Genomic DNA, 72,089 nt, shown 5'->3' with positions numbered 1-72,089 from the left:
CCACAGAAAAGATGCATGCCTTTCTGAAACCCAATATACTTCGTCCCCTAAGTCTCCTTGATTTGTCATTCTAGTAACCCTGATAAAGAAGGAAGTAAGGTTCATGTGATATTTTGCAGCAGACAGAGATATGTTATGAATGCAAATGTAAATGTCATAACTACAATTTTGTGAGGAGCAAGCATTGCCTGCCAGGAAGAAATGGTATTTGTTTCAGACATACCAGGGAGCTAGGTCTGTAAAAGAGAAGTGATTGAGAGGGAAAAAATGGGGATCTGAGTTAAAAAGAGGATTTGAGTTAATCAAAAGCAGGGGCTGAGGCAGCATTTTGTGGAAAAGGCACCAGTTCCAGTGATTTGGGGGGTCCTGCGACTGCAAGAGTGGATCTTGCAGAACAAGACTCTGTCCTGGGGAACCAGCTACAAAGCCTGATTCTTCTAGATCTAGAAGCTCTAGGCAAGTTCTGAACACCCCAGGCTGTTTGAGCTTCCATGCCTCTGCTAATGCTCTTCCCTCTGGAGTGCCTCTCCCCGCTTCCCACCTGGTGTACATCTCCTCATCCTTCATTTCCATTACAAGTCGTCCATCTTCTAACAAGTCTTGCTTGCCTGTTCCTCATGTCTAATTCCTGACTATGCAGGTAGAACTCACTACTTCTTCCACTGTGACCTTCTGTTACCTGTAGATGTCTACATTTGCACCCAAAACACTATTGTACAGAGGTAAGAACACAGGCTTTGAAGTCCAGTAGACTTAGATTTCAGCTCTGACTTTGCTTCTTATTTAAACCTCTCTAAATCCTGGTTTTCCCATCTGTACCCTTGGGACAAGAATAAATACTACGACTAGAATAAATACTAAGGATTCAATAGATAATGAACACAAAACACTGGATTAGTTATCTATTGCTGCAGAAGAAATTATCCCAGATTTAGTGGCTCAAACCAACAATAAAGACTCTCACACAGTTTCTGTGGGTCAGGAATTTGGGAACGGCTTAGGTGGGTGGTGCTGGCTTGAGGTTTCTTATGAGGTTGCAGTAATCTGAAGGCTTGTCTGAAAATGGAGGCTCTGCTTCCAAGATGGCTGAGTCACATGGCTATTGACAAAAGGTTTCAGTTTCTCAGTGGTTATTGGTGGGAGGCCTCAGTTCTTCTCCACGTAGACCTTTCCACAGGGCTTCTTGAGTGTCTTTACTATTAAGTTGGTGCAAAAGTAATTGTGGGTTTTGCAATTATTTTTAACCTTTTAAAACACAAGTACTTTTGCACCAACCTAATACATGGCAGCTGATTTCCTTAGGGTGACTGGTCCAAGAGAGAGTAAAGTGGAAGCAGCAATATAATTTATGGCCTAGCCTGAGAAGCCACACACCATTTTTTTCTACAAATCCTATTAGTGATATATGTCAGGCCTACTCAGTGTAGAAGGGGACTATCCACGCACATGAACACCAGACGGTGAGGATCATTTGGGGCCATCTTGGAGGCCAGCTACTACAAGTACTTAGCCCAATGTTTATCAACAGCACATCATTTCATAAGGTGAAAACAACCTAAGTGTCTGTTGACAGATAAATGGATTTTTAAAAATGTGCTACATATACACAATGGAATATTATTCAGCTTTCAAAAAGAAGGAAATCCTGCTATTTGCAACAACATGGGTTAATCTGGAAGACATTATGCTGAGTGAAATAAGCCAGACACAGAAAGACAAATATCACAAGACCTCACTTATTTGTGGAATCTGAAAATAAAAAATAAAAAAAGAGTCCAATTTATGTGGAATCTAAAAAAAATAAAATAAAGAGTCCAATTTATAACAATAGAGTAGAAAGGTGGTCACCAGAGGCTGGGGGTGGGGCAAAAGGGGAGCTGTTGATCAAAGGGTACAAATTTTCACTTATGAGATGAAATTCTGGAAACCTACCCTACAGAATAATGACTGTAGTTAATGCATTACGAGTATATACTTGAAATTTGCTAAGAGAGTAAATCTCAAGTGTTCTCACTACACACACACACACACAAATGGTAACTATGGGAGGTGATGATGGGCACATTAACTAGTTTGATTGTGGTAATCATTTCATAAAAGTGTGCATATATCAAAAACCACATTGTACACTTTATATCCAATTTTCATTTGTCAAAAATAAATTTTAAAAATATATTTTTAAAGAAACCGCTATTATTATTAATGCATACATCTGTTTTCTCTACTAGAAAATAAACCCCTTGTAAGTAGTGACCGTGTCTTGGCTACTTGTATCCCAAGAGCCTAGAATAGTGTCAAGCATACTGGTAGGTCCGTACTAACTGTAGGTGGAGAATACCTGAATGAAGGCTTGGAGAGGGTTTGTCGACTGGCAGCCTTAGAGTGAATGGAGAGAGTTTACACTCAGATGTTAAGAAGGGTTGTGTAACACAGCCATGTATCTGGAATTACCAACCTGTATAGAATCAAGACGGTTGCTTACCTTTTGATGCTTGAATACCAGCGATGTTTGATATCAAAACAGCAGGCAGGGCAAGCCAAGTTCTTACGACTCTCTTTGGAACAGAGGCCCTGAGTAGAAATTTGGTGGGGAGCAGTGGTCCCAAATGCATGATTTAAAGAGTGAACCCACTGTTGTTTAATTCCTCGGGCCAAGGCAGACATGGGACCTCTTGATATTTTTGTCATACTCAAATTCCTATCTTGATGACTCCTGTGTCCTTCTACCAGGTAAAACAATCTCCCTTTCTAGGAGACTGTAATGCACATTTCTTAGAGTTAATTAAAAGCTGCACAGAGAGTTTCATGTCAGAGACCTGCCCAGCTACTTCTGCCCTCTGAGCAGGAAGGATCTGAGTCTGTGAGGTAATCGATACTCTGGGCAATATTGAGTTTCCAGACATCTAGCTCAAATTGTAAGCCTTGCCCCACCCCCTGGGCTTGAAAGTTCACTGATTGTCCTTTTCCCACAGACAGAGCCCTCTGTCCCTGCTGGTGCTATGCTTGTTTGCCCCATTTTCCAATAAGAAGCCACTCCCATGGGCCTGCACCTCCAGGAGCCTTGGAGACAATGACCGATGGAGGAGCAGGTGTCCTTTCAGAGATTTCCCATGTAGATCACATTCCCCTTTGCCTGAGGTCCCATTTCTCCCCAGTTCCTTGAATTTTCAAACAAGTGGCTTTAGTTGGCTCTTTCTCGCCTTCTTAAACTATGGCGAGTGTGGCAAGAGTATGGAAACTCTTCTTCTGTTTTGGTGGGAAGAGCTTGGTTGTACTGATCAATATTTTGTCCCTAAATTAAAAAAAAAAAAAGATTGAGACATAAAAATTATAGATGGGACACAGCATGGGAGACAGATATTTGAATTGTATCTAAACCAAACCAGGTCACACACCATATGGGACTGTGAAAGGAAATTAAAAAATGCTTATTGATTGAAATTTTAAAAATTCCATAGTTGAGCCTGATATTATGTATCAGGGACCATTGTAATCCCAGGCAACTGGACTCTGGAATGACCTCCATCTTGAATGAGCTTCTTTTATGGTATTCATTTCACTTTCCCTTAGGATTTAACCAGGAAAACATTTTTGGGAAAGACAGCATTGAGAAATATGGACAGTAAGAGAGTTGGGGACTTGTGCATTTGAGCAGTTCTTTGGGTGTAGAATCAGGCGATGTGACTCTACTAGTTCTCAAATTCCCCCTCTGCATTGCAGTGGAAAGAATTGTGTCATTCCTGGTAGAAAACCCAGCCAAATTATTCCCTTGGAGATAAAAACACAGAATAAGTGTTTTAAGAAATATTTTGGGGGAGTCAAAAGAATTTTAATGAAACAGTTGATAAAGTTATACAAAAAAGTTGAAAATAAAATAAATACTTAAGACCAGTTGGAATATTTTAAAAGATGCTTAAAAAAAAATATTGAGCTTTCAGAGTGCAACCAGGGAGTGGGACAGAAAGAAACTAACTGGGGATAGCGTGGAAACTAAATTGAGGAAGCCGGACTTTTAGACAGTGATTATTAGAAAAACAACAACAACAATTATTGATTCTTTTAAAAAACAGGTTATGATTCTAGGAAAAGGGACACAAAATATCAGTCAGCCTTGGGCAGACTGTACCATGTTGGATAAGATTGAAGTTTATGGATAATATCTCTTATTTCCTCTGTGATTAAGAACAGTTCTTTAGATCACTTTATTCAGTTGACAATCATTGAGCACGTACAAATGCTATTGCTTGGCATATAGGCATGCAATAAACATACTTTAAAAAAATCCTTTCACCAGGGCGGCCTGGTGGCTCAGTTGGTTAAAGTGCGAGCCCTTAACAACAGGGTTGCCGGTTCGATTCCCACATGGGCCAGTGAGCTGCACGCTCCACAACTAGATTGAAGACAATGAACTGCTGCTGAGCTGCCAAAGGGGCAGCCAGATGACTCAGTTGGTTACAGCACGAGCTCTCAACAACAAGGTTACCATTTCAATTCCTGCATGGGATGGTGGGCTGTGACCCTTGCAACTAAAGATTGAAAATAGCGGCTGGACTTGGAGCTGAGCTGCGCCCTCCACAACTAGACTGAAGGACAATGGCTTGACTTGGAGCTGATGGGCCCTGGAAAAATGCACTGTTCCCCAACATTTCCCAATTAAAAAAAAAATCCTTACAACTTTATGAATATGTATAACTATTACCCCCATTTTATAGATGAATAAACTGAGGTCCAAAGAGGTTAAGCATTTGCTGAGTGCCACAGTTAAGAAGCAGTGGGGAAATGAATTTGAACCTAGCAAGTCCTGTAAACCACTAAATAGAACTGCTCCTTGATAAGTACATGAGTAACCAAAATGCAAGACAGAAAGTGAAAAGTTCTCTATGGGTGATCTAAACAAATGGCGGCAGTCAAAGTTCTAACCTCTGGTAAGGAAAGAGAATGGTGGGAAGGGCTCCCAGGAGGGGTAGCATTTGAGTTGGGTCTTAAAATGTGGGCGAGATTTCCTAAGTGGGCATAGGGGGAAGCATCTTCAAGATGGAGTAGATGACATGAGCCCGCACTCAGAAATAAAAAAGTGAAAGATGTGTTTGGAGAATTTTACAAATCCAGGATGTTGTGGGAACAGTTCTTCATGGTGGCAGCAAATTAGCTGGAGTGGGATGGAAGCAGCCAGGAACAGGACTTCTCACACTGTCATGTGCCCACGGTGGTGACCTGGGGTCTTGTTAAATGCAGCTTCTGCTCCACTAGCTGTGCTGCTGGCCCCCAGGAACCCCCAGTCTGCTGATCTTGGATCGTACAGGGCATCTGTGCTCTTGAGGGTCTTGCTTTCCTGGCTTGTGGTGCGGATATTATTTGGTAAGCCCAGGACTGCACAGATAGATTCTAAGCAGGGAAATAAGTCTATGGAAAGATGTTTGGTGGTAGTGTTCTGGAGGGAGTTTGGGCTTTGGTTCCTGTAGCTCCTAACCTACAGCCCTCAAAGCTCAGAATACTGATTCATTCTGGATTCAGGCAGGAACACTGACAGCACCGAGCTAGTTTAACAGGGTTAATTTCGCCCTTGACTTTTGATTGTCTCTTATTCACTAGAGCTATCTAGACACTGTTCCTCCCCCTCTTCCAGGACTGTTCAGAAGCAAAATCTGTCCCATTCTCTAGGGCTTCAAAAAGGAGATGAAATGTTGCCTTGACCTTGGGCCATCCTTATGAGCCTGTCTTGGTAAAAGCTGGTCTCCGTCCCCCAGCACGTTCTGGATCACTTTTTCACACCAGCAGATCTGCTCAGGGAATGAAAAATGCTGCGAATATCAGCCTGAAAAAATCACCAGGAAATTAAACCTGTGGCTTTAAAAAAATCCCACACTGCTTTTTGGCGCTGCTCAAGTCTCCCAACAGGGATCTCTCCTTCTGCCTGGGGGCCTCCTTCCGGCCTTCTCCCCTCCCTATCTGATCTTCCCACTCTCCATCCCCTCCACGAGCCTCCCTCCTCCCTTTCTTTCTTCCTTTCTCATCCCGCAGGACCTGTAGCTTTCTTTCTTTCTTTGCACTGGGCTCCTCCTCTGTGGCTTCAGGCTTCCCTTCCTGTCTTCAGGCCTCCAACTTATCCTTAGCTCTATGGAAGCATCTGTCTGTCTCTTTTTCACTTCCCATCAGGGAATCCTAAATGCTGAATAGGCCCTTCAGACAAGGCCCTGAAGGGGACTTGGCTGGGGCACTGGGGGAGACGGGAGAGGGGAGGGGTGCCAGGATCTGCAGGGACCATACAGAAGCCCATTGATAGGCAGCGCCTCAACACAGACAACCCAGCCCAGCCTCCATGGCTCCAGGCGGAGAAAGGTGTCCCTTGAGGCGGTGGCCAACATCCCGGCCATCATGAATGACCTCAGTGTCTCTGGCTAGTGGGGGACCTTCACTCCGTACCCTCCAAGTCCTTCGGGCCTATCAGCCCCACCATCAGTGTGAATATATTCATCTTGAAAATAATTTGTCAGTGTATCTCCATCAGCCGTGCTGATTTCATTAATTGGAAGAATTAGCTCTTTGTGGCCAATGGAAGAATATGAAGCCAAAACACACGGAACGCTTTTCCCCAGTGACCCACAGACCCTTGGACGAACTCCTGGGTGCCAGGAAAATGGATCGTTTTGCAGAAAGAATATCATTGGATGTTTATTTAACATCACCCTCCCTCCCCACCCCCCCAAAGACCTCTGAAGCCTCTCACATCTGGCTGCTTTTCTTCCTTCACTTTTTTGTGCAGAGCCAGGGAAGGGAGGAAACTTCATCAGCCTTAAAACATCCAGCAGCAAAGTGTAAATTAAATGAGCAGAGAGGCCAGGGGAGGGGTAGTCTCACATCCTTGGGGTGTAGGAGTAAAGGGAACTGTCCTCACCCCCATTCAGTATAGGCAGAGCTGTTTCTGGACCCTGCATCTGCCACGAGGGGCTGTGTGACTTGCCCAAATACTTAACCCTTCTGAGCCTCAGTTTCTTCACTGGTAAAGGGAGGAATAAACACATACTCATAGAACTGCTGGACGGTTAAAGGGGATGTGGTACATAATAGACATTTGATTGATGGTAGCTACTATTATTGTTGCTGGGATCAAAGTCAGAAGAGAGTCCCAACTGTTCCTATATTGCAGGAACCCACCATTGCTGGCCCCGTTCAGGCAGACAGATGGGCAGAAGTATATCCAATGGGTGGAGACAGATGGACAAAAAAAGCATGATCGAGGGGATCAGATGGAATGACAGGCCAACGGGATGATAGACAGATGGAACATCTCATGGGGAAGGTGGATTTATGACAACCCAAAGGAGATAGTGAGAGATGGTTGTCCTGTGGGAGGGACAGATGGATGAGGGTCCAACAGGGGAGACAGAGAGATGACAGACTAAAGTGGAAGACAGATGGATGGCAATTTCATAGTGGAGAGGGGGCTGGGAGTAGGCAACCTATGATTGGGGAGAACAGATGGACAACACGCTGATGATGGGGCCTGGGCTTCCTGTTTAGTCTCTATTCCTCAGGCTTGGACATCCCCACATTCATAAGAACCCCAGGGGCTCTGTGGGCATTTGAGGGGGGAGAAGGTGGGAGTGTTACATGACCCGAGAAGGCACTAAATAGCAGGGTCAGCCTGGCCTCTCTTCCTCCCCCCTTCCACAGCCCCTCCCTGGGTGGCCCCACAGATAAAGGCTCAGCCCTGATGAGAAGGAGGAGGAAGAGGGAGAAAACAGTGTCTTGAAAGCAAAGGGAAATAAAAACTGGCTAAAAGTTTTATTTATTTAAAATAAAGGTTCGGTTATGCTTGACTGTAAACATGCTGGCCCATCCCGCCCTCCCTCCCTCTTCGTGGCAGAGGGCTCAGACCACACAGAAAGCTGGGGGCAGGAGGCAGAGAGCAGGCCAGAGTAAGCTGTGGGGAGGGGTAGGACAAGGGTGCCCCAAGTGTGGGGAGGGGAGAGGGACCTAGGAACTCCCTGACCTGCTGAGCACAGCTGGGCTGGTCCTCTGGCCCTCTCAGCCCCTAATCCTTCAGCAGCCAAACCCGTCATAGTCCAAATGTCTTCAACTCTACAGGCAGAACACGTGGGCACGCAAGTCAGCATAGAACCAGGGACCACCTCGACAGGCACACAGACACTCGCAGCTGCGCAGACCTTGCTTTACCTGCCTCTGTCTGTGTCTCTCCTTGTCAGAGATAGACAGCCTGGTCCCAGAGGAGGTGGGCAGAACTCCAGCTGTGAGTCACATTTTCTCTTTGAACTAAAAATCCTTACCTGCCTTTGGTCCTCTTTCTTTCTAGTTCCTCCTGACTTCCTTTGGTGTTTCCTTGTTTTTCAGTGACAGACATTTTGGGTGGCCTGTAAGGACTGTGAGCTGCCTGGGAAAGGGAGACGGTATGGATGGAGAAGAATCTGCAGTAGAGACAGGTCTGGGGGACCCTGCCTTGCAGAGCCTTTTCGAAGAGGTTTCTGGGGCCGCTGTTGGTGGCCCAACTGGCCAGGGAAGGGCTCTGGTATGCAGGGTCAAGAGGGAGTAGGCAGGAAATGTTTGTGATAAGAGGCTTCCCCGCTTGCAAGCTCCCCTCATTTCCAGACCCAGCTGCGGGCTAAGGACAGGGAGCTTTGGAGGTGGTGGCTGCCAAAAGCTAGCCTTTGGGACTGCAGCAGCAGGGGCTGCATTTGCAGGGGGCCCCTGGGCCCTAAGAAAGGCGGCGCTTGGGGATATGACCCTGGGAACGCAGGCAGGGCTGCCTTTCTTTGGGATCAGGAAGTTCAGTCAGACTTCATAAGGCCATCAATCCCTCAAGAGAAACAACACAAAACAAAAAACTCTGGGCTTTGTTAATCCACGTTGCTGAGAGGGCAGAGCCGGTTTGACTCTGGCCTGGCCCAAGCGCACGTCATGCTCCACGTTGGTCCCACTTGGAGCCATTCATAGCTTTAACCAGTAAACATGGAAAATGGAAGAGTGCTCTAGCAAAGACCTGGAGAGACACTCTGAGAGGCAATCCAACCCAGAGGAATCTTCTGCAGGGGATGGAGTCTCAGGGACGTGTGTCTTGCAGCTGTTTGCAAAGTTCCGTACTCCTTGGGTTCCTGCTGTCTCGTGTTTGCTCAAGGCCCAGCAACTTCACCATCTGTGGTTGCCTGGGACAGCTCACAAAGGAGCTGCCAAGGAGCATCCCATGGGTAGGGGAGAGGCTTCGGGCCTCCTGCTATTGTACCAGTGCCTCTTCTTAAGGATTAGCAGCTTCTAGCTACCCCTGGGGGCTGCACTGTAAATGCTTGTGTAATGCTAATTTGTGGTTGGCAAGAGATTGATTGGGAAGAAGCTGAACAATGGCAAGCGGTGGCTGAGCTCCCTTCTCCTGGAGGGATGGGTGTGTGTGTACGTGTGTGTATCTCCTAGGAAGAATGTAGCAACAAGGGCACAGAAAGGATGCTTGAAAGAGAGGATGAGGTTTAAGTCACCGATGGTCAGAGTGCGAGTGCACAAGCACAAATTCAGGGAGATTTTTTGGTGGGGGTAATTGACACCCCATCACTGTTGCCATTTTCTCTGTTAGGTCCAGCTTACTCTTAAGGGGAAGGATTAATTACATAAAAGGAAAAAGATCATTGAGAGCCATTTCAGACGCTGCCTACAACACATGGAAAGATCCCAGCAAAATGCATGCTAGGTAGTACGTGCTCAGGGAAAGGTACTGTTACCTAGTCTGGTGATGTGGTGTGGGATGTGTGCCTGTCTCACCTCAGTGTCCCTGGTCTCTGCTGTCCCATCTTCATGCCCGTTGGAATTGCTGGGTGTTCTCTGAAGGTTTTTTCCCTGCACTCTCGTATGGGCATCAGACAGAGGAGAGACGCTAACTCACATTCACTCTATCTTCCTAACGGCCTCTTCACAAATGTGTGTGGTCTTGCCTTGTGGTCAGTGTACAGATATTTTAATTTCCTGCTCACCTGCTCAGTGGAGGATCTGATTTCTTCTTTCATTTTTTTTCTCAGGCAGCCTGTGGACAGGTATTTCTATCTGACCATCTGGTAGCCATTCACCTTTATGGCGGCCTGAGAAAGGAATTAATTTCACTTGTGTCTTTAGCTGTATCTGCCTCCTTTGACAGCAAGTTACCTTTATCACCTCTTAAAATTCTTATGGTGTTGGTCCTTCAAGTACCTGTGGGAATCCCCTAACTTTGTGCTATGACATCTCCTTCTTTGGTTTAGCTTCTTAGGTCTTTCTTTTTGTACCAAGGTTTTAAACATCATAGATATACTTCTACATCTATAACTCTTCCCACCTACTGCCCACTGAGACCGATGGATTCACCTGGACTAGACCAGGCCTAAAGTACTCAGAAAAACATCAACTGAAAGAGAAAATCTGGTCCCTGTCCCTTAGAGACTCCTGAGGTCTTTGGCCTAATTCTGGTGGGTAATTTGGGGAGGGCCGAGTATGGGAAGACAGAGAAAATTCCTGGGCAAGAATGAGGTGGATGGAGCCTCTTCATCCTGTTCCGGCTTTGTGTCTCAAGGGCTTACTGTCTCCCCCAAGCGCCTAGAAGGTGGAGAAATAATGGGTTGGTATCCCACTTTCCAGATGGGACATCAAGGGCTTCTGTTCGGGAGCCTCAGCTCAGCCCACCACGCTCTGTTGTATTTTTGTTGGAAGGAGTGTTGAAAAGGCAGTGCTTATACACCGGGAGATCTGGCTATAGAATACACAGGCATTTATGATAAGTGTCATGATATGCTTTTCTTGAAAATGGTGCTGCATGGAGTGAATGACAAATATCCTGGTCTCTCTTGTCTCATCTTTATCTCTGGTGGAGTTGCTCGCTGTTCTCTGATGGTTTGTCCCTGCACTCTCTGGGTGTCAGATAGAGGATAGATGGAGGACAGAATGAAGCCAATAACTATCTCCTGGGATCTTAAAACTCCTCTTAGCACCACCCACATACTCATTTCTCATAGGTTAATGGCCATGGTCACCATTTCTGAGGCCCATTGCTGTAGTGTAGTGGTCTAGAGTGTGTACTCTGGTCAGATAAGCCTTGGTTTGAATCCCAGTCCCTTCACTTACTAGCTGTATGAGGTGAACTGGCCTCTCAAAGTCTGTTTTCTCATCTGTAAAATGGGCACATGGTGGTTTCTGTTCTCATAGGGTTATGAGGATTACAGCAATAAATGTAATAGTATACATATTATAGAATACCCTGTGCATAGTCTATCATTAGTTTTACTATCTCTGTTCCCAGGATGTTCCAGCAACTGCCATCTGTTTTTAGAGCTCCCCATCTTCATTGCACATTTTACTTGATGGGGACTATCTTTCCTTTCCCCTCCCCTGAATGTTGGGCATTTGATGCCTCTTATATCAATTTCCCTCTTGGACGTTTTATCTCTGGGACCTTGACTCTCCTCCCTGCCACTCTCACTCCATGCTCTTCCCAGCATGTAAATCAGTTTCCAAGTCCTATCAGCTTCCTGTGGAGCGTCCTCTCCGAGCTGAGGGACAGTCCAGCTGGGAGGTCTCCCTCCTTATCATCGATGACCTCCTGGTGAACCTTATGGAGGCCCCGAGGAAAAAATGTAAAAATTTAGACAAGTTGTTATTTGTCATCCCTCTCACCCACCCCCACAAAAGTTAATGGAATTTAACGCACACTCTAAAACACAGCATTGGGTTAAAGCCCTTTTTGTCTATAGACATAGAGTGAACTTTCACTGGGCTGGAGAGCTCTGCTGACGAAACTGCCCAGGAGGCCAGATGGAATGTCTGTGGTGGGTCGGGTCTCTCAGTGTAAGAGGATGTTAGATGAGGGGACAGGGAAGTGTTAGTGTGGCCTGAGGCTCCGTGGTGATCCTGGCTATGTCCACAGCTGCTGTAGGTCGGGAACTTCTTCAGTTTCTACAGGCCGCCCTGGCAAAGCAGTGCCCCATGAACAGCTAGTCTTTCTCATTTGGAAACTGGCACACTCGTTTCTATAGCAACAGGATCCCCCACTCTGTCCTCTCTGAGCCCCATCTCAGAAGCTTTTTGGCGCGGATATCAAGGCCTGGGTGTGTAGTCTTTTCAGAGAGGATGAATCATCTGCATACTTTATCCAAATGGAATTGGGCTTTCGAAGCCCAAGGCTTTCCTGTGATGTAAACAGTGATGCTGGAGGCTAGGATGTCAGGGCGTGAGGGAGGTTGGCTATGCTCAGAAAGCAGGAATGCTGAGTCAGTTGATGGAGGCAGATTTTGATGACTTCTGTGAATTACTGGTTTGGCATGGAACATAGAATGGCTTTGTACCAGATCATTTGGGGTGGGGGTGGAGAGGTGGGGAAGGGCTGGCACCAGCAGAGACCACAACACGTTCTAGATAGACTGACGATGTCTGTGAGCTCCTTCTCAGAGACCTGGAGAGCTGGTGGAGTGTGACAAAATCCTCCTGAGGAGGGTGAAGCAGATGAGCTGTCCCCTAAAGTGGGAGGAGGATCATTTTTCCGTCTCAGTGACTGCTGTCCTACCCATCAGGCATAGAAAAAGCCTATTTCTCAGATAAGACACTAGAAGAGCAGGGTCTAGGGTGGAGGTCATCTTCAGGTAAGTAGGAGTGAAATATCTTCAATGGGAGTGAAGATATTTTTCCTTTCTGCTTATTCCAGAAGAGGACAAAATTGACTATCTGGTGGATGACAGTTGCATTTTGTACAAAGGCTGGATGGAGAAGGAAGAGAACAGTGCTGGAGAGATCTGCAGGCTGATAAGTTAGTAGAAGAGCCCAAACTTACTTTGGGAAGCTGATCATTGATATGGGTCTTGTTTTTACCTGGGTTATTTCCCTGTTTCTTTATGTGTTTGTCACAAATAATGGGAGAAGAATGAACCGATCTCTGCAGTTTTCATGCTAGAAGATGCTGCTAATCTCTTTGATTTGAGCAGGTGGATGAGATTCCTGATTTCCATTTCTATCTGTGCCTGAAGGTTTTTACAGGAAAGAATCACTGGGGTAGACTTGAGTGGAGAGTGCACTCCGGGGCCATGGAAAGAACTTTCCTCTGACAGCTGGAGACAGCCTTCTGTGTGGTTGGGTGGGGACATAATCCCTTTTATCCTGGCTTTGGTTTGCCTAATTACCTCTTTAGCAGTTCTGTTCATGGCTGCAACAGGTGTCAGCCTTTGTAAGGGCAGATGCTGAGAGCTGACCGAGATCCTTGATCATTCCTGACACGTATGGCTGGACCTTCAGTAGCATGAGATCTTGTTCTCAATTGCAGTCCCTGGTCCTGGGGATGGGAGGTATTGTATTCATTGCTGATAAAAGTCCAGGAACCAGTCAAGAAGGGCAGCTCCTCTTTTCAAATCCAAAAAAGAAGATACAGTGAAAGAATTAGAGTTGGAGGACAGGTATGGTTAAAAACACCAAGGGGATTTGTCACTGCCTTGGAAAATTGTCCTATACATTTGCAAGTCATAGGAAGTTAGCAGAGAAGAAACAGCTTTTCATCACCTTAACCCTTAGCATATTATCTCAAGATAATATGCACTACACTACACTTTGAGAGAGTGTAGAAACATGGGAAGTGCATGATAGCAGGAGTCAGAACCCTGGGATTTTAGCCTGCACCTGACCAGTGGTGGAAAACTGGGGAAGTTGCTTTGGCTCTCTGGGCCTCTCCAGTTTTCTCCCCTGTGGGGGTACGGGGAATTGGTGGACAGGGATTAGGTGGTCTCTTTTCTATGATTTGTCAGCCACAGCATGACCACGTCTCATACACACAGCCAAAGAGGTTGACTGCTCTCAGCAGCATTGCACTCTCCCCTCCCCCGTCTCCCCAGTGGGTTGTTGTGCTGACTCAACTAACACAACCCCCATCTGGACACAGTCCAAACGCCAGATGTGCCACCGATTAGTGTTGGTCTGGGGAATATTTCCATGACTGAAAGGTCAGTATTGGCTGGAAGTGCCCAGAGTGGGTGTCTGCTTCCCACTCATGTCAGCTGCAAGAGCTGAACCTTCCATTATCTCACTGGCCAAGGAACTTAGCTGGGGCAGTGTGGGGGTGGGGGCTGGACAAGTTCAGGAGGGCCATGTTTTACTTGCTTTCCTTCTTTGCTCTCTACTGGAGGACAGAGTGTGATTTTTCCCTTGGAAGAGACTCCAGGGGTGTGCAAAGAGGGAAGTCCTTCCTGCTGGTGTATAACTGCAAACACTTTGTTCTCCTTCAGATCTCCAATGTGCTCATGTCTCTTCTGATTTTCTTATGGCGGCCGTCACCTCCACTATGGAAAGAAAAATGAATAATAATGTTGTGATGGGCTGGGCTGTCATGTTTTACCCTATTTACAGGTCACTTTAAGTATGGCTTCTACACTTCAGACGGGCTTTCATGTTTAATTTCACTCGTGTAGGGCTATGCTAGGCTTTCCTCTAGGTAGCAATGAAAATTAAACACAATTGAGTTTGATGTGTACCTTATTGATTCCAGACCCATTTCAGTAGACTGTGACACTTCAGCGACCTGCAAATTCTACACATTAGAGTTCATATTTTATACAAATGCAATACATCCAAGACATGGACTCAAGTTTCTACCAGCAATATCCAGCTCCTAACAAAAGACACAGGCCATGTCAGAAGATGATAACTACTAATGAAGATGCATTATAGATGATATTGATGGTCATCCTCTAGGCAAAAAAAAGGATTCATGAATTATTTCATGGAAATCACACCAAAGAGGGACTAATAATTCCCTCTCTTCCACATTGTCCTTTCGGTTCTCCGTAGGCCCCTTCTTGTTCCAAGTCACCACAATTTCATTTCAAAAGGATGAAGTAGGAGAAGGGAGAGGTTGTGTGTTAATCTGGCTTGGGAACTAACAAGTAATGAAAATTGCTCAGCACCTTTGATTGATTACGTCCCGTCAAAGAAGAGTGTGTGAGTATAAAGGTGAAATGTATTCTTCTGTGGCCCGTGGTTCCTCTGGCAGAGGCATCAGTAGAGAAGACCACGTGAGCAAAGGGAACAATTGGTCACAGGGCAAGGCAGGGTGGGTGGGTTCTGACCAGTCACTACTTTCAGGGTATTGTGTCAATCATTTCTACTTTGCAACTGAGCTGGGAATTAGAGGCTTTATTCAGCCTGAAGTGGGAGAAAGGGAATTTTTACTAGAGGGCATGGCCTTCTGAGGCAAGGGCAGAATGTATCGTCTGCCAGCTGGGGCAGGGAACAGAGGTGAGTCAGAACAGCTTGTGGAGAGTGATATTCCCCTCTGGGGTCACAGGGCCACTTGTAAAATGATGCCTAGATGTTGGTCTACAGCCGAGGTTCTCAACTTTGGCTGCACATTAGAATCACCTGGGGGGAGATTTTACAATCCCGATGTCCAGGCCCTACCTCAGACCAATTACATCAGAGTCTCTGGAGTGGGACCCAGGCCAGGTAGTTGTCATGGCTCCCAAAGTGATTCCAGGGTACATCCAGGCTTGAGGCCGCTGATCTAGGACCTTGCTAAAATCAAAGTGTGGCCTGAGGATGAGCAGCGTCAATTCCCTTAGGACGTGTTAGACACGCCACATCTCAGGCCCCACCCCAGACCTACTGAGTCAGCACCTGCATTTTCGCAAGGTCCCCTGGAAATTTGAAGTTGGCTCAACTGTGAGGAGCTATAGTTCTCAAACTTTGCTGCACATTAAAATCACTTAGGAGCTTTTACAAATCCCAATGCCCAGACTTCACCTTGTACCAATTAAACCAGAATTTCTGAGGATGGGATGCAAACATCAGTATTTTTTTTTTTTTTAATTGGTTCTCAGGTGATTTCGATGTGCACGGGTTCTCAACCCTGGCTACATATGAGCATCTCCTGGGGAGCTTTTACATGCCCTACTCTCAGAAATTTTGATTTAATTGGTCTGGGATAGGCAGCAAAAAGCTTCCTAGGTGATTCCAACATACAGCCAGTGAGAACCTCTTTCCAGAATGTTGGTCTAACTTCACGAAAGGAACAGTCAGCTTAAAACCCTTGCTACAAGTCAATGGATCCAAGAACAGCTAAAGGAAAAGAAAGACCAGACCATGTCTAGACTTATCTGGTCTCAGGGCTCTTTGATATTTGATCTCCTTACATGTGACAACTACTATACTTTTTTTATGAATTCAAATATTTGTGTGCCCCTTTACTTTTCTAATAAAGTTCCTTTGGAAAATTCAACCTCAGTTCAGCCGAAATCAGCAAAAGCATTGGTCTACACCTGGGCTACAGAAGCCAGAAGCCGCTGAGGGATCAAATGAGATGGAGGCAAGAGAGGTCAAGTTGGAGAACTTGGACGAGCTGGGGCTGAGATGAAGAATGAAGAAAGACCCTAGGGGACAAAAAGGAGGTGAGCTGATTGTGATGTTTTGGTCTCCCTTACCTCATGGCACTCTCTCATATTGCCGACATGACTGTAGAGTCAGGTCACTATGGTAGGGTTGCTGGATTTAGCACGTAAGAACATAGGGCGCCCTGTTAAATTTGACTGCTAGATAACCAATGAATTATTTTTAATATAAGAATGTCCCATGCAATATTTGGGACATATTATACTACACAGCTGTTGTTTCTCTGAAATTCAATTTTAACTAGGTATTCTGTTTTATCTGACAACCCTACTGTATAAACAACCCTAAATTCTCAGAGTAGGGCTTTCTCCAGGCCTTGAGTGGGGTCCTGACATCTGAGGTGAGGTCCGTGTGTGTGTGTGTGTGTGTGTGTGTGTGTGTGTGTGTGTATGAACCCCGTCCCTAGGAGGTCCACCATCTTGGTTTCTACAGGGGTTGCTCAAAGCCCTCATTAACACTGTCAGGGGTATGTGGGGGTTGCCTATGAATAAAATCCTTGAACTTCACCTCTGCTGGCTCACCTGCGGTCCTTGGTGTTGAGGTGGTTCCTGGGAGTTTCTCAGAGGTACCCTCTCCTCCCACTGTTACTTGACCAATTTATCCTGAATATGCCCAAGAGAAAGGGGCCTGGAAGCCCTTGATGGGCTGGAGGCGACAGTGTTGAGCTGATGGTGACTCAGACACATGTAGGGAAAGGGGGATACAAAGGAAAGCATGGTTCACAGTCGCAGCCGTGGCATGTCCCTGAAGCGGCTGTTCAGTGTCTGAGCCGGGGTGTCTGGCTTTCAGCAGAGGCTGCTCCACTGAAACATGTTCAGAGTCAAAAGTGCAGTTTCCTGTTCCATTCAGCTGCAAACAGCTCATCCCCTTCTGGCTTCAGAGTGTGTGGGGGCTTGAGGGAGGGAAAGGGAGGCAGAGAATGGGAAGGAGTCAGCTGCCAGGAGGAGATACATACACATGAGAGATGTGCAGGATGACAGGTAGAGATGGAGAGGGGAGGGGGAGAGAGGTAGAAGGGGAGGGGGAAGACAAAGGAAGGGAGGTGTGGGGGGAGGGGGAGGATAGAGAGAGGGGAGCAGAAGGGAGGGATAGAGGGAGAGTACCGATTAGCTGGGAATGTTCAGAGACACGCAGGATGATCAGGAAGGGGACCTTTTGCTCATCCCCCATCCTGTCCTACTAAAGACCTAAGCTGGTGCTAGCCTCTTCCCTGAAGCAGAGTTTCTCAACCACTTGGCCTCACGAAAAGCCCAAGAGGGCTTGTGCAGGCTGGAGAACAGGCAGGGCCAAATTGTGAGGCCATGCTCGTTTTCTCTGTGTGCTCCAGGAGGTGCGTGCCCCTTTCGTGAGGACCATGTGCTGGTGGATCCTGTAGGCTTGGGAGAGGCTGGCGAGCTCGTGCTCACTCTCTTGGCAATCCTCCCCCCTCCCTGCTGACACCACTGTCTTCCCACAATAATAAATTACTGCAGTTTAAATGAAGGTCACGGACTTGGGTTTGTGTTTTTTCTGGGATATAAGTCTCTCGAAATACCGGCTCTTCTCTGTCTCCTCTCTGTTTTTTTTTTTTCTCTGTCTCTCTCGCCTCTTTCCTGATGGCTGCAGTGTAGAAAGCTGGGATTTCCAGAACATCTTTCCCCATAGGCACCCTAGACCCAGTATGGGGAAGACTCTCAAGAGAAACCTCAGTAGCTGGTGGCAAATTAAAACGATAAATGGGCTTTTTGCCTCCCTGACCACTAAGTTGTGGGCAGGGGTAGTCAGAGTATCTATGGAAAATTGGGAGAGAAGCCGGGGAAGGGAGGGAAGGAGGAGGGAAGGAATAGTTTTAGAACAGGGCAGATTTTGCTGAGGGCTGAGGTAGGGTTCCAGGTGAACTGGGTGACTTGTAGATGGAGATGGGCCTGGGCCTTGCTGGCGTTTTGGGGTTTAGCGTATCACATGTTGACCAGGGCCTAGCCACTAGCTCCAGGCCTGTTCTCTGGAACCAGAGACACTTTCCTTGGAGATCGAGAGGCCTGGCCACTGGGGGAAGAGCTGGCCTGATTCTGTGGGCCAGCAGCTCACTCTGGAATCTAATTCAAAAACATAGCCTGTTGGAGAAGCATGTGTTGTGGACGGTCAGACAGTTTGACAGGTCCCGGGCGCCATGGAAGATGGGCTCAGGTGGCCTCTGAGTCCAGGCTCATATTCTTACCCCAGCCCTAGGAAAGCCTTACTCATAGGGGACCCCTGGCTGGCACACATACCCTTTCAGCTGGGCCTAGCTGGCCAGATCCTGGCTGGCTCTTATCTGTCTACCTCTGACTGGGCCCAGACCTGGCCTGAGGACCCTGGGTCTCTGCCTGGGGGAGACATCAGTGTGGAAAGAGCCAGGGCCCAGGAGAGGTCCACGAGTGAATCTGTATGGGATTGTCATGTGCACAAGGAGCTGGGGGGTCTGAACCACTGGGTAGTGTGCATTTAGGGGGTCAAGGAGGGAGTGCTCAGAGGTGGGGGCATGGCTGTGATGGAAAGGACAAAGGGGCCAGCTCCTGATCAGCCCCTGCTCTCCATCATCTCTTGGCCCTTCTCCTCCACCCCTGGCATTTCTCATGTTCTGGGACAAAGTGTAAATTGGGCACTTGGATGAGCTGTTCCCTGGGAGCTGCCAATCTTCCAGGTCCAGCGCCGTCACAGGACTCGCCCGCTGGCCCCACATCGTCTCCTCCCACTTTGGCCCTCGCCCGAATCCCTACTGGTGCCTGATGTCAGGACGTCGCTGCTCGCTGAGGTCCTTTTCCCTTGTGCTAGTTCCAGGCACTGTTTGGAGCTGCCGAGGTGGGTCTGCGTGTGTGTGTGTACGTCTACACGTCCTCCTTGGACATTTGACTAATCATTTACTGGACCCGCGTGAGGCACAGTTTCCACAATCCTTTCCAACCCTGGACTTAGTGGTTGGAGAAAGTTCCCAAGTTATTAAACACGTCTGATTCTCCCCATTCGTCAGGGCCCCCAGCACGTGCTGCTGCTCCTTTGGGACATCTTCTCTCAGGAGTTTGCCCTTGTGTCCCCTGCCCCCCCCACCCGCCACCTGTCCCTGGACTCCTAGGGTCCAGAGAGTGTGCCTGGCAGTCATGAGCAGTTAGTCTGTTGCCTCCCAGAGCCCAGGCTTTGGAGTTAACCAGACCCAGGTTCAAATTCTGACTCTCTCACTTATGAGCCAATAACCTTGACCTAGTTAATTTCTCTGAGACTCAGTTTCCTGATCTGAAAAGGGGGATAATAATGCCTTCCTCTCAGATCACTGTGAGGATTGGTGAGCTCATGTCAGTGAAGCACCGGGCACAGGTCTGAGTTCCTGTTCTCTCCTCTCCTCTCCTCACAGTTGCTGGAACAGAGCACCCACAAAGTAGCAGTGACTGATTCATGATTATGGAGCCTGCAATTATTGGGCTGAAGTCCCTAAACAGGGTAACAGCTCTAAGCAAACCCATTAATTAGGGGCCTGTTTGCAGTTCTTTTGTGCTGGCTTGTCATGTGTTAGCTCAGGGAGGACCCCAGACCCCCCACCCCCAGAGGTCATTCTGGGAAAATAATGACCAGGGGGAGGCTCCAGCCTGAGGTGTGCAATTCCCACCTATTTGTGACCTTCACGCCCACCCTCCCCTCCCCACCCCAGAGCTGGTGTAATAAACAAGTTACCAGGTGACAAACACAGCCCTCATAAAGAGGGCCACTGGCCTTAGGACAGCAGTAAGCCTGAGCTAATGACCTTTGCCAGGGAGCGGGACTCCCCCAAGGAGCAGGAGAATGGTGGTGACCTTTTGGGCCAGCAGCTAGTTTTTGAGAAAAACGAAGTCAAGATTTTTCTTTTTAAAAAAGGAAGAAGAAATGCCAAAATACAGCACTATGGAAATCATGTTATAACTTACATGTTCACATGTATCAGATTAATAAGTCCAAACCCCCAAGGCAATATAGCTGTTATTTCACAGTAATTTCAGGACTAATACAAATATTAGTTGATGTGTACTGCAAGCAAGCAGGTGGTAAGATAAGCTAATGAGATATAAATTTAAAGTAGCATGATGGATGTCTGTCTGTCCTGGGGCCATCCCCATCCCACTCCACTGGGATGGTCCTATGGGGCAGCTCAGAGCCCAGGGCCCTGCCTCTGTGGGGCACTGTGGTTCTCTGAGTTGGGTGGGGCCCTGGCGACAGAGACTCAGAGATGATCTCATCCCACTGGGAAACTAAGACCCATTCACGAGCCACAGACCCGTTAAGATCGGTGTGGCAAGCCTCCTTCAAAAGCTGTGCTCCTGGCTGGTGTGCATCTGTGCTGTGTGGGTTCTGGCCTCCTGCACATAGTGAGTGTCGAGTAAATACTCTCAAGCAAATGGCCAGGCATAGTCAGCGTGCTTCCATTCCCTTCTTGGATGACTGCAGTTTTCCCTGTTCAGTCGGGAATACCATGAACATGGGAACTATAATCTGATGTTTCCCCTCCGGCATCCTCAGAATATAATAAAAGTTCCATAAATCTATGTGGAAATACATTGAATAAAATCTCCTCTAAGAAGTGCCCTGCTTCCCACACAGACTGAGTGAGACCCCCTTTCCTGGGCTTCTTTCCTCCATTTCAGAACATGTTGTGTTAGAGTTAGGTTTGTTTCCTTGTCCTTGTCCAGCACAGGCTCTGAGCATCTCCTTAATATCCCAAGTACCCAGCACAGCAACTGGCACAAAGAAGGCAGTGACCAAAATTCTGTGGCCTCACTGAGTGAGCAGTTGAGTGAGCGAGACTGCCTCCCCCCAACCGCAGGCCCAGCGCTCTTGGAAGCTCTGTTTCCTGATGAGTGTTTTCCTGTTTTACCAATCTTTGTCTGTCTCTAGAAGCCCATGTTCACTTCTCCCGGTATCAGGGCACATCTGGTTGTTGGTACATGTTGCTTAGTTAGAAACTCTTAAAACAGCATGAAATTGTTAGCACGTTGCTCCTGCCTGCCAAGCTGTTCTCGAGACTCAAGCTTTGGTGGATTTGGTTTTCTGTTTGTTTTCTGTTTTCATGCAGTTTAGAAAATTGGTCTGTGACAACCTTGGGGAAAATAAGCCTGCATTGAGCTCTGCCAAGGAGAGGGCAAGTCTGAGGTGAGGGCTGGGAGGTGGGGGAAGGAATCCGCTCGGAGAAGCACTGAGAATCCTTGCTTGTGTTTCCTTTTCTTGCGTTTGCATTGGAAGCTCAGGCTAATTTGATGTTCTGGGAGAAGGGTGCTCAAAGGCGGTAGAGGGAGGCTGGGAGAACCTTATTTCCGTATGGGTCCTCAGCATGGACCAGTATCGTAACTTTGGGTTCCAGAGGACGGACACACTGTGTCCAAATAAATGCCCTGGGGGTGGGGGCTGTGAGGGAGATGTCCTTACCTCTTGTATTTGATTTCTCTGCTATCTTTGGATGTGGGCAGCACTAGAACTCAACTTTCCCACGTGGCCCCAATATGCCATCCCCCTCCCCACTCAGTAGCTCTTGTCTCTTGGCAATATTTCCTCTTTCTGGAAATAATCTCATCTGGGGAAAAGTCTGGGCTGGTCTATTTCATCTTGGGTGGTAGTTGTTATCCTTGCTGGGTATGTAGACCCAGCCCATGCTGCTCCTGGATGGTCAGACAGGCACAAGGAAAGCAGGTGGGAAAGGTTCTAGTACCCCAGGTAGGACTCAGTTTGATTACTGGCAGTGGAGATGTGACTAAGAAATTCTTCTTTTGTCAAAATGCCAATAACAGCATCATGTCCCTTCAAGCACTATGCCTTGTCTTTGGTGCTTTCTGATCCATCTTTCACTGCTATTTAAAAATCTTTCTTTTCCACAAGAGCATGGCCACTGTTTCAGCCTCTGACTTATCCTCAGAGAATGGTTCTGGGCTGTGTTGCTGGGTTTCAGGTCTTTGTGAGATTTCTACTCTGGCGTCGGCATCCTGAACAAATCTCAGAGCACAGCGTTGAGGGCCATTCTGCCTCCTTATTGCCCTGGGGTGCCGAGGGCATGGTATCCTGCTATGGACTGAATGTTCATGTGGTCCCAAAACACGTATATTGAAACCTAATCCCCAATGTGATGGTACTAGGAGGTGGGGCCTCTGGGAGGTGATTAGGTCATGGGGGTAGACTCACCTTGAATGGGATTAGTGCCAGATAAAAGAGATTTCAGAGTTTCCTTCCCCTTCTGCCACCTAAGGACACGGCAAAAGGACGGCCAATTATGAACCAGGAGGTGGTCGCACCAGCGACCAAATCTGCCAGTTTTGATATCAGAATTCCATCCTCCAGAACTGTGTGAAAGAAATTTTTATTTTCGAGCCATACAGCCTATGGTATTTTGTTATAGCAGCCTAAATTGACTAAGACATACCCCTAAAACCTAAGTTTTCTAAGGGAGTCCTTGCGTATTTGGTATCTACAATGTGCCAGACACTGAATACGTGGCTCGGGTATAATGACTTGCCCAAGCCATTCAGGCAGTAAGTGACACAGTGACAAAATGACATTTAAATGCATGTCTGTCTGATGTCAAAGCCCTTCCTCATTCCTCTGCACTAGGGGTTTATGAACTCAGGAAGAACAGGGATTAGAATGCGTTGATTCTGTGTGTCACCCTGCCCCAGCTTAGTACTTCTGGCCTTGCTTTCTCAGTCTTTTATTTCCCAGCTCTAAGCCTGCAGAAATGCCCTTGCTAATTAGATTCGAAGCAAGGCAACATTCCTTTTGTCACCACCACTGAGTTTTAGTTAAATATATTAAAATGGGTCTTTAATTTGAAAAGGTGGAGGAAGGGAAAGAAGTACAAAAAGAAACCATTGAAAGAGTATAAATTTCGAATTCTGAATGTTTGGTAAAGCTTTAAGGCATGTGGTGGGTGCCATATTTCAACCCAGCCACATCTTGGGGATCCCCCAATGTGGTTCCCTATCAGGTTGTAGGAAATCTTTTCTCTCTCCCTCCTCTTTGCCTCCTCCATACCTGGAAAGGATTGGAGGCAAGTGTCCCCGTCACATGACTGGGGTTCCTGAACTGGAATCTATGGATGAGCTTCTAACGCCTGTGAATTTTTAGAAATTGAATGCAAAATGTGATTGGATGGTTGTAGGTGATTTTTTCTGGTGAGCCGGTTCACCGATTTAATGAGATTCATAGAAAAGTTGGTGATGAAATGGTCTAAGAAGCCCTGGAGGTGAATCTGGAACTCCCATGTGAGCAATTTATTTTAGAACTAAGTGCTTCAGCAAGTTTTGCGTCCTCAGAAGGAACTGGTAGGTTTTTTCTTCCTGTGATCAATTCTCTATACACAACACTATGAAAGCATGTCTCACGTATTCCATTTTCTTTGTACTGAAATTATTTCTACCTGGTCAATTCGACGTTGTGTAAGTACCATGGGAAGAATTGATTTACTAATCAATTTCCTTTTTTTATTTTCCATTATAGAACATTCTTATCAATTATTGTTTCTGCCATAGAAACTTTTCTATGGTGGCTATGATGCAGAGTGGACATAACGTGACAGAAAGAGGGAGAAGAGAGACAAAACCTGAAGGGCGTCTTTACTGAGAGTGAGTTCAACTGTCCTTGAGAGACAAATGTCCATGGGATCAAGTAATGAGGTCAAATATCCTGTTTCGGTGTCTCTGCCAGGAGAAGGTCTTGGGGCAGGAAGAAGAAAGCCCTTTATAGAGTGAAAGGAATGTGCTACCCCCCCTCCCGCCCTATGGGCTGTTATGCCTTCACCAGGAAAGACAGAGTTGATAGAAAAATGCAGACATCTGCAAGTTTGAAAGACCCCTGCAAGCAGTCTCCCTCTTCTCATCAGCCAGATGAGGTCCAAGTGTGACTCATCATGAAGTCATCCTTGTATGTCAGAGCCTGTAGGTTTCGCTCCATCACTGAGGGACTTAGAGCGCTTACTCTCACTACAGTGCCAGGGTGGCTCCTGGCTCTGATAGCAGGAACCCTTGCAGCAGTTCTCGAACTTTAGAAATATCTGTGCCACTTAACCTCAATGGGCCCCATTTATTTATTTGAATAACTACTGGAGGATAATGTTGGTTAAAAAAAAAAAAAACACAAAAAAACAGAGAGAGATGGTTTGGTGCAGTAGAAAGAATATGGGATTTGGAGTCAGTGAACCCTCATTCAAATCCAAAAGTCATGCAACTTTTGCTGAGATACATTTAAACACTGTTTTTTCTTACTTTTTCTCCCAAGGGCGGGATACAATCAAGGATGTTAACTGGGTCCCAGAGATAGGGGCATTTCCTATCACTATTTCCTATGTGGCAATACAGGCCTTATGGAAAGGAAGCAGGGAAGCTACTGGCCTATTTTGTCCTAATCCAGGCACTAAACCTGTCTATACTGGGCTCACACTTACTTGAGCCCACCTCACCAAAATATGAGTGTTGGGCCAGAGACACAGCTAGCATGAAATCCTGTGGCCAGCATGGTTGGATTTTAGGAAACATCTTTAAAAGACAGGTGAAATTCAACCTTTGCTTTTCCCCTCTGTCTTGCTAAGGGAGATGTGATGGCCGGAACTCCAGCAGTCACCTTAGAACATGAGAATGAGGGACGTACTGTAGCATGGCAGAGTGATAGGCTGGATCCAAAGGACTGAGGAAATGTCAACTAGCCTTGGATTGTCAGCGTCTAGCATTCTTTTAATTCAGAAAAAAAACAGACTGTCTTGTTTTAATCATCGTTGTACTGGACTTTTCTGTCACATAAGACCTAACCCTAACTAATCCAGTGGTCACACATTTGGCTTCTGGTGTCAGATTCCCTGGTTCGAAATCCCACTTTCATCATTTTATAGACTCCAATGTGGATCCATCTCTTAACACGTATAAGCTGCCAGTTTCCTTGACTGTGAAATGGGGGTCATTATTGTACTTATCTCACAGATTAGCTACATGTATTAACATAATGCCTATAAACTGCATGGTATGTGTTCAGTATTCAATAAATGTTTCTGTTATGTTGTCGTTCTTATTACTATCATCATTATCATGATCCCAGGGCATCTATAACCCTTGGAAAACTTCCCGAGGCTGGCTAGGGGAGGCTCTGAGTCATGTGTGCAGGATCCTGGGGCTAGTATCTCTGGATCTCTTTCCATAAGAGAAACAACTCATAAATTCAGGGAAGTCGCTTACCCTCTGTAAGCCTCCCTTTCCACATCTAAAACGGGGCTAATAATACTTTGCAGGCTTGTTGGGAAGAATAAATGAGAAAATATATGCAAAGCAGCCAGTCCAATGCGCAGAGCAGGCATGCCACAGGCATTATTCGTTCCCATCTCTTTGTCTTACTGACACTCGCTTTCACTTTGCAGAGAGAAATGTGGGGGTCCCCTTGTCTCTCTTCCCGTGGTCTACTCCTGGCCTGGGTAAACTGCAAGTTGACATTGGCAGCTCAGTGGTGGTGGGTGAATCCAGGTGGTAAAGGGCCAGTTGTGCCCCGCTAGGGCACAGTTGTGCAACCCAACTGTAAAGACTCCGGCTGGCAAGCAAGATGGGTGTGGGTGGCAGGAGGTCTCTCAGGGTCATGGGTACAGGACAAGGGTATTGGGGAGCAGAGGGAAAATGGGCAAGGTTGAACAGCAGTGCTGTGGGCCTTAGTGAGAGAAGGTGGGGTAGTGAGGACTCCTCTCTACCCTCTTGAAGAGGTACTGCTTTTCAATTTTTCTGAGGTCCAGCTCTGCAATTTACCAGGTGAGAAGCCACAGACAGAATAGTATTCTCTGTGAAGACAATAATACGCATCTTAAAGAGCTGTTGACACGGCTTTAACTAAATGAGATAATTTATATAAAGGTGCATGTGGTACATAGTGTAGGCTGCTTTCTTTGACCCCACCTTCATTCATACCAATAAATTCTTGCCTCCTAATGAGTTGGCTGCACCTGCGTGTGTCCTTGAGGTCCCCGAATGGCATCTGCAGGTACCTGAGGTGAGCCCTGTAGGACTGGAAGGCTTCATGTAGGGTGAGTACTAGCTGTTGTAGAAAGTAGTATATAAAAGCAACCAGATGCAAAGACCAAGGCGTGGTGGGGACAGGGCCTGGGAGTCCAACCCCAGCGTCCCTGCCCTTCAAGCTCCTTCCCTCCCTTCAATATCTGGATTCTTCCCACTGGGCATGATCCTTGTAGAACAGCACAGGTGATGGAACGAAAGAGGGCTCTCTATTCCCTCTACCACTGTCCCTTAAGCAAACATTTTGGATTTGATCTTCTTCCTTTTAAAAAATTTTTCATTGAAGAAGACTTTTAAATTACCAAAAGGCAGAGAAAAATAATCCAACAACATCTCTCTGCTAAGTTTAAGTGAATGCTAACATTTTGCTTTGGATATTTGCTAGGCGTTGTTTTTCAATAAAAGAATAAGTTATTGATAATGCTAAAATCTTTACACGCTGCTTTTCAACCCTGTTTGGCATCCATCTCTGTCATAAAATTGATGTGCATCCCTTCAGTCTGTGAGTTTTACACTCACTCTGTGAATATTGAGACTGTATTTCTTTCCCTGGCCCTCCCACTTTGGAAATTACGCATTGCATTTCTATTATTTTTGTAGTTTTCCTAACATTTTAAACATCTATGCTTGCTTACTTTGAACAAATTTTAAATTAATTGATATCCATACTTACTTTGATTAATTTTGAATTAATATCTCTATTCTTTTCCTAAATAGGACATAGAATTTAGAATACTTTAACTTTGCTCCCATCTTCTGTCTTACTGTGGTCTAGTATTTAGTTATGCCATGTCTTAGCTCACGGTTTGTCATTATTATTATTTTTAGAATCTATACCTCTCTGGAGAGAGATATATATACATGTGTGTGTGTGTGTGTGTATATGTATATATGTATGTGCATATATATATAGTGCGTAATTGCTGTTTGCAATCCCATCTCTCTTTTCATTTCTTTTCTGAAGTGATACTTTAGTAGTTAACTCAGTCTTTTTTGAAAATCTTTTTTCTTTGTCCCTCATTTCAGATGTGGGTCAGCTGAATATAGAACTGCAGATGGATGTTTTTGCCCCTTAGCACTTTTGAAATATTATTCCCTCATCTTCTGGCAACTATTATTGCCAATAAGAAGGGTGATGTCAATCTGTTAGACATTTCTTTGAAGATTATCTTCCTCTACTCTCTAGTATCTTAAAAGTATTATCTTTTCTCTTGATGTTTTGTGGTTTCACCATCATGTATCTAAGTGTGTATTTGTTTTTACTTATTCTATGTGCTTATAACCTTTTTTCAGACCTGGAAAATCCTTAGCCACCATCTCTTCAAATGTTAGCTCTCACCCTATTGTTTATTGTTTCTCTTTCTGCAGCACCTATTAACATAGTCTGTATGTTTCCCAATTTCTTTTTCATATATATTTTTTCATAGTTTAAAAATGTGTGTATTGTCTGTGTAGGATGATTTTCTCAGATCTGTTTGTCAAGTCTTCTCAGATCTGTTTGTCCAGTTTTCTCCACCGCCCTGTCAATGAACTATTGAACCAGTCTATTGATTTTTTTTTTTAATTTGGAAGATTGTTTTTCATTTTTAGAACTTCATTTTAGTTCTTCTTCAAACCAACTCTTCTTGTAATGTTTTGTGCTTGCTAAATAGATTATGTTCTTCTAGTTTTAGAACATTTTAGACAAACTCATTGAAAATTCCATTTTTGAATGCTCAATTATTGGTAATTCCTTGGGAATGGTTTCTCTCACTTGTAACATTTGCATCTCCTTATGTGCTTTGTAAATTTTGTCTCACTCTCTGCAGGAATTATCTTCTGCAGAGTTTTATATATTCTCTAGGACTGGGTATCTTCTGGTGTAATTTCTTCTGGTGTAATTTCTTCACTAAAGGATTTTCTTTTCTAGACTAGTTTTCCATTATTTTATTGGCTTTGGGCTTCTGTACCTGGTAAGAAGTGAGAAGACTTGGATTTTATATCACCATGTACAGACTAAGTGCTCCAATTTCGATCATTAACTCTTTTTTCCCCACCCACACCCTGCGGTGGCCAGCCAGTGTCTCTGCCATAACCTTGAGTAGTGGGAGTTTTTCTGATGGGATTATCCTTTCTAAAATACTTTCTGCCTAGTTCCAGCTCCTTGTGATGAATAGAAATGGTGGCCTTGACTTTTGTCTTTATGTGATATGAAAGGTCCCCTAAGGCAGTGCTTCTCACACTTCAAAGTACATGTGAATCACTTGGGGGAACTTATTAAAATGAAGATGCTGATTTGGTGGGTGTGGGTGAGCCTGAGATTCTGCCATTCTAACAAACTCCCAGGGGGTTCTGATGGTATTGATTCAGGAACCGTGTCTGCCATAGCAGAGTCTTCTAGCAGTATAGCTCTGGTCAGTTACCCCTGTGGACCCAGTGGCTTTATCGCTTACTCTCTGTTCTACACTCTTTTTCTTTTTGATAACTGAAAAGCTCTTCTTGAGGGTCCCTTCAGCCTTCGACTGTGAATCCGAGACTCTTTCCTATTCCAGTAAAGCTCCAGTAAGCCACTGTTTCAATGAGAGCAAAGTATGGTTATGAGTCACAGAAAAACCCGAAATAAGAGAGGCTTAAACTAGGTGAATATTTATTTCTCACTCACATGAAAGGGTCCAGAATTAGGGAGTCTAGGCTATATGGGGGGTTCACAGTCATTGGGGTCCTAGGCTCCTCGCATTTTACTGTGTTGTTATCCTCAGTGTGCCACCTCATGGCTTAAGATGGCTGCAAGAGCTCTAGCCATTGCATCACATTCTGACTAGCAGAAAGGAGAAATAGATTAAGAAATGCAAGCCTTATGGATGCTTGCTAGAAGTTATAAATTCCAGTTCCACTTGCATCTCACTGGCTGGAACTTAATCACATGTTTACTTCTAGTTGCAAAAGTAGTTGGGAAATGTAGTATTTATTCCGGGTGGCTAGATGCCCACTACAAACTGAGTTTCTATTGCTAAGAAAGAGGGGAATTGATAAGCAATGGTCTCTGCCAAAAATCAGAATGCAGTTTTCTAGACTCTTAAGGCATTCCCTTAGCCTTGGATCTAGAACACGGTGGAGTGGTGGTGATGGGAACAAACACGTTTTTGTTGGCAAAGTGGCAGACGTGGAGCTCCAACAACCAATGAACACACATGTTTTAAAAAGGTAAATACTCCAAAAGGAAATTATGCCCACTGATAATTCTATTCCTTGTATAAAAGGAAAGCGGGATTTTGATTACCTGGTGATGTCTATAAATGCCAGCATTTTCCCTCAAATCTTTAAAAATCTGCCAGAAACAACCAGGTGACAAAGAGAAAAGAAAGACGTGACGAGACCTTGAGAAGCCAGAGTAGTGGAGACTGGGGGCAGAAGCAGATATTTTGTGGGATGAGAGCAAAGCCAGTCTGGGAGAATGGAGAGAAAAAGCAATCTCACAGGTTAGTTGCTGCTGAGTCTGAGTGCCTGCATTGGTGAGGTGGGGTCGAAGGGAGAGGGAGCAAGAGAGACCCAACAGCCATCGTGTCACACTTCAGGACCTCTAAGGTCTCAATACCAGGCGGAAGGGGAGCTCAGCAGCACAAGTCAGAAGTCTCAGGGCTGGAGGGAGAGGGAGATTTGGACGTATAAATATCTGCATCAGCGTCTATGGTTAGGACCCAACACAAAGACGGTGGCCTGTTATGATCATCCCCCATCACAAGTAAATGTTATACTTTGTAACAGCATATAATGCACATTAGCTTATCAGCGACTCAGAGAAGTCCTGACATAAAAACAAAAAACCAACTGGTTTTACCCTAGAGATTTTTCCTTTTTTGGACTACAGAACTCCCTTTCCATGGAAGACCAATTAACTGCCTTTTGCCCTAGTGTTCCTCACAGCACCCTCTAGAAAATCATGCCACAGGTAAGTAAACCAATTGCCTGGGAGAAGCACTACTGCCTTTCGTACTAAATTCAGACAGAATTACCCCTGAGGATATGTAATAATGAAAACACTGTATGATGTAATGATGAAAAGTGTCTTCAACAGCCTTGTTACCCCAAAGGCAATGATGCTTTTCATGGGACTGTTTCTTGTAATTACATTTAAAAAATGCTGATGGTGTCACACCAAAAACAGTTCAGCAAAAGCAATTCTGCCGGGGCCAATGATGTGATATATTCAAGGTATCCATGTTTCAAGGACTCTGGCAGGATCCAAGGATGGGTGTTAGAAACTCTGGAAGAGTGGGTGAATGGCTTGTCCTTCAAGCAATCCACTCTGAAGAGTGTTATTTCTCAGCAAGGCCTTTAAGTAAATATTTAGTGGTAGGACGTTCAAAGGTCTTTTCTAGCTGGATCTGAAGGGCAGCACTCTTGTTGCCCTCTGAGCGTCTATCCACATGTCTTAACCGAGTCTTGAGCTGGGGTGAGGTTGGCATCGTCTTGGAAAGCTGAGTCCTTGCATCACTGTCCACCAGCAAGACCAGGACTTGCTCCTGAAGTTGCCTTCAGCTCGTTCCAGCACGTAAATGAATGAGCAAACTAAGCCCTCAAAGCCTACCTCATTGAACATGGCTGAAGTAGTGCCCATGGCTGAGAACATTTAAGATTGGTATAACCAGAATCTTGCCACAGCCAAATAAAATCTTGGCAAAACACCAGAGAATGCCTGGCTTTGGGCAACGCTACTGTCAGGACCCTGTCCAAGACAAACTCTCCTTTGGTGCCAAGGTAACTGAATGAAGTCACTTGTACTGGGTTGTTATTTATAAATCCCTTAAAATGTAGAATGCCTTTCAGAGATAACATTAATTTTAGGACAGTTGATCTGTGAGATTTCTCTCTGGAGGTAACTGGCTGGCATGGTAAATGTATTTTCAGGTTGGCTCTAATTTGAGGTAACAAAACATCATCTCTGTATACAGGAATGCCTGTCTTTTTGCTCTGCGTGGGGGTGGGGAGGTTAGGATTGCCATCCAGGACATCTGAAAGATCATTAGCAAGCAAGCTAAAAAGAAATGATTCCAGAACAAGTTCCTCTTGTGTCCTTGTCTGGACACTTTTTACAGTGAGAAGTGAAGTCCCACTGATAGGGATGGTGGTTGCCATCTTTCAGAGCTGTTCTAGATGGGCGTCAACAGTCCAATGTCTGAGCAGAGGCCTAGGGCAGGGTCCACTTCAGGTCAGCCACAGTTGCACATAATCTAATATGCTCTGGGGACTGAGTGTAACAGTGATTGAGTGAGTATTCCAGTGGATGGAATAGCTGCGTCTGAAGCTTGTATGTTCCCTAATGTGTAAGAATTTGATATTTGCTGAAATATGCATTTGCTTAGCTGACAGTGCAAACCTGGAGTGTAGGAAAAAGCCTCTTATTAATGGCCTCAGGCATTTGCATTCTGTTTTCCATCATGGAAATGAAAAGAATCTTCTGTATATATGTATACATGAAAAATAGATCCTCCCCAAAAGCCAACTCCTGTTGCTAGTGAAAGAAATGAAGAAGTTTAAGAAAAGAGACATTGTGGATAAATTAGAGTGAAATATCACACACACACACACACACACACACACACACACACACACAGATAGTAATTTAGTACATGATAAATGTGACATTGCCAATAAGAGAAAGGATAGATTGTTCAATAAATGAGATTGAAACCTCAAAAATTTAGGAAAAAAATTGGCTCCCTTTCCCACCCCCCAGATATAAAAAAATCATTCTAGATGAAATAAAGCACTAACATCACAAAACAAAACAAAAAACCTTTAAAATATCTGAAGAAAATATAAATGAAAATTTTATTAATTTTAGAAGTAGCAAGGGAAGCCACAAAGTAGATACTTGTTATATTTGCATAAAAATAAAAATGATTGAACCATTATAAAAGGATAAAAAAGATACCATAAACAAAATTAAAAGACAGTTGACAGTCTGGGAGAGAGTACTTGTAACATATATAACAGACAAAGGGATAATAATCACAAAATAGAGCTTCTATTAAATAACAATTAAAAGACAAACAATCCAATAGAAATACAACACAGAATGGGAATATACAATTTATAGCGAAAATAAAAAGACCACAAACATGACTAGTAAGTCAGAGAACTAAAAGTTATCAATGAGATGCTTTTCTAATATCAGGTTGATAAAATTTAGGCAGGTTTAAAATATTCTGTGTTGGTGGGGTGGGGGAAATTTATGGTGGCGTGTAAACCCTAGCCTTAGGACAGCAGGGAGGCAATCACAACTTTCAATGCACAAATCATCAAACCTGGATAAACACTTTCACGTGTGTCCAAACAGGCATGTGAAAGTATGTATTTTGCAACATTACATGAGGGAAAATTTAGAAACACCTGAAATGCCCAGTCACAGGTATGTCTCTGCTATGGAGTACGAGGTAGCACGTAAAAGGATGAGGAACATACTGGCAGAGAGAGTTCTGCCAGATAGAAGACAAAGCACAGGTTGCCCCACCACGTGCCTGGCATGATACCACGTAACACAGATCTGCAGGCCCCTAAATGCGAAGACAGAGGTCTGTAAGAAACAGGTCGTGCTAATTGTGTGCGTGTGCTCGCTGAGTAGGGAAGTGTGATGAGATAGGGAGGAGATCAGTGAAGGGGAAAACTTCTGCTTTTTCCTCTACCTATTTATATGTTGCTTAACACAGACACACAGACACACACACACACACACACGGATGTGTTTATGTATTATTTGCTTATTTAAAAAATGAAGAAAATCAACACATACACAGAATGAAATGTGGCATTTTGCAGGGGCTTGAATATCTGAAGGGAGTGATGATATCATTCTGCTATACATTCACTCATTCATTCATTGAATACATATTTTTGAGTGCCTACTATGTGTCTGACACAGAAACTAGAGAAAGACTAGAGAAAGCTATCTGTAAAACTATTTCAGTGAGTGCTCTGCTTAATAATTGTATTAGTCAGCTTGCCTGCCATAATAAAATACTGTAGACAGAGTGGCTTAAACAACAGGTATTTATTCTCACAGTTCTGGAGGCTGGAAGTCTGAAATCAGCGTGCCAGCAGGGTTGGGTTCTGGTGAGGACTCTCTTCCTGGTTTGCAGATGGCTACCTTCTTGCTGTGTCCTCACATAGTGGAAGGAGGGAGGGAGAGAGGGGGAGGGGAAGGGGGAAAGAAAGAGGGAGAGGGGGGGAGAGAGAGAGAGAAAGAGAGAGGTCTTCCTCTTCCTATGAGTGCACTAATTCCACCGTGGGGTCCTATCCTCATGACTTCATGTAATCCTAATTATTTCCCAAAGGCCCCACTTCCAAATATCATCCCATTGGAGGTTAGGGCTTTAACATGAATTTTGGAGGGACACAAACATTCAGTCTGTAATGATAACATATCTCATAGGATGTTAAAAATAAAAAATTTGGCAGATGTATCAAGGTATAATAGATGTAAAATTACATAGCCAGATCACCACTTGCTGAATGTACAAAAGGAAATTGAACTCTTGATACCATCTTATCCATTTTGAGAATTTAAAATGGCTGAGGAAATGAAGAGGGAGAATAGATCAGCAAAGAGCTTTCTCTGGAGAGAACTATTGCAGTGCTTTGATTCCCTCCCCTCAGTGCGTGTGTGTGAGTGTGTGTGTGTGTGTGTGTGTGTGTGTGTGTAAAAGACACAGAAGGCAGATAGATAGATAAACCACTCTCTCCTTTCTAGCCTAAAGCAAAGTGGAGCTGGGGGAAGGGAGGAAGGCATGTTCTCAAATCAAGTATAATTATTATATAGAAATGGGCATTCAGGTTACCAAATTAGGGCTGTGAGTGTCACTTCAAGTGACTTAGTGTGTCAACTACCCAAGGCTGAACTAAAAAGTCATGTACCTATGGGAGGATTTATTCAGCGGTAGAGGGAGACTACCCAGGTGGAATCTGGTTTAAAGGGATAATGGGAGACGGAAATGACACTGTGCTTTGATTACATCATAAGTCATGCGTGGTCCATATACCGGTTACATATAATTGCTCATCAAGCAAGAGGCAAAACTGTAGAGTCAGTGGAAAGGGAGGGTGACGTGTGGTGCCAGGCTACACAAAGAAGACCTGTGGCTTTTCATGTAAATGTGATTCTTGAGCAAGCCAGGAGTCTGTCCTCTGATGTATCCCTTGCGGATGCCAAGGGTTTACCATAGTACACTTTGGAAGATTTTCCACTGCAAAATGTCCAGTTAAAATGATCCCTTGGCACTAAAGTATTAGCCTTCATTTATTCAGAAAATGGAGCTGTCTGGTTGGAATTTACTGCGATAGTATTTTGAGATTCTGCTAAACCATCATAGTCCCTGGAGATTCATGAAAGCCTCTCTGAAGGCATGTTGAAGGCATCTAGAAGTCCTGCTGGGCCTGCTAGTAGAGGGAAGAATCTCTGTTGGCAGTCACTCCCTCTCTTCCTCTTTCAAGATCCAGCTCAAATGTCACCTTTGTCAATACTTCTTTCTCTGGATCCCAGCTGAATGGTCTGCATACCTCTTATGACATTTGTACTGCACAGTACACGCTTGTTTATCTGCCTCTCCCACACGATCTTGTAGGTAAGAAATATTGTAGTTCATCAGTTTTAAGACACACATGTTTTATAATTCTGAAATTAAGATAGCTTTTGATGGCATGTCATATTTTAATTAGCAATATATTTTCTCAGTGGCACATACATTTTTTCCCTAGTGGTACATAAAATAATAGCATGTCTCATCATATAGATGGTGACTTAGAGTCAATGAAATATGGCATATCTAATTCACCTTTGTAACCCCAAACAGCTAGTACATGGCCTGGTATGTCGTAGGTACTCCAGAAATGCACAAAACACATAGATATTGTAGTGGTGGATTTCACCAGCAGGAGTCATTAATCTGAGTAATTCTGGCATTGGAGAGCAAAGCAATAGGTGGATGACTTCGGGACTGCAGCAAGTTCCAGAATGTTGAAAGGGAAGGTGTTAATTAGGATAACGCCAGCTGCTATAATAACTAGGTCTCAAAACTGCATAGTGGCTCAAACTCAGAAGAAATTTATTTCTCGTTAACATGAGCAGTCTAGAGCAGGCACTCACTTTTAGTGGGGGCTTTCCTCAGTATGATGCTTCAGGGATACAGGCGCCTTCCATGTTGTGGTGCCAGCACCCCCTCAGGGCATCTCATCATCCTCCCTATCCAGGCACAAAGGTAAAGAGAGTGGAGAAGCCATGGCCACTTTAAAGTCTTGGTCTGGAAATGATCCTATCACTTCTACTCATGTTCCATTGGCGAGAATTCGTGTCACACCACATAGAGATGCAAGACATGAGCAAGGCCTGGGAAATGTAGTCCTTAGCTGGGCGTCCACTTCCGAGTAACGACCCTGTATGACTGGGCAGCTAGCTCTCTCTACCACAGGGAACCACTGGACTCTTGCCTATATCGAGTAAAGTTGTCTGGTTCTTGTTGCAACTTTAATTTTGGCTTCTGACTCCACTGTGCCAATGATGTCTTAGTTGCAAGAGATGGAACTTCAGCTCTGGAGAGTTTTAATAAAAACAGAAACACCCCGGTTAGGTGCAGTTGGACCTAGGAGTTTATATAATGTCAATCATCTTTCTCTCTTCCCTGCTTTTCACTATACTAGTCTTAATTCACAGGCAGGAACTCTCCACACGGTGAGAAAGATGCCTCACTGGGTCCTTTTAGCCCATGACCTTAGAAGAGAAAACTTTTTCACAGATCTCTATCAATCCCTCCGAAAAGGACTCTGGCCCTGAATGGATCACATAACCACTCTTCGGCCAATGGCTGTATACAAGGAGTAGCATGTTCTGAGTGGGTAGCTTGACAGACCTACAAAAATGACCCCGAGTAAACAGGGAATGGACAGTTCCTAGCAGGAAAGGATGAAAAATAGAAAAAAGTGCAAGTTGTCTACTGTTCTCAGTACCATTCCAGCTTCATCTCTAGCCATTCCCTGCTTGGCAGCTACCCCAAATTGATGCCATTTTCCCGTATATATCAGACCCCTTCAAGAGTCCATACTGTACCCCTTTCTGAAATGGCCTCTCCCGTGCTTCTCCTCTGTTTACCCATCAAAACCAGCTCACAGTCGTCTTTTTGAAGCTTTTTTCAACACCCCACTTTTACTCCAGCCAGCCTGGTTACAGCCATCAAACAGGGTTTGCATTCAGATTGAGGTCACATCTGAGTCTCAAACAAAAGTGGGCTCGGTGGTTCTGCCATGCTGGCCACACCTGCATTTGGGAGCTGGTCGGCCTGGGAGCAGCCTGCAACATGTTGTGTGTTGGCTGAGGTGTAAAATGCCATCTTGTCCAAAACAAACGTCAGTGCCAGGGAAATCCTCATCCCTGTCATATAGGGATTGAGGGGGGGGAGAGGGCTGCAAGGAGCTGGCTGCCCACAAAGCCCCAATTAGCCCCCAAATTATCTCCTGCATCACGTGTGCAAGGATTTCTAACCAAAATTTGCTGGAAAATGGATTCTCAATGCTTCTGTCTATTTACCTAATACTTAACCCAAGGATAACAACACACATACAAATTTAAAATAAAACACATGTTGGGTTTTTTAAAATAAAAATTTGAAACAGATGGTCTCTTTTAAGACAAATATTTATTCCCCTGACATTTTTTTCACTTACATGTTTATATTTTTAAATATAGGCTTTATGCAGAGACCTTAGAGATGTCACGATAATAAAATCCATGTTGTTCATAATTGTCTATTTCCTAGAAATGCAGGGCTGGAAGCAACCTCAAGAAGCTATCTCTGGCATTCCCCTCTTCCAGGCAGGCCAGCATGCGCCCAGCTGAGACCAACTGGTGTTTATTCTGTTTATCTTGGAGCTTTTTGAGGAAGGAAGCTGTAAACTCTTTCTTACTGAACTCATAGACTCTCCATTGAGTTTTGGATCAGTTGGCTGGGTGAAGAATTATTGGATAGGGCAGAATTCAGAGCAAAGCTGCTCAGGGTGTTTTCTTTCCTTGTTACACTCTTGTCAGTTCCACCCCGTATTTACAATGAAGTCACTCTGACTTTTTCACCATATGCTTAACTTGGGTTCCATGATCACCTGATAAGATCCCTTTGTTAGGACTCGCTCTGATAGGACCAGCTCTCCTCTTGACCAGGGCCATTAATTTTTCTTCCCCTAAGGTATGTGAGTGTCCAAAGGGAGAATCAATAGACATATGACATGTTAGGTAGAAAAAAATGGACACTTTTCAGAAATCGTTGATAAGGAGACAGGCCTTAGATGAAATATGTGATGTGAGGATCTGTCCTTTCTGAGAGGTAAATTGATTTTTTGTAGCAGTTAGCTTGTATCGGTTGCTGTGTAACAAACTACTCCCAAAGCATACTGACTTAAAATAACAAAGTGACTTTTTTTCCTCATTATTCTATAGGTAGGGTTGGCAGATTGTCTGGTCTGGACTGGCTTGGCTGAGGATGAATGGTTTAGGATGGCTCTACACTCATGTTTACTGGTTGACTACAGGTCTGCTGGAGCAATGGAGAATGTTTGGCCACACGTTTCTCATCTTGCAGCAAGCTAGCCTCAGCTTGTTCACATGGTGGTGGTTTTTGTACTGTAAAGGGCTTACAATGAAAAACAATAGTCGTCTGCCCTTCCCATCCCACCCCCCCCACCTCCTGTTCTGCTACTGAAAAACAAGTTTCCCAAGAACAGAAAAAGAGAACTATTAAGCCCCAATGTGCAAGTGCTTTTCAGGTCTCTGTTTATGTTATGCTTGCTATTGTCCCATCAGCCAAAGCAAGTAACAAGGCCAGAGTCAAAGCACAAAGGTGTATGAGAAAGCATGGAGAGAGGAAGGCCATCTTTACAAGCTTATCACACTTCTTCTTGAGGACAGAGAAGTGAGGTGTCCCTTCTTGGTTCCTGTAAAAACCAGATGGCCTGACAACTTTCTCAGAGAAAGGAAATCTCGCAGTTTCTCATCTCAGGTATTATCTTAGCCGATTATCTGATTCAGTAATATTCTTTCATGCCAATCTTCTTTGCAATCTCCTTTTGACAAGGACTTGTATATCTCTGACTCCCAGCAACACGCTGGACAGATAGCAAATGCTCAATAAATAGTTTTGAATGAATGAATAAATTAATGAATGAATAAAAACTTGGCTTCCTAAGAGAAGTCATGCTAACTTGATTTGAGTTCACCTTAGCCGTATTTATTTGCCTGATAACTAAAGACATGAAATAACTGACCTCCAACCATCCCAGGTAGGCAGTGGTTTGAAAACCGAGTTCCTTACTTGTTTAAATGTCTTCAAAAGCTTTCTTTATGCTTTTAGTAAAATATTAATCCCTTACTATGACTTAAAAGCCGAACATGGTCTGATCCCTGCATTTCCTACCTCATCCCATTATTTCTTCTCATCCCCTCTTACTTACTATGATCATCCATAATGACCTTCTTTCTTCTTAGAACACATACATATGTCACCGTGTTTCCCCCAAAATAAGACCTAGCCAAACAATCAACTCTAATACGTCTTTTGGGGCAAAAATTAACATAAGACCTGGTATATTATATTATGTTATATTATAGGCCCGGTCTTATATTACAGTAAAATAAGACCAGGTCTTATATTAATTTTTGCTCCAAAAGACATATTAGAGCGGATTGTCCAGCTGGATCTTATTTTTGGGGAAATACGGTATATTAAGTCTTTTCCCCTTCTACTTAGACATTTTCTAAGTAAAACGCTGCCCCCTCTTCCCCTCCACCCCCACCAAATCCTCAGTCCTTACAAAGCTGTCTCTTTTTTTTCCATTCAAACTCCAGTTTAACTGTTCATCCTCAAACAAACTAACCTTGATCATCTATATTAAGGCATCTACTCAGCCACTCTCTATCATCAAACCATTTCAATCCTCTGTGTAGCTCCTCATACCATCCAGTGTTGCCTCCATTTATTTATTTGTTTCTTTTTCTATACTCTGTCCCTTATCTCCCACTAGAATGTTAGTTCCAGCATAAGACCTTGTTGGTCCTGTTCACTATTGCATCTCCAGCATCTAGAACATTTTCTGTAACATGGTATGTGCTTAAGAAATACAGGGGGTGGTGGGAGAGTCTGACCTGATCCTTTAGGTCTTAATTTCTTCTTTCTCCTTGACTGAATTGGCAAACAAAAAAGAAAAAAGCTCCATTAAATTTCATAGGGTTAATGTAATTTGGTTCCTTCTCTATAATAATTCCCTGGAATATAAGATAACAAACTATCTGATATGGACGTATAAGAAGTAACTGCTGTAACATCTACATTTGCATTGGTCTCTTAAAAAAAGTCAGGAACGAAAATGAAAACTTCGGGAACAAAAAAGTTAATGTTACATAGCAATGAATTATTTTGATGATTCCTTTTATGGCAATAGCTTTACAGTGTGACCTTTTCTTAAAAATATTTTAAACGTTTAAAAAAAAAACAAAAACGAAACCAAATTGTACTAGAGGGTTTACAATGAAAAACAACCGTCATCCGCCCTTCCCACCCCACTTCCTATTCTGCTACTGAGAGACATCTACTTTTATCCGGCTGTTTTTAGTTCTAAAGCATATCTAAATATATTCTTATACCCTTCTTCCTTGATTTATCAACTTCAGACATTATCTTCTGACTTCTGGCTGTGATGGATGAGGCTCTAACTCTTCACAGCGCTCTCTCATGTTGCAGCCTTTCCTCGGTATCTGGGGATCCTTGGTGTCATTCATGCATGAGAATGAAGGACAAAGAAGTACGCTTGGGGCTCTGTGTTTAGGGGTGGTCACTGGAAGGCTTCGGTTAGAGTGAGAAAGAGGGCTGGGGCTGAGGGTTGGCCATTGCGCTGTGGGTTTCTGAAGTGCCAGGACGCTGGCGCTCTCTGTACTCTTGTCACCAACAATAATCCTTCCTGCTTCTGTTCTCCTAGACAACACAATTTCCCTCAACTCAGAGCTCTCCTCAACTCACTTCTCATCTCCTCTGGTCTCTTCTCCTCTTGTACCCTCTCTTCTCTCTTTCTCTGTCCTCTCTCTAGCCTCAGGATTCAAAGCCGGCTTGCAGCCATTTTGTCAGTTGAGGTGGAGGCAGGAGTTAGAATGTCATTCGCCATCCTGTATTCAGATTTTGAATTAGTCTCTTCTCATTTTCATCACCTACCTTCTTCTTCACTTGACTCTACTCTGCAGTCCTGGAACTCCAGGCCTAAGCAGGTGGTCTAAAGGTCTTTCCCCAAACTTGACAAATTCTTGCTTATTTTCACATGCTTATTTGCACTGCCAACTTGATGCCATCAGCACATGTTCTGGGAGCCTTTGATCATAACAGCAAACTGGGTTTCTTTCATCAAGGGAGAGGCTTCCTGATGATGGAGACACCTTGCCAAACTGGGGGATTCCCACGGATGTGAATAATAATTTTCTAATTAAACAGGCCTCCTTATTGACAGAACTGACTCCTCCATCAGATTGGAGGCATCCTATTTACTCCTATGTCTCATCTAATGACCAAGAGGTCTGAGATTTGTGGACATATGTGATTTATACAAATAGTGGTGGAAGTGGGGTTGGGAATAGAGGTGGTCAGGTGATATAACCCCAAGGTAAGAATAGCAGTGATATCTGAGTTGGCTGGGTGGCACCTGGATGTCGGTCCTAACCTCAGAGAGGTGCTCTCTCCTCCCATATTTAGGCATCTCTTACTTTAGCCTGGATTTTACCTTTCTGGGATAGCTGTGGCTCTCTTCATGGGGATCTATATAGGTAAATAAACCAACTGGAGATCCCTCATCATGCAGCACAACTGTCACCCTCTGAGCAAATAATAATAATTAGCAAGTGTCCAGAAAAATGCAGATCACGGTCAATGGAAGTGCCAGAGGTTGTTGGGCTCAAGAAGGGTCCACAAATTTGAACTTTTCTTTTAACTCCCTCAGGATTACCAAATTCTAATTGGAACCATTCCAGACTTTATTGAAAACTACAAGTGGAAACTCAGGTACTGGCTATATAACATCGTGAGTAAAAACATGACAACATTAAGAAAAGGATGGAGCCGGGACTGGTATCAGGACCAATATTTTAAAAATGGGAAATAATTTAAATATGCAATAATAGCAAATCAATTAAGATAGTTACATTACAAATATATTATAGAATAATATGCAGCCATTAAAATCTTGAATTGTAGAATACTTAACAATATGGAAAACCTATAAAACTTTATGTGTGGTATGATTCCATTTTTTAATTAAAAATGCATTTAAAAATATATATTTTCTATAAATGCATGCTGTTGTTTTTGTTTTTGTAAGTACTCTCAAGATGGTAAGATAAGCAGGCTTGTTGTTCTATTCTGGATTTTCTATGTATTATTTTTTAATACAAGCTCACTTGCTCAATGGTGAAAATGTAGGGAAAAAAAATACAGTGTACACCAGAGATTGCAAATTCAGATTCCTACAGAATTCAGAAATACAACAAAAATGAGTAAAGTGGGTTGGGTGTAAGAACAATCAGCTGCCAGAAATATAATCAAACTTTCTTTCATTTTTACTTGACCATAGCATAAGCACATAACATAATACAAACATGTATGTATGATATCAGAGATTATATATTAAATTTGAAATAAAAAAACATAACATTTGAAAAAATAGAAATATTTAATTATTAATTTTTTTCTTTCATAACTCATTACTTCTTTGCTTTAGATGCAGAAATGTGACACTTTTCTTTTGCCCCAACATGTCAATGTAGGGTCTTGCATTTCATGTTTTGATGTGCTGTATAGAATTCAGCCTTGAATCCTTTAACTGAGAGAAATAGGATTTTTTTTTTTTTTTTTTGGTTTCATAATGAAAAACAGCTGTTCATGGCCGAACATGGATAAAATCTTTGTGTGATAGTTTTTATATTTAGGTAACTACTCCTGAGATATTCATAAAATTTTGGCATTTTAATGTAGCAAAATTTTGTTTTGGGGACCCAATTGTGGTTCAAAAATTCCATTTATGGCACAATATTAATTAAAAGGTGAGTTGAGTAACAGGAGTTCATTTTCCTAAAGTTAGAACTGTTTTTGGAATCCTGTCTTCAACCCCACAATTTTGGGAGAGCAGTTTAAGTGATCTTTCATTTCATTGACTTCAGCATAGGAAAGTGGGCCAGATTACTCTTGGCCAAATAAGTTTCCCAAAGATATAATTTCACTAAGAATGAACACATTCAATAGCCCATTTGCGTACTTGTGAAGATCTTGCAGAGAAATACCCAAACAGTTAAATGGCTTATGATATTTACCAAAAAAGATCAATACTTTGATTCAATCTTTGCTAGTAAGTGGGGGTATTTTTTGTTGGATGATGTAAACAAATTAATAATTTTTCAATTGTTCCTTCCATCTGCAAATAAAAAACTTCAACATTATACACCAATTATGCATAATTTGTTAGAGCAGATGAATATTATGACTATTGCCTATCCAATCCATATCAAGTGAAGCATTGAAATCTCTATACTTTCTGCTGTGGGAAGAAATTCCATTCACTAGGCCCATAATATGTTCCATTTTAACGTATTAGCACAAGGCAATTTCAGGTGAATTATGTAGGTTCCAAGGTCATGCAAAACTTGCCACTTTGGATTTCAGTTTGATAACAAGGTCAGTGTTGATGCTGACCATCTCAGGAGCTCTGCTTCATTGCCAGGCTTACTAATTTTGACCTGTCTACTTTAAAATTTTCAAGCCTTCTCAACACACAAAGCTAAACCATTTCCTGAAGTTGTGCCTATGATGGACACCATGCCCCAAAGTTCTCCAATCACATCCAAGTCTCTTTGGAACCATAAATAAATATTGCTGACTGGGTGGTATTATTTTAACTGGGCTCTCATAAGCTTCCCTAAGAAATGCCACAAATGATTGAACTTGTTCACACAACCTGTCCTGTAAGTTCTCAGCCATGTCGTCATCTTGATGAGCAACAGCATTTCTGTTTAGTCTTTCATTTGCAAATACTTGTTTTTGTTCAAAGCATGAATTTCCTTTGTCCTCAGTAGATACTCTTTTTACAAACTCACCATTCATGAGAGATTTCAATGCCTGAGCAGTATTCCTCGCCTATTTTACTCCACAACTTTATTTCACAATTGCATCATGTGTTTTATTTGTATTGAAAAATAAAACATGTTAAAATGGCAGTCGTTTGTTTTTAGATAAAGTTTCCATATACTAGTCACAACCCTTTTGGTTGGTTGGATTCATTTGACACTGACACTTTTTATTTGCATGTCAAACTTGGAAGAAGGTTTTTAACTTTTGCAAAAAACAAAACAAAACAAAAAACCCAAGAAAAAGAAAAAAACTATTTTCCATTTTTCTGCAAACACACAGTCCTCTCTGATGCTATTTTGCTTCCCCCCTCGAAGGAGTTATAAATGTAAAAGAAAAAAGGTTATTTTTCATATTAACTCTATTATAAGAAAAAGATATCCAAGATGGTGATAAATGACTACTGATCCTTAGCCTCAGTGAGGGGAAGAGAATAGAGAATGGTGGGGAGTAGGGCACTATGGTAAACTGTTCAGCTCCAGTGGACTTGTCCCTTGCTGGAATGTGGCTCCAGTGTTGCCAGATCTTCTAAATTTTTAAAACTTAAAAACGTGTAATATACATATTAAAAAGTGAATGTATTTTATGGGTATAGCTTGATGAATTTTTCCCAAATGGAACATGGTAGTATAACCCAGAGATAGATCAAGAAACAACAGTATTGGGCCCCCTCACATTTTCTTCCAGTTGAGCTTTTCTACTTTTTTAAGGAAACAAATCTGGATTCATATAGGGACTGTCAATTTCTATATTTTGTCAAGTAATTCAAAACATTTAAAAACCCTGTGGCCAAACTAAACACGTCTTCCGACCTAAGCCAGCCCAGAGGACTCCAGTTTAGAGTCTTGTTTTTTTTTTTTTTTTGATCTTTGACAGCCCACACCACTCTTTTCCTCCATCTAAAGGGGTGGGTAACCATGTTTGAGCTACATAATCCTGGCCATGGTTGACTGGGGTCTTTCTCTGGGATTTTGGAAGTAGGACACTGGAATACTCTTCAGCTCGGTAATGGTGCTAAAAGTGGGAGCTTCTGTAGCCCTGGGGTTGGAGCAGGCACTATTCTACCAAGTCAGTGGAGGAGCAGAGAAAGCTGGTGCCCAGAGAGAAAAGTGAAGCAGATTTGCAGAGACAGCAAAGAGAGACAACATATAAGAGAGTAGAGTGGAAGAAGTTGCCTTGGTTCCCCAATAGCTTTTCAGCTTCCCAATTCTTGGTTCTACCCACTCTAAAGCCAGGATATACTAGGGACTGAGAAGCTAATTAGGTTGGTAGGCTTCTCCAAGAGTTTAGGAGGAACAGTCAGGTGGGTAAATCACAACAAGAGATGCAGGGGACAGCCAATGGCTGGCAGTCAAGTGGGCAGGGGTCTCCTGTGACAGCTCTGTCCACAGGGAGCCAGCCCCTAAGCCTGAGCTGGGGTAAGGATGGAGGAAGCCTGGCAGGCAAGCAGAAGCTAGAAGTTCCCTCAGGTGAGCTCACAACAGGGTTCCGGTTTAAGAAATGTTGGAGATTGGATTATTTTTCCCAATTCTTCACTCCCTCTCTGTATTAGAATTATACGTCTATGCCCTTTGCCATTTGACTTTGCACAAATAAGTGAATGTATTCTTATCCATTTGATTTTAGGCATTGCTGGTTGACTTGCTTTGGCCAATGGAATATGGGTGGGCTTGATAATGGCCAGTTCTGAGTTGAGGACTTAGGAGTCATGGGAAGTTTCCACCATCTTTTTCTTGTGCTTCTTCCGTCCATAATGAGAAGAGCCTGCCTAGGTAGCTGCTGGTCCCAGAATGAATGATGTGTGGAACTCATCTATAAGTGACCCATAGCCTGAATCAGAACCACTTCACCCAACCCAGTCTGTGAGTGAGAAAAATAATTGTTTTTATAAGCCACTAAGGTTTTGGGATTGTTTATTACATAGTATTATCACAGCGATAGCTGACTAATACAGAGGAGGACTGGATTCTAGGCTAAACTAGGGACTAAGAGTCAAGGCAGAGGTCTGGCTGTACCAGAGTGGGCCAAGCCTTGGAGTGGGTGGGGAGAACTCAGACTGAGAGGCAACATGAGCAACAATGTGGGCTCTTAGAGGTCATTGCAGAGGGCACCAGATCCATGTCTGATTGGGAGAGGGAAATGAGAGTGGTCTGGGGGAAATAGCTGTCACCTCATTGATCATCTGGCTTGCAGGAAAATCAGGAGGAACACAGGATCCAAGCAGTTAGAACTGAGCTGGTGACATTATTCTAAGCCATGGGGCCTGTGCAAACTTTATATACCCTGCTCCCCACCCATCCCTCGCTCCAGCTTGATCAAAATTGACTCAGGAGTTATGAGCACTGATGGATCTAGCCATGAGGAGCCTGGAAAAGTAGCATCAGGAAAAATACAGTGAGAGAGGACAACACCAGCAGCTCCCAATGCTCAAAGGCGTGTGTGTGTGTGTGTGTGTGTGTGTGTGTGTGCGTGCGTGAATGTGCGTGTCTGTAATGGGTCCTCTTTTATAAACCTGACAGTTACTTTCTGTCCACCTGTTTGTTAATCTTGTTAACGGATCAACCTGGCGTGGGCTTGGGGCTGGGACACTATGTATCCTGACCACATCCACCAGCTCTCTGAGCACTTACAGCCTCAGATGAAACCTGTGAGACTATAGACCAGTAAGACAGCTGGGTGAGCAGGGCACGAAGTGGTGGCCAGTGGCTCATGTTGCCACAGCGGGGGAGCTGGGCAGGAGGATAGAGGGTGTTTCTGATTTTCTTTCTTGAAATTTCTTTTCCCGGAGGCTTCTAAGCTCAGGAAGCTCTTGTCATCTCCTAATTGAGGCAGATGAAGATGAGAGTTCTGTAGGGAGGCGTTTCCACTTAATCAAGGCCAGTCATACCCAAGCTCTAGGATTAGGCCGAGATCTGCAGATCTGCACAGTTGCTTGGGCAGCCTGTTTTCTGTCTTCACTACTTTGTTATCTGGCCCTTCTCTGAATTCCTGTAACTTTTCCAGGACTTAAACAATGAGATTAACAGCTATCATTTTTGAATGCCTACCATATGCTAGGCTTTCTAGTGGATCGCTTACAAATATTTTTGATAATAATAACAATGAAGATAACTAATATTTATTAAGCATTTACTATGTGCTAGGCACATTGCCAAGCTCTGTACATATATTAATGCATGGAGAATCTTCACAATGAGGCAACGTGGGCCTCCTTATTCTTACACATGAGTCATAAGTGGTGGAGTCAGGATTTGGATCCAGATTGGTCTGACTTTGGGCCTCTGCTTTTGTTCATTCACAATGCTGTCTTGCTCTGTCGCCATGCGAGGGCACTGTCCAGCTACCGAGAGGGGCTGGGGCGGATGGGAAGGGCTGGGACATGGATCGGGAGGGTGAACATGGTGTGGTGGGCATCCCCACGTAGGAGTCCAGAAAGTAGTTCTTAATGAGGATAGAGATAAGGTCTGATAGGAAGCATGGCCAGGCCCCAAAAGGTACGTGGAGGAGAAAGATGGATAATCCAGGAGCTATCAGATGTCTTGGCAGGTGGCTGGGCTGTGCAGGAAGCCTGCCAACAGACAGCAGACCCGGGATGCCGGGCAAGAGTCCAGGGACAGGATACCAGGCCCCCAGAGGACATGGAGCCAGCCAGGGCACAGCCTATAGTTCTGGCTCTGCCCTCTACTAACTTTTAGGCAAGTTATTTACATCCTCTGAGCTTCAGTTTCTTCGCGTGTAAACTGGGGATAACAGTATTACCTCCTTCATAGGGTTGACATGATAACTAAATGAAATAACAAACATAAAGTGCCAGCGGTCGTGCCTGGCACTGAGGAAGTGCTCAGTACGTGGACGCCTACACTTCCAAGACAGCTGCTTGGGCACAGGGAGAAAAGGCAGGACTTGGGTTATCATAGCCGAGAGTCAAGTGAAGTGTCAGAAGAGCAGCGTTCTAAGATTTCTGCCGATGGAGATTAGTGGTTTTTTTTTTTTAGAGACTGGAATTGAATTAAGTGGCCTCAGTCCTCTACAGAGGGGGTTGGCCAAACCAGAAGCAAGTCCTGTTCTTTTCATGGGTTGTGAAATCCTGGCCCTTTGCAGCTGAATAGCTCTTGCTCAGGGCTTTGCACCCCCAGTTCAATGCTCTTTCAGTGATATGGTACTGCTGGGAAATAAACACCTGACACCCATGTCAGTGGCACATGCACTGCAGTGATTTTAAAACAGGTCTGTAAATTCTTTGACATTCCTCCCATCAAAAGGGAACGGCAATTTCCTCTTCCCCTGCACACGAGCCAGCCTTAGTGACTGGCTTCTAAAGAAGAGACTGTGGTGCAATTGGTGTTGTGTGTCTTCCAAGGCTGGGTTAGGAAAGGTGACACAGCTTCTGCTTGGCTCTTGAGACGGTCACCCTTGGAACCAGTCGCCCTGTGAGGAGGAAGCTCAGGCCACATGGAGAGGCCACAGGAAGTGTTTGGACCAACAGCTTCAGCTAAAGTCCCAGGGGACAGCCAGTGTCAATTGCCAGACAAATGAGTGAGCTAGACTTCAAATGATTTGGTCTAGCTTTGGAGCCATCCCAGCCGACACCAAGTGGATCAGGGCGGAGCTGTTCCCACTAAGCCCTGCTCAATTACTGATGAATGAACAAAGTAAGTGTTGCTGTTTTAAGCCATTACATTGTGAGGTTGCTTGTTATGCAGCAATAAATAAATAAAACATGCACATACACAGTGGGAGAAGCAGTTGAATGGAGTGCTTAAGAGCTTGTATTCTGGAGTCAGACAGTGGACTCTCACATTGTAGCCCTCTTATTTGCTTGCTGGTTAAGTTTCAGAACATCTTGAGACAGTTTTGTCCTCTGTAAGATCCTGATAATGACCATATTAACCATATTAATCATATCCATGGGCTGTTGCATTAGTTTGCTAGGGCTGCCATAACTGCCCGTTCTACAGACTGGGGGCCTTAAAAAACAGAAATGAATTTCCTCACAGTTCTGAAGGCTAGAAGTCCAAAAAGGTTGTTAGCAAGGTGTTTGGTTTCTTCTGAGGCATCTCTCCTTGGTAAATGGCTGCCTCCTCATTGTGTGTTTACCTGGTCTTTGCTCCGTAAGCACACCTGTCTGTGTCTATAGTTCCTCTTCTTATAAGGACACCAGTCAGATTGGATCAGGACCCACTCTGAACACCTCATTTTCACTTAATTATCCCTTTAAAAGCCTTGTCTCTCAATACAGTCACATTCTGATGTACTTGGGGTTAGCATGTCAACATAATAATTTTGGGGACACAAATCAGCCCATAACAGTTGTTATGAGGATCAAATGAGGTGAAACAAATATAAAGAATAGGTTAGTGGTGGACACATCGTATGTGCTTAATAAATAATGGCCATTACTATTATAATACATATAACATTAAAATAATTATACCTGATACATGCAAAAGGAGTAACATTACTTTCCCCAGGGGAAATCATGGGGATGATAAGAGAAGACAGCACCCTACTAAGCACAGTTTGTCCCCCAGAGTCCCAGCCTGACACCCACCTCCCGTAAGTTTAGTGATGATGGCCAGAGAGGGGCTGAGCAGTCTCCTCTGAAGGCAGGAGCCAACAGCCTTTTTTGACCCTCCAGAAACAGCTGCTTTCTTTGGCAGCGTTTGGGATGGGCTCTCCACTTAGGCCTGGGAGAAGATCCCAGGGTGATCCCAGAGAAGGAAAGGCCAGGATGGTGTAAAAAACAGAAGTCACTGTCCATCTGAAATTGCCTGGTGCTACAGAGTATGCCTTGGAGTCATTCCCACTGGAGGCAATTTGGAGGAGGTATTTTAGAGAGAAAGTCCCGATTCAGAAACCCTTTCTGCCAAGTCCTTTGTTTTCCTAATGTTGCCGCAGTGTCTGGAGCTGAATTTTAAAAATGGCATTTTCCTGGAAAGGACTGTTTGGTCTTTTTTGGAAATGTCTCATGTAAAACAAGATCACCAGTGGGCTGTTGGGTCTGGTCTCCCAGGAGTGAGCTTCGGAAATGGGGGTTGGTGGAGAGGGAAGCAGGGTGGGAAAGGAAACAAAAATAGAGTAGAGGGAAAGCAGGACATGACAAAGGGGCCACATTCCTGTGCTAGAAATAAGCTCAGGGCTCAGGATTCATTCCAACCGGTCAGGCATCATGGTGGGAGGAAGGGAAGGAATGAACTCTGACCTGGATGGGAGGGCTGAGGGAATGTCCCCCCAGAGCCCATTAGCAGCCCTGCTCAGAGTAGCCACTCATCACAGAAATGGACTTGTCCTTGGGTCTGTCATTGCCTTCCCTCCCTGGTCTTGTATGGGTGGGAGGGCAAGAAATACAGCAGACCCTGACCAGGGCTCCCTGAGGGCAGGGGCCAGGTCTCCTCCATCAGATTTTATTTTCTTCCTGAGGAGAGGGACCTGGCATTCATTCTAACAGCTCTGTCTCAGTCCATTCAGGCAACTAGAACAAAGGACCATAAACAGGGTAGCTTATAAACAACAAAATTTATTTCTCACAGCCCTGGAGGCTGGGAAGTCCAAGGTCAAGTCCCCGGCAGATTCAGTGTCTGGTGAGAGCCCACTTCCTTGTTCATAGTTGGCTGCCTTCTCACTGTGTCCTCACATGGCGGAAAAGGTGAGGGAGCTCTTTCCCAGTGGGATGACCGCACTCATCCCATTCATGAGGGCTTCACCCTCACGACCTCCCAAAGACCCTACCTCCTAACACCATCTCATTGGGGGTTAGGATTTCAACATATGAAATTTGGGGGCATACAAACATTCGAGTCATAACAAGCTCCATAAGGGCAGGGCTGTGTGTTTCCATCAGACTGGAGGATTCTTGAGTATAGGGACCCTGTCCCTCCTTGATCTAAAAACTCCCTTGAGCTGGCCCCAGTTTCCCAGAACCCTGCATGTGGGAGAAGCTTGGTTCATGGACCTGACTGACCTGCTGACCTACTCTCAGTCTTGTTTCTCTCCCCTTGGAAGCAGCACAGACAAGATGTGCTGATTAGAAAGCCCTGCCATCACAGGCCAGCCACCCCCTCCTTCCAGGCCCACGGCCAGGGCCATAACTGTGGCCAAGTGGAATTTCTGTGGCATGAAGACTCTTGGAAGCTCTTTGCAGAGCTGGCTTCCATTCTCCAGGCTTCAGTTACTGTTCTGTCCGTTCCTCATCCTGCCCTTGCCTCTCAGAGCTGCCTCAAGTCTCCTGGGTTTGGGGGGCCCCAGGCCTCGGATCAGAATAAGGGCAAACATCAGAGGAATGAGAATGTGACAATCACTGAACCTTAGAATTGGAAGCTACTCTAGAGGTGATTGTATCCATTTTCTTGGCTGAATCATTCATTCATTCATTTAACAGGCACTTATTAATGACTGTTCTGTGCCAGACTCTGCTCTAGGCATTGGGTAAATGGGAGTGAACAAAACAGACATGGTTCCTGCTTTCATGGTGCTAAGGGAAGGATGCTTGCATAAGCCAGCAACAGCCTCGTCGAGGATCATTCAGGTTCTGCAAAACCTCCATGGTTTTGGAGCTCTCCCAGCCAAGGCAGCCCATTTAAATTTTGGACAGCTCTGAAAGTCAAAAAAGTTCCTCTATAGATTGAGTGAATGTCCTTCACGTCTGTAACTTCCACTCATTTGTCTCAATCTGCTTTCAGATCAAATTTCTCACAATGATGGTAAATTTGTTAATTTCTTTCTTTCTTCTTATTTTTAGGCTTTGCTGTTAGGTATCCAAGTTGGGCATTGTTGTATTTTCCTGCAGAATTCTTCTTTTTATTATTTTGTAATGATTTCTCCTATTTTTTCTGACTTTAATGTTGCTTCATCACTATTGTTTTGGGTAATGATCGCTTGGTATATTTTTTCCAAACCTTATTACTTTCAATCTTTCTATGTTATAGTAGACACACTTAAAACATGTGGGTCTACCAGAAAAAAATGAAAACCTACATTTCCTGTTTGGTCTTAGCATTTATATCTTTTAACAGATAATTTTAATCGTTTTCATTTATATTTGGAATTCACTTATTACTGGTATATATTGATATCTTAATATTTTTGTTTCAATTATACTTAGCTTCTTTACTTCTCTTCTGCCTTCTATTATATTGCTTGAGTTTTCTTTATTTCATCTTCTTTCTTACTGTTTTAAAAGTTAATTCATTCAAAGTTTCTTCTTTTAGTGGTTATTCTTACATTTTTAACATGTTGTGCAATTTAGGATTGCATTGGCTGCAAATAATAGAAAACAATGGGTTCAATATCCAGAGGTTTATTTTGTAATGAGAAGGCCAGAGTTAAGTAATCCAGAGCTAGTATGCCTCTTTAAGGATATCATCAAGCACCCAGGTTCTTTTCATCATCTATTTCTCCTATTCTTATTATGGGACTTTGTCCTATCTTCATTGTCACAAGGAGCTGCTGCTTCTCTAAGCATTGTGTCCTGATCTAGGTAGGAGGAAGAGAAAAGGGGAAAGAGTTCTTCTTAGAAGCCTACCGGTGCGTTGTGTTTCTTCTACATTGGCTAGAGCTGCAATACGCTGCTACCCCAGCTGCAAGAGTCAGGAAGGTGAGTATTTTAACTTGCTGGCCTGCCCTGCAGATTTCACACTCGTTAGTCCCACAACTGCATGAGCCAAGTCCTTAAAATAATCTCTCTCTCTCTCTCTCTCTCTCTCTCTCTCTCTCTCTCTCTATATATATATATATATATATATATATATATATATAGTATTATTATATATCTCCTATTATTTCTGTTTCCCTGGAGAACCCTGACTGATACACCAGGTAAGGAGTATACATTTTGAGAACACATTTGTATTTGGTGATGATTTGAGGTTTTGTTTCTCAGGGGTGGTTTTGTTTCCTTACTTGCAACCTGGAAAGAGACACATATCACTGGGGTTTCTGTGGGCCTATGAGTGGAGCTTAAATTGAAGCTCCCAAGGTCTCCACTTAATATTTCCCGATTCTTCATTATAGGACCCCAAAGCTCTACCTTTTGCTCTTTTGAGGGTATTAAACCCCCAGCATCTAGATATTAGGACCTATATTTGGGTCAATATCTCCCTGGGCCCATGAAGGCATCAGCTGAAGCTTGACATTCTGACTAGAAGTCCTGCCCCCCCCCTTTTTTCTGGCACCTAGAGACTTCATTTCTATGAGCTTAGCTATATTTGTCAAATGATTTTTTTTTTTTCTAAATTCACCAGTGTGTTTATAGGGTTTGTAGAGGAATTAGAAGTTCACATTAGCTCATTCTGTAATGTTGTTGGGACCTGAAAATCCAACAGCCCTTAAATTTGTTGAAGACAGTTCTTCTGCTCCTCCCTGAACCTTCCTCACCCAGCCGTCCCTTCCGTAATGAAGCGTCTTATCCTGACTGTACTCCTCTTATCCTCCTTCAGTTTGTGTGTGTCCTTCTTAAAGAGGACGGCCCCAGTCAGAGCTGGGTTCCTGAGGTGCGGCCAGACCAAGAGGTCAGAGACCATTGTCACTCCACAGTCTGGACACCACATGCCTCTTCGTGAGGTCTAAGGTCTTTGGGCTAAACCACCACAGGGCTGGCAAAGAAGGAGCTTACAAAACCTGCGGGGGCGGCGGGGTGGGCGTGGAAAAAGCATAAGAACAGCCATGAGAGGCTGGGAGGGTGTCAAAGAGTAAAATAGGATTTGAGGGAATTAAAACAAATGAGGTGTGGCCCTCCCTGTATGGCCCTGCAGAGACATTCTGCAGCCCTGCCTCAGGATCAATGATGTAATGGCAGAAAACTTCAGGAGACAGCCTCAGTGTTTTCTTAATTTATTTAGGTTATTATTTGCCCTTGGTTCCTTTTTTTTTTTTCCAGGCCTAGATTTTATTTTCTTTCCAGGTTGTTGTGAAAGCACCTTAAATCTCTGATTAGAAACCTTGCTGTGCTCTGTTTGGTGTGCTTTTTGTTCTGATAAGCTTGGATTTTATAACTCCCAGGTCTTTTGTAGGAAGGCTGGGGAGCAGGGACATGTAGTCAGATGGAGATAGTTGCTATGGGATATTCATTTAGTGTGGATCAGGAATTGCACCAGTTATAACCTCAGTGGGGGATGGGGTAGGGAGAAGAGGTAGGGCAAGAGAGGGAGAGAGAAGCTGATCAGATAGAAAGAAATCTGCTGTGTGATTTTTTTCAAATCCCTTAACCTCTCTGGATCTCCATTTCTTTATCTGTAAATAGCAAATGTTGACTTTGATTCTCCTGCCTCAAATTATCTGAGCTGATTCCTCTGGTGGAGCAAAGACAGTGAGGCTGAGTCATGCTGCTGGGAAGAGAAAATGCTGCATATCTTTCTTATCATATAGCTTCATGTCTCAGAAGGGCAATTTTTAATTCTTGAAGTTATAATTACAGCAAACTTTTATATGGTGCTCACAATGGGCCCAACACTGGTTTGAACACTTTACAAGCGTCTTTTGCTTAATCCTCACAGCATCACCATGCGCTAGGTATAGTTATTATCTTCATGCTGAAGGTAAGAAAACAGATGCAGAGAAATTAAGTGACTTGCTTAAGGTCTTACAACTAGAACACGCCAGAGCAGGGAAGTACTAACCCCTCGCTCCAGAGTTAATGTTGTTGGCATACATTTAAGAGCTAAGAGGCAGGGAGCTTGGCGCATTTCGAAAAAGCCAGGAAGACACTTTCAAAACCCTTGAACAAAGAAATAACAAAGGGGAGAGAGCATGTAATGGGGGATTTAACTTAGTCTTGATGGAAAGGCTTCCCCATAAAGTATTTACTGAGCTGAGATCTGGGGATGAGAAGGCATTAACTAGAGGAAACAGGAGGGAAGAATCCGGCAGGCAGAGGGAACAGAATAGGCTGAGGGAACACAATGCAGTCAAGAATTGGAAGTTACCTGTGTGCCTGCAGTTCAGGGAGTGAGGGAGAATGGGGCAAAATACGGCAAGGGAGGTGGGCAGGGCTCTGCCCATGCAGAGCTCTCTGTTTCTGTCTGTTTCAGGGTTTCTCAACCTCAGCATTATTGACACTTGGGGCTGGATAAGTCTTTGCCATAGGTTCTGTCCTGGTCTTTGAAGTATTTTTATCAACGTCCCTAGCCTTTTACCCACTAGATAGATGGCAATGGAACCACCATTCCCCAAAACTTGTGATAATCGAAAATGTCTCCAGACACTGTCAAATGTCTCTGGGGGAAGGGGACGGGGGTGGGGGCAAAATTGCCTCTCATTGAGAACCCCTGAACTAAATATTTCGTTTGTTGGTATTTGCCTTTCCTCATTGTCTATCAGATGGACCCTGAGTCATGCAGTCACTTTCTAGACATGAACGTTGACTTGGCTCTCCTTTGGCCAGGTCATAGCCAGGCCTGATCAGATAGGTACAGCCTCTTCGAGACCTTCTTTGGAAATTGTCATGTTCAAGTAGAGATATCATTATCAGTGTGGACACTGCATAAATTAGTGCGATGAACTAGAAAGTGAAGTCTGAAGAACTGCAGCAGGTTCAGAGCCAAAACAAAGGAGTTCTTCACAACCAGGTCCTCTAACGTTTCAGTACAACACGATCCGTTCCCAACATGCCCAGTGCTTTTTCTCCTGAAACCAATGTAACTGCACAGAGCTTAACAAAGCAGGCTTTTTACAAAGAAAATTACCTTAAATCAAAAAGAATAGAAACAAGATACTTGGCATTAATGGTAATAATAACCAGATTCCTGTGAAGGACTAAAATATTGCTCCTTTAGTCATTGATTGTTGTGGGAATTTGTACTTTTCAAACTCAATATCAAACCCTTCTGGAGCTTTTTGTCAAGTGTTTTCTGCTGCTGCCAAGTAACCCAGGGAAAAGGAGAAAGAGTTGTTTTGTCTAGCACGTTTCTTCTATCACCAGGAAAATGAAGTTCTAGGCGGTCTGCTTTTTCTCTGTCTTTTTTTTTCTTTCTTTGATGGTTTGGAGATATTGCAAATACTACAGTCAAGTATATTGAGGTACCCCTGAAGCATGACCCATATCCAGGATCTATCCTGAGCCCCTTGTCCTTTTGTTGTAGGAATTTCCTGATTTCCCTTGCCCTCAATCTGCAGGACTTTCAAAAGATGATACAATTTGACTCAAAGACCCTAACATCAGAAAGATTATTCACAAAACAAAACAAACAGCAACAAAAAACTGCCCTGAGAATTAGCCTTTTTGCATTTCCTAATCTGTTTCCCCAATTCTTTGAAACTCTGACTTGCAACTGCCCATACCTCTTCCACAAAGCCTGAGTCCTGACCTGGAGGTCACCTGCTCAGAAGGGACCCAGTTCAGAAAGGCACCTTGTCTCTCAGACTGGAGGTCATTCAGGCCAGACTGTGGCTCTGGGCAAGGAGCCAGATCTGTCTCCCCAGGTCATAACTACCTTCTAATTATCCATCTCTCCTGCTAAATTATTATCCCTGTTTCACAGTCAGAAAAGTAGGCAGAATGGTCAACTCAAAATTAGAGTTGGTGCAAAAGGTGAAGGGACTAAGAAGTACAAATTGCTAGTTACAATATAGTCATGGGGATGGAAAGTAAAGCACAGAGAATATAGTCAATAATATGGTAATAACTATGTATAGTGCCAGGTGGGTACTAGACTAGTCAGGGGGACCACTTCATAAATTATATAAATGTCTAACCACTATGCTGTACACCTGAAATTAATATAAAATAATATTGAATGTCAACTGTAATTGAAAAATTTTAAAAGGGGGGAAAAAGTGAAGGGAAATAAGAGGTTCAAATTTCCAGGTATAAAACAAGTAAGTCATGGGGATGTAATGTACAGCATAGGGAATATAGTCAATAATATTGTATAGTGTGGTAGGTTGTCAGATGGTTGCTGGACTTATCATGGTGATCACTGCTTTAGGTATATAAGTGTTGAATAACTATGATGTATACCTGAAACTAATATAATATTGTATGTTAACTATATTTTAATAAAAATTTTACAAACAAAACAAAAAAATTGGAGTTGAACTTCAGGCAAAAAGCCTGAAGTGTCAACAAGAATTGCAATAATAGTGAATATTTATTGAGTAGGTACTGTTAAGTCAGCCTTATGTTAGGTGCTCTGTATAGATTATCTCATTTAATTATTACATCACCTCTACAAGATAAGTGTTGTTATTATACTTCTTTTGCAAATCAGAAAATGTGGTTTAGAAAAGTCAAATTATTTGCCCTAGGTCACACAACTTCTAAATGGTAGGGCAAGGGCATTCAGTGTTCCTTGTACCCTCTGCCCTTTGCTGCCTCTTTTGACTCTTTTGGAAACTTTATGAAGAAATTTGGCGGTAGTTGTGAATGTTCCCAGAGAACTCTACCTTCGGGACACATGGAAGCCTTGAGAAGGCCAGATCTCAAGTATTTCTGAAAAAGTTGATCTCACGCATGGCTCTTGGGTTGTGCTGGGTTGAACACGTTCTCTGCGGCCTATTTGAAATAAAATATATCAATATTCAACGAAAGCTTTATAGTTGTAAATTTCAGTTTCATTGATCAAGTTCATCATCATTATGGATACTATTTATAAAGACAACATGGATCCTTACCCGTTGATATCATGATGAACTAAAGTGATTTCTCTGGGCTTCCATCTCCTTACTTGCAAATGAGGAGTTTGGGCAACTTTGATCTCTACAAACTGTTTTGACTTCGTGTTCCGTGTGTGCACATATGTGCACCTAGATGCCCACTTAAAGACCTGGAATCCCTTATGTGAGGCCTCACTAGCTCCTACATTGTAGAATTCTGGTTCCAGGTAGCCAATCACCATGCCTGAGGATTTGCAACTCCAGTCATCTAAGCTACTGGCTTTCTTATCCAGGAGGATCTTGTTTACATATAGTCCCCAACCTCACTGTCCCGGAATCTATCAACAGTGAAGGGTATAAACCAAATGAGCTGTAGAGAGCTCTTGCCCTCCCTAAGAAGGGCATCTGGGTCAGTCTTCCCACTTTTCAGGCAGAAGATAGAACTAAACCAGTCTCTGTCTTCTATGGACCAGAGCTGAAGAGGGCCGTGGGAAGACCTGGCAGTGTGGCTACTATCGTGGGGCATATGTTTCCCTGGGATAAACTTACCATGGAAAAGGCTCAAGGGAGGAGGCCCATGAAACTCAGAGTGAGGGGAAACTGGAAGGCTGATTAATCCTGGTTAATCCTGGGGGCCTCAGGGAATGTGCTGTACCAGAAAGGTGCCTCCTCACAAGGCTTGTTAGAACTGATCTCATATGCAGGTCAAGAAAGATCCAAGGGAGGAAGGATGGGCTTAGCTGGGCATGTTCATAGTATGAGGGAAAACTTTGATACAGTGTAGGAGGGACTGAAGGGGTAGTGGGAAACCAAGTCAATTATTGTCCAAACAATACTAACACATAAGAGATAAGAAGGAAGGAAAAAATTAGCAGTATGATCTAATATTGATAAAGGTAAAAATCGTGGCATCCCAATTGGAGGCAAACTTTGGTGGACTCTTAAAGTTGCTTACTATATGTTATAGAGGTGTTAGTTAGCAAACTACAGCTTGTGGGCCAAATGTGGCCTGTGGACCTTCTCTATAAATACAGTTTATTGGAACATACATGCATTTGCTTCTGTATTGGCTATGGTGGCTTTTGTGTGGAGATGGCAGAGTTTAGTCCATTGCAATAGAGGTGTCCAAAGCCTGACATATTTCCTGTCTGGTTCTTTACAGAAAAAGTGTGCTGACCCCTGATGTGGAGGAAAGACCACATTGTTCTAAGTCCCGAATCCACAACTTTGAATCCACAATTGCTTTTATAATGTACCTTTCAAAGTTTTAATTTCTCATCTGGGAAATGGGGGACTATGTTACTGGTGTCAACGAACAATTTAACTCAGTAATTATGATAACTGATGATACTAAATAAAATAGTAAATGTGAAAATGCATGTTAAGCGATAAAAAGTTACACAAACACTAGATAGCATTAGGGCTGTTTTTGAAGTATTTGGCAAAAAATAGGAGGCAAACAAAGTTGTTTTTCCTCAATAGGGGTAAAGAAGAAACAGTAAATGATTACCAAAGGGCATATGAGTCTTTTTATTTGTGTTAGTTAATGTATAGTTTTGAGGCAATTTAACCTGAGTTATTAAAATTAAAGAGAAAGAAATAAAATCCCCAGCAACCTTGAGGATGGATTGACGAAATTTTCGTAGGCATGAGGTACAACAAGGTATTGTGGCAGTCAGAGGGGATGCCGGCCCAGGTCTGAGGGAAAGTCTACTTACCTAGGAGCTGCAAAGTGGGACTGGGGGAAGGGAAGAACAAGAAGACAAATCCAGGAAATATTGCATGGGACAGATTTATAATAACAATCATGCATTGTTTATCTGAAATTCAAATCTAGCTGGGCATCTTGTGTTTTTATTTGCTAAATCTGGCAACTCACTCCCACCCTGTGTGGTTCTGGGGGACAAACAATCATAGGGCTCCCTCCTGGTCACAAAACTTGTCTAGATTCTAAGTCCTGAAACTCTGAATCTTAAGCAAAAATAAATAAAAATGGAAGACAATCGGAGCCGATCATCTGGTGACAGTATTCTAGAGAGAACTTCAGAACTGCCCTGTTCTGTCCTTTCCTAGGCCTGGGGTTCAGTCATTTTTAAAATTCTGCAAAAGATGCCCTTCATTTCCAATTTATCCGTTAAACCAGTGGGCTTCTGCTGTTTGCTGTCAAAGAACATATATATGTATGTATGTATATATATATCTCCCAGACCAAATCTAACAAAATGTTGTGGGGATGGGTGGCTGATAAAAATGTGGACAGAGTGAGAAGATTAACTAGGGAAAGCATTTTGAATGAGGATCTGACACAAGCAGAAGGGAGCAGGAAAGAGCACTCTGAACCCAGAATATGGCGAGTGTTTACATTTGCAATACCATAAAGCAACAGGGAGCTACTCAGGGCTCTTGATGGGAGGAGGGACATGATTAAAATGACCTTTGCTTAAAAAACGGTTTCTAAAGCTGGCGTTTACGTGTTATGGTGGTGGAAGATAGTGGCAGCATAGCTGGCTGTTCTCCTGGTCCACATAAGAGGCTGGAGTCTGGCTGGGGGTGGGGCTGTGAGAATGGAAGGGAAGAGAAAATGGTGAGAATCAGCTTAGAGGAGAATCTTAGATTTTAGTGACTTTCTGGTGATGAGGAACATCCAACTAGGAGGAAGGGAGAGCTACAACTGGGTCACAAATTGCAGTACCTCAGCCTTTGGGGGCTGCCGCCATCATAAGCTTCCCGGGACCGGCGGCCACAGGGCAGGCCCTGGAGGAACAGAGCAGAAAGGAGCAGCTCTTCAGGCCTTGAGGCCCATTCTTCCAGCTGGCTCGGCGTCTCCAGCACGAGGAGGGATGTGGTGAGAGTGGAGCCCATCCAGCAGAAAGTGACAGGGATGATTAAAGGGATGGAAAATCAGGCCCATGAAGAAAGGTTAAAGGGATTGCTGCTATTTAGCCTGGAGAAGAGAGACAGCGACGTAATAGCTCCCTTCAAGTCCCTGCACGGTTATTAATAGACGCGTGCTAGGCAGCTGCCCCACATGTCCAGGGAAGGCAGCACCCCAGAAGCCAGCTGAGCACCTCCGCAGTGAAAAGAGGGAGCAGCAGCCTCCCCAGGGAGGCAGAGACCTAATTATAAAGGCTCTTTTGTGGTCTCCCAAGTGCCCTCTCCCCTCCCCTTTGTTTTTGGCATCTGTCATTATGCGGTGCAAACCACAGCCAGGCCTCTTGACGGCACCGATATCTGCTTTCCTGCTGACTGGGAAGGTAATGTGGCTATAAAATTGACGAGTTAGATAAATAACGGTACAAAGGGCGGACTGTGTTGAGCTCTGTGGGGCCTTCTGACCAGTTTTCCAACCCGACCTGGATAAATCGTCTCATCTCCTCCATTCCTCCCATCACCCCCCAGCCCAGTCTACTCCATCTGGGCTCCTCTGACTGACTCCCCAGGAGTTCACATTTGCTCTGCCTCCCTGCCTAATTTGTCACTTTGGCAACTTGAGAGGTCTATTTCTTTCCAGGTCAAATATGTTTCATTTCACTTTTCTCTTTTATAAATATGAAACTCTTCTCAGCAGGCCAGACTTTTGCTGTCTTAGCTAAGCTGCCACATCACACAGGCAGGCCAGTGAACCACAGTTTCTCTCAGAGGAGACCAAGAGGCCTGGAGGCCAAGGCCATGTCAGATCCCTGCTGGGGGGACCCAGGGCCTAGGCGTGTGGTGACTGCATTTTCCTGATGGTCATGGAAGGAAGTTATGAACCTTCTCATAAGCAAAGGGGAAGGCACAGGAATCCTCGGTTCTGCAAAGAGGCGTGCCCGTCTCTGTGCTCCATTCCTCTGGAAAAATCAGAACAATTCCTATTATTTTCGGTTCCTAGACCTTGAATGTGTCAGGCTTCAGGTTCACTTCCTACATCTCTTGTCGCCCGGATCTGCAAGTAATTTAACCTTGTTTTCATAGAGCGCAAAGACGTTCCGCTTGTTTACACTGGAGACAAATTTTCCTCAATTGACGCAATCCTATTGATTAAATAATGACTTTCTTCCTCATTTAAAGGTAATTTTAGTTGGTATCATGACATGAAGGAGGAAAGTGAATGCCTTTTCTGTCCTGCTGTATGAAGGGTAGGCTGTGAGGGCCACGTCTTACTGCTCCGGGGCAGGGCCTTCTCATTTTTCTTACCTGTTCTGGACCCTCCACAGGTGGCTGAGTGAGGCTGGTGCCAGAACCCTGTGAGGAGGTTCACTAAACATGAGCAGACCTTGGCTGGGGCCACTAAAGAGCCTGCATTTGCTCCGGAATGGGTGTGAAGGCTGGGGCAGGGTAGATGCTCCTTTACTTTACAAATAGATTTGAGGGGGCCAGGGGGTGGGCAAAATGGGTGAAGGAGATCAAAAGGTACAAATTTTCAGTTATAAAACAAATGGGGATGTAATGTACAGCATGGTGACTATAGTTAATTATATACTGCATTGCATATTTGAAAATTGCTATAGAGAGTAAATCATAAAAGTTTTCATCACAGGAAAGACATTTTTTTTAGCTATGTGGTGACAGATGTGAACTAGACTTATTGTGGTGATCATTTCGCAATGTATACAAATATCGGATCATTATGTTGTACACTACCTCAATTAAAAAAAATAAAATAGGATTTAAATAATGGATTTGATTTCCTTTCAAGATTATTAACATCTAATAAACTAGGACGGGCACGTGAACTGTTTTTCATGGTCACATCAGATGATAGTCAGAACATGTCATTTGAGCCAAGGAGTTAAAAATCAAAGAGAAAGGAAGCACATGTAGGAGAGGCACCAAGATCTGGGGGTGATCAAAGAGAGTTGGGTGCTCTTGGCTAAGTCCCTTAACTACATCCGGGCCTATTTGTAAAACAGGGACGATTGGATCAGACGATTTCTGAGGCCCTTTCTCCCTTCCATGTGTTGTGGTGCAAAGAAATCTGGAGAATTTGTTATTATTTGCTTCCATTCCCAGTCTTTCCACTGTGTATTCCAACAAGAATAGGTCTAGAGGACAACAATTGGGGAGATGAGATCTCTCTTCCATCGTCTTTCTGTGAGCTTAGAATAATCAATGTATTCTGTATTGATCATGCCAGTTAGAACTAGATACCACCATATGTTCTACAGGGGAATGTATATTATACAGTGACTTAAAAAATAATTTAGGAAATCTTTGTATTTACTTGGGGATGTATCTCCATAAGCAAATGGGAGCTAGATGGTAATAAGAGAAAATAATAGCTGACATTTTTTAGGTATTTGCTATTACAGTCACTTCCATGCTTTTCTTCCGTTTTTCTTTACCAGGGATTGGCAAATATTAACATTTTCTGTCAAGAGCCAGATAGTAAATATTTTAGGCTTGTGGGCTATAACATCTCTGTCTCAACTATTCAACTTTGCTGTTGTAGCATAAAAGAAACCATAGGCCATAAGTAAACAAGTGTTCATGGCTATGTTCCAATAAACATTTATTTATGGATCCTGAAATTTGAATTTCATATAATTGTTATATGTCAAAAAATATTCTTCTTTTGATTTTTTTTAACAATTTAAATTGCAAAAATCTTTCTCAGCTCATAGGCTTTTATAAAAACAGGCAATGAGCCAGATTTGCCCAGTTTCCTGACCTTGGTTCTTGACTACAACCCTTTAAGGAAGAAATTGTTTTATAGATGAAAAAAAAAAGCAATGCTTAATGAGGTTAACTAACTTGTCCAGGTTTACCCTTTAGAAGCCATAGAGGTGGATGATAATCCAAAAGGCCAGATTCAAGAGCTTTAACACCTACACTTCAGGGTTTGCCAGTTAGGGTGGTGGAATGTGGAAGATTTTGCTCCCTCTCACTTTGATCTAATATGGTTACAAAATCATCTTTTTAATGTTTTTTCATGGTTGCTTAGTTTCAAAACATTAGATCAACACTGATATCTTACGAGGCTAAGAGACACCTGGATGGCTTAGGGTTTGTGTGGGACAATCGTTCAAAAGGGGACTGAGCAGGAGGGAGAAGGAGAAAACCAAGAGTCACTTCTGTAAGCATCAGGATCCAGGGGAGGCCTGGCCACCCTTGTCCAGGACGCTTGGCCTGGGGGTCAGCTCAGCTCCTTCTTGGGATGGAGAGAGTCGAAGCTGAGGTAGGAACAGAGAGCCTGCCATGCCTCCACTGCCTCCCACTCCTGTTCTTGAAGGTGATGTATCTTGGAGAGTTCTTGAATTCTTCTTTGGACAGACCTTGTCTCCAGAGCTAAACTGTCACCTCCCTGGGAAGTCCTGTGTCTTCTCCTCCTGTCCTCTCCATACCTGGTGTCCTCTGGGCACACAATGATGCCAGGTAAGTGAGGCCATCCAACTTCCAGAACAGAGTGCTTCGGGAAGTTGTAAGCTGCCCGCTTCTGGAAGTATTTGGAGGATGCTTGCTGACCGCGGACACTGGCATAGAGGACCTCCAGGGGTGGAAGGTGAGAGTGGAAGAGGGTTTGGAGACTGTACTGAATGCACATTGGCAGAGTACCTAATGTGTGTTGGGTCCGAAGCCAGGAGACCCCACATATATTATTTCCTTTGACTCCCACAACGGACTTCTGAAAGAGGCATTGTCGTCCCATTAGACAGATAAAGAAATTGAGTCTCAGAAGAGCTTATCATTTTCCTGAAGTGATACAGCAGATGGCTGCAGAGTCAATGCCTTCTGCTCTCTGCCTCCCATCACTGGCTCCTATATTGGGCTGTATGGAACAACGGGCTGCAGATCTCGCTCTGATTCTTGCTAGCTCTGTGGCTTGAACAAGTTACTTGACCTCTTCGAATTTCAGTTTCTTCACATGTTTAAGGGCCATACCCACTTTTGAGGGTTGTCATGAAACAAAAAGTGGTGTTATTTGAAGGTGCCTAAAACAGTGCTGGGCCTGGAGCAGGTTATACGCATGGTTGCTTTCTTCCCTCTGCTTCAAAGATGATGTGGTTTTGTGAAGTTGACTGAATAATCAATCTTACTCAGTTTGGGGTTTTCAGGGCCTAACAGAAAGCCAGGCATGGAGCAGACACTTAATAAATATTTGTTGAATGAATGGATACACAATGCTTATATCTACTGATGCCAGCCATCTGGATATTTAGAAACTTCTAAATAGATGGATTCTTGAGTTTTCATCTGAATGTTGGATGTCATCCTAGAATACAAGCAGAAAAAAATGATCTACAACATATAAATATGAATACACTCAGACCTTAACTGATGCAGATTCACTGGGAGAAATGTGTGAATTGAATCAGTGAAAGTCTGCAGAGGACTATATTTAAAGAAAGGTGATTTGTTATTTTCAAATAACTCCAGCTATGTCACCAGGTTTATTTATTTACCACCCATACATCCATTCATCCAATCACTCAACAGTGGCCTAGAGGGGCTCTTAGGGCCTCCTTTAATAAACAGAAAAGAAAGATTATCTGGAGCATGTCGGTTATTTGTAGATAAATAGAAGCTTCCAAGCTGCTTATGGGAGCTGGGGAATAGTTTGTTCTCAAGGGCTTTAGACATTCCTCCAATGTCCTGTGTGCACTGTTTCTGTGTACCATCTCTGAAGAATCCTTATGCTAATTTACAGTCATGTTCTTATCTGCTAAAGGGGTGGAAATGCTGAGTGCATCTTTCTGTTGCATTTTAAGAGCATCTGAAGAGGAAGTGCTAACAGGGGAGCCTGGTTCCTGAACGGGGTGTGTGTGTGTGTGTGACTTTTGACATTGAAAATTATGTATGGACTTACTAGGAGTCCTTTGAAGTAGGTGAAGTGGGGCCATTATTCTTGAAATAAAAAAATGGGTCGAAGAATTTCTTTGTGTGTGTGTGATTCAGGTGCACAGTAATACCTTCAGGTCTACTGAAACATATATGGCTATTAAGTCCTACACTAAACGGACTCCAGGTTTCAGTGCTGTTGGGATTCCTATGTGTTGTGTTTTTTGCTACCCTACGTCTTCCAGCTAACTTTCACGTTTGCAATTTTCAGTATGCTTATCACTAGCAGTTCAACACTTTCTAATTTGTTAGCTGCTTCTACTAGTCTATAGATCAAAAAAAGTAATAATAATAATGATACTAATAAAAATGACCCTGAAAAGTAAGCTTATTAGAACCGTTTGTGAAACAAGAGTTAAAAGGATCTGAATGAGTCTGATGGGCTTTTCAGTGAGCAAATGGCATGAACTTGGAAATCTGGCCTCTGTGACGTCTACACTGGCTTTCCGTCTGGGGGCCTTTCCTTCTTCCTTGTTCCTGACTGTAAGCTGAAGAAGTGATTTCACGAGTATTGCATGCATGTCTTCCCATGGCCACCTCATGGCATCCCTCTGAGGCAGGGATGTGGCTTCATTTCCCAGGGGTGGGGGCCTGAGGGGAAAACAGAAAAGTGTGAGTAATGGTCCTCCAGGAGGCATGGCTCTCAGGGCCAGGCTAACTGAAATGGTGGGGTGTTTATTTACAAACGGACATGTTGACTACTTACCTATCACAATTTTGAAACTGAATTTTGATATTTTGATCAGACCTGCATGTTTCTTGATTTCTGTCAAAGAGTTTCTGGAAAATTCTGGTGTCAGAAAAGGAACACTCACTTAAGAGTCAGGAATCAAGAGTTGCAGACTAGATCTAGCTCTGGGAGGTTGCTTCACCTCTCTGAATCCTATTTATAAAATGTGGGGGCTTTGGTCAAAACTGACACTTGCTAAGTTCCCTCTAATAATACCCTTTTATTTTCTCTAGTTGTGGAGCAGACCATCTTCAGGACTGGGGGAAAGTGGCTGTGAAAGGATAGCCTGTCTTCCTATGGGAAATGTCTGGGCAGCTGGGCTGTCCCCAGGGCATCACAGCAACATGGTGTCACGGCCACAAGGTGGGCTTACAGCAGTGACCTCCCACCCTCCCTCAGTATGTGCCTGGGGTTCTAGGAGAACCTGGGTGGGATGGGAGGGGACATCAGCTCTTCAGGTCCATGCTTCATTCTCCTTGGCCCCTCTTTATCTCTGCCTTTATCCTCCTTAGCCTCTTCCAGCTGGAGCCACGGGCAGGAGCCACCAGCAAGCACGTCCCCTTCTGCAGCCAATTCTGACCAAGGCAGGAAATGCATGTGGAGCCTCAGCCTGCCACTGGAGGGAGGAGGGGCTGGAATTTGATCTCATGTTTTCAATCACTAACAATCGTGCCTCGGTTAAACCTCAGAGGCGATGGTGCTACCATCGCTCAAAGCTAATAGTAAGTCATGTTCCTCAGATGTGGGATCCAGAGGCTTAGGCACGACTCACAGACTCCTGGGTGCCTTCCTCCTTCTCTCAAGTCTCCTTGCTCAAATCCAAATGAGGATTGGGTGTGTCAGAAGCAGCCTGGCTGCCTGGGCAGCCCCCAACTTCCAGAATTTCCCATTTGTCCCCACCCCCCAGTAGAATTCCCATCGGATCCTGAATCTGTCTATAGTCTTGTCTAGTATTCCAGACCCTGCCCCTCTTCCTTGAGTCTTGGTTTGAGGCTAGGAATCTCCCCAGGGTCCTGCAGCCTCCTGGGCGGGGTCCTACTAGGGATGGACAGTTCAGGGTCCCAGCTGTGCCTGGATTCTGCTGGTGTCTCTTGTCTCAGTGGGGCCAGACCCTCAGTTGTCACCTGTAAGAACCATACCTGAGCTTGCCTTACGTGGCTCATTGCCCTCACAGAAGTGGCTTCAGAGGCTAGAACAATTAACCCAGAGTCCCAACACACTTGCTTCCTTAAACCTGCCTCTGTCATGCCCCTGGAAAAGCAAGAGAAGAACAGTAAATGCCTTTTGAAAGAATATCTGAGTTTGTGGAGGAACCATCCTGAGATAGGACTTAGACTTGGGAAGCCCACGTCTCCCTAAAATCTTCTTGAGACTCCTCAGGGAACTTAAACTGTAACTAATATCTGCTAAGCCATCATCTTAGAAAAGGTAATATGAGGAAGGTTGTAGAGATGGGAGCGTTCGGTATCTGAGGAGCAGACCTGAAAATGGAGAAGCCAAGGAGGATGTAGAATTTGCCAGGGTGTCTGCCCAGAGGCAAGTATGTTCTGATTCTAGACAACAGGTGCTGGGTCTCAGACAGAGGGGTGCAGGGGTGGCTGCAAACGGCCCTAGGAACATGCAATGCTCGGCTCAGATTCTGTGCTCCTAAGCACAAGTCACAGCCACTGCTGGCCGCAGGGCGTCCCTTTACCTCCCCTCTGCAGTTCACTGTAGGTGGATACCTGACAATCTGGCTTACCTTTTCAGTCCTCTTTGAGTTTGCTGTTTGACGAGGAGAGCCAGAGTGAGCATGTCCCTCCTGGATGTGCTGGGAAAACAGCTTTGGGGCATGTAAGGAAGACTCCTGCTGCCAGCCAGGTCCTCTGCCTGTGCCAAACTCATTGACAATCTGTGGGTATGGGTGTCTTTCTACCCCTCCCTCCACGGGTGCCTGGTCTCAAACATGAGGGACAGAGTTGGGGTGCAAATTTGGGAGGCTTATTTACTCCCAACCAGGTACCTCCTTCATGGCCATGGCTGCCTGGCCAGGTTACTGTTGCACCCACTCAGGAGAAGGCTCACGGGTGGGGGCGAGGGTCCCTCCAGAGTCCTCTGAGATAACCCCCAGGGGCCCAAGTGGGGAGCTCTCAAAGCCTTAGGAAAGTCTGGGAGTTAGAGTGGTGTGGAGGAGAGAGTGAAGCCCACTTGAGGTTCTGAAAACCCCCTTGAGTCTGCGCCTGCTCCAGGGTGATGATGGGGCAGCAGCGCCCCCTAGTGACCATCATGTCTGGGATCTCCTACGCTGTCCTCAGCCCAGTGGCCACTCCTCCCCAGGTGGGGACCTCTTCTCCCTGGGGCGCCACTCCCTAGGCCCGCCTGCCCATAGTTTATTCCTCCTATCCTTTAAAAAATAAAATCTATTCTCTTTTTCTTCTGGTAGAACTCACCTTTTGTCTTTCAAAACCTCGCTGCATAAAACCATCCTGTAGGGACATGATGGATAAACTAACAATAAGGCTGATAAATAATAACTGATAAAGCATGACAAGTTAGCACTATCCAGGGGCTCCCCTGGGCTGGAGCAATGTATTTCTTTCAATGTACCATTTGTGTTTCAAATTTCCTCCATTTCACTCCAACCCTAAACAGCTACAATGTACTGAATACCTAGTCAGAGCCGGTCTCCATGTTGGGGATTTAACCTGTGCCTTCTTTTACTCCTGTTCAAGGCACCATATTCCTGTTGCTGGAGGAGAGGGGTGGCTTTGAAAGGGTGTGGGTATAGTTTGATCTCCAGCCTGCCCTGCTCCCAGTTCCCCCTAACTCACGCTGGTCACAATGACCTATCTTTCTTCAGTCTCAGAGCACACGGTCCTCAAGCTTGGCTGCCTCATTTCGTAAGGTGGATAAGAAGCAGCTACCCAGGTCGAGGTCCACGTCTTCGGCCTCCATCAGTCTTGCCTCACCTTGGCCTCTGCAGGGTCCTGGCTTCTCACCGCTCGCGATCCAGCTGCAGAGCATGGTGTGGGGTGTGTGTGGGGTGGGGGGAGGAAGCACCCGCTCTCAGGAGGCCAGGATGGGAGTTCCCCTCCCATGTCAAGTGGGGGCTAAAGGCAATAGTTAAAAGTCAGAGGTCTTTTTTCCTAAAAAGGAAAAAGCTAAAATATTCAAATAAAAATGAGGCTTATAATAGTGCAAAAAAATTTGGCGTGAGTTCCAGTCCCAACATAGATAGGCCTGGGGCACTCACTTCATGCCCCAGGCCTTAATATCCCTATCTGTACAGTGGGTGGAATACCCACCCCCACCCCAAGATCCCTTTTTGCGCTGCAGTTCTGTGGTTCCAATTCTTTTGTTTTTGTGCATTGGGATGGCTAGGATTCAGCTTTGATCTGGGCAAACTGGGTCCTGTCCTAGCATCGGCTACCTCCCATCCCCTCCCAGGGATTCTAAGCTTGCATTTTTGCTGGAGTAATATTTTTTTAGTGTTTATTTTGAAAAGGTCTGCATCTGTGGTGACCATCTCCCATTTGAAAAATTAACTGCTTACAGATGTTGCGTGTGGCACAGAGTTCTCCCAGGCAACTAAACCATTGGGGTTTGGCTATCAGTTCAAAAGGCAGAGGGAGGAAGAAAAGCTACATGTCTCTGATGTAGGTGGCAAAACTCCTTGAGCTTTTATAAAAATACTCAAAAGAGATTTACTTTTAGAAATTGAAGGGTGGAGAATTTCTTAAGGTTTAAGAGCCCAAGTGTGGAAAAACTCTCATTGAAATGGTCGTCTGTAGGATATCTGTGCTGCAGAAAGGGGGTGAGTTAACTCCTTCGACCCCTGAACACAGAGCATGGGGGTCAGCGCTTATCTACTCACAGGGCGATGGTTGTGCTGGTCAGTTCAGGCAGTGACTTCCCTTTGGGTCCAGGGTGACTCTCTGAGTTTAGGTCAAGGGCGTTTCAGCCTAGAGCAGAACCCACGATGTCCTGGTGTCCTGAGCGTACTCATTGGTTCCACACCATTCCTCCTGCTCCCCACCTTGGCTTCTGCCCCCCCCCCCCCCAGGAACTTCTTCCTGGAAACTTCCATTCCAGGCATCACCCCAGCTCTTGCTCCCCACAGGCAACAGAAAACCAGTCCAGACTTAAAAAGACATCTTGTGAGATCCCGAGAGACCTCCATACAAAGCCCCCTTTTGTTTTCTTATTCACTGGCCACCTCCAACTCCTTCCTCCTTAGCAATTTCCAAATCCAGACTCAAGACTGGAAACTGAGGAGGAAGGGTCACAGCCAACTCTTTGTGTGGGTGCTTATGGTGTGTGTGTATGTGGTGTCTGTACATGATGTGTGTGTGTGTGTGTGTGTGTGCGCGCGCGCGCTTGGTTTGTGCTTGTGTCGTGGTATTTGTAGCTGTGAGGAGCAGACAGTGAAGCAGCATCTTTCCCCAGCGGGTACTCACTCTGGACCAGACACCTTTCTTACCTGGATCTGGCACAGCTTCCTTTTGCTAGATTTTTACTTCCCTCATTTAGTTCTGTGATTTCTCTGGTCTCTGATTCTTCCTACTGGCAGGCAGATTCCTGCTGCCTTTGCCCTGAGAGACTGACCAAGAACAAATGCAAGTTGGAGCAGGAGAGAATCTTAGAGACTGTCTCTGAATTATAACAAATCTCACCACTTTAATTATGAGAAGATTGAGGCCCAACCTGTGCAGTCTGCCTGAATAACGATTTCTTGCTAGTTCTAAATCAGTAGATGTAAACACTGTGCTAATATTATTTTGTGCTTTTGATAACATTTTCTTTATGAAACAGACAGCCCAAAACAACAGGGGCAATATATATAATATTCACTGTAGGCAGTTAGACGTGTTTAGAATATGGAGATTTAGAAGACAAAACTCAAGCTAGCGACCTTTTTTCTTTTAAAGGAGGGGCATTAACAGACAGAAAGTTATGTCATTTGTTCAAAATCCTTAAATAAAATAAATATCCAAGGAATAAATTGTGGGTAAGGTAAATTTATGATTAAGGATAGTATTTCCTCTTAGAACACAATCACTATTTAAAAACAGCATGCAAGAATAGCAATTCAGTAGGAAATATTGATAAGTTGTGCTCACATCCTTTTTTTTTACACATAGAATAAGGAAAATGTAATTAATTCTATTTCAAAGAAACAACATAAATGTTTATCAACCATATCTATCATTTTGAGGAGCGATGTCTGGTACAAAGCAGGGGAAACAGAAAAGAAGGAGACAGATGAAGGATTAAGGCCACTGATAGACAATAAGACCATAAGAATTAGGGTTCCCTCTCAGTAGTTAGACAGCATGGGGGGAAACCTTTGAGATAATGCTCCTGGCTGTCCAGGGTTTGCATAGTAGCACATCAGAGAATGTCTTTATCTAGAACACCAGTCTCCCACTCTGAAATATCAAAGAAAAAATTCCCTTTCAGGCTCTAAATCTGGGGCAGAGAGGAAGAAATTGACAATTGCCTCCCAGGTGCTCACACAGAGAGACTCTTTTCTTACTATGTGGGCATTCTCAAGAACTTCTTTGGTTGAAAACCATCATAACCTTGATGGGGGAAACTGGTCTGAGTACCTCGAGCCTTTACTGTGCCCCATGCCTGTCACAGATGAGAGGCCTGGAACAGGACCCGCAGCTTATGCAAATGTGCAGCTTCTCTTTTGGTCACCATCTGTTTCCTAGTTTATTTGTACTTGGTCCACATGATGCCAAACAACTGGTTTGACTGATTTTTATTTCGGTGAATGGATGAGTCTGGCCTATTTGGTGTCCTGTGGAGATCGATCCACAGCTTGCTGAGGGAACAGGCCCTCTTTTCTTAGAGGCAAATTTGAATGTGTATGAGGTATTTTGATAGAGCATACCTGTAAGAATATGTTCTCAGTGGTTTCAGAGTAGGTCTGGAGAAAACAAGCAACCATACCATACCCAGACGATAGTCACTAGAAATGGGGTTTAGTGACAGGTCCCAGAAGGGCCTCGACTGTTTGGAGGGTGCTGATGTGATATATGCCAACTCCAGGGTCATGGGAGTGGCTGCAGAGTGCAGGGGTCCTGGGAGAAACCAGGTATAGGGCAACGTAAGAGGCTTTTAGACTGAGCCTTCTCGAATACCAGTCTATCGGAGGCATCTGTACACGGATAGACCACATCAGAAATATGGTGCCAGTTAACTCAGTGTAATTCTGCTCCCAATTCCAATGTGTGTTTTTTTCCCCTATATCACCACTTCTCTGACACCAGCTGGTTGTTCTAGAATTCAATTCTAACACGATTTACCCGGAGATTTCATCAGATCCCACAAGTTAAGGCTCAGAACTATAAGACTGCCTTCTCGCTTCCGCCTCCCCCACCCCCTCCACGCACACACACT

At 44.2% G+C, this 72,089-nt stretch overlaps 2 long non-coding RNA genes across 2 annotated transcripts in view; one reads left to right on the top strand and one right to left on the bottom strand.

Moving 5' to 3' along the window:
* The window catches only part of LOC141571821 (uncharacterized), a 10,033-nt gene extending 7,405 nt beyond the window's left edge, over positions 1-2,628 (bottom strand). Inside the window, exon 1 of the long non-coding RNA XR_012496878.1 lies at positions 2,483-2,628. This is a non-coding gene — a long non-coding RNA (uncharacterized LOC141571821). The remainder of the gene's footprint in view (positions 1-2,482) is intronic.
* A 37,481-nt stretch (positions 2,629-40,109) lies between these two features.
* On the top strand, positions 40,110-68,060 carry LOC109461102 (uncharacterized). Its single transcript, XR_002139625.2, has 5 exons — positions 40,110-40,211; positions 41,391-41,452; positions 52,044-52,160; positions 65,936-66,100; positions 66,215-68,060. It is a non-coding gene; the product is annotated as an uncharacterized LOC109461102 (long non-coding RNA).
* The last annotated feature ends 4,029 nt before the right edge of the window (positions 68,061-72,089 follow it).

This window comes from Rhinolophus sinicus, linkage group LG05 (genome assembly GCF_036562045.2).
Source record: "Rhinolophus sinicus isolate RSC01 linkage group LG05, ASM3656204v1, whole genome shotgun sequence".
Lineage (NCBI taxonomy): Eukaryota > Metazoa > Chordata > Mammalia > Chiroptera > Rhinolophidae > Rhinolophus > Rhinolophus sinicus.
This window is presented reverse-complemented; position numbering and strand designations above follow the sequence as displayed.